The sequence below is a fragment of the Panthera pardus genome, unplaced genomic scaffold (assembly GCF_024362965.1).
Source record: "Panthera pardus isolate Hobbes unplaced genomic scaffold, ASM2436296v1 HiC_scaffold_10, whole genome shotgun sequence".
Taxonomy (NCBI): Eukaryota; Metazoa; Chordata; class Mammalia; order Carnivora; family Felidae; genus Panthera; species Panthera pardus.
Window position 1 is genome coordinate 83,183,881 of NW_026526655.1, and position 72,089 is coordinate 83,255,969.

The following is a 72,089-nucleotide window of genomic DNA, read 5'->3' on the forward strand; positions in this document are numbered from 1 at the left end:
GGAAGATAACCATTCACACCAGTCCAGCTGTGACCCTGGCAGTGGACTGTGGACCAATAGCTGGACTGAATACAGGCCCTACACACCAATGAAAGCTTCTCATGAAACAATACAAGGAAAGTGCCCTAAAGGTTACTGTTACTGCTTCTTTGGCAAACACCTTGTCTGTTTGAACTCAAGCCCAACAAAGTCCTGAGTGGCTCACTAACAAAAAAAGACCAAATCATGCCCATAACTGGCTAAGAGAGCCATTGCAGATTACTGGACCGAAGGCAAATATAGCTCAGCCACAATAGTAGGGTGCATAGAACACACATAGGATATACTGCTGAAGGGACAGATTCTGGTGAACAGGGGACCCTGTAGTGCAGGGCACTAAAGGACCTCTTCTTCATAAGGCAACCAATTTTCATAACAGAAGATAGAACATATAGAAACAGACACAGAGAGTTAGACAAAATGAAGAGACAGAGAAAAATGTCCCAAATAAAAAATAGGACAAAATCACAGAAAGAAACCCTAACAAAACAGAGATAAGTAATATGCCTAATAGAAAATTTAAACTAATGATCATTTAAAGTACTCTCAGAACTTGAGAAAAGAGTAGAGGACCTCAGTGGGAACCTCAAAAAATAAATAGAAAATATAAAAAAGAATCAATCAGAGATGAAGAACTCAGTAACTGAAATTTAAAATACACTGGAGTGAATAAACAGTAGACTAGAGGAAACAGAAGAATGCACCAGTGACCCTGGAAGACAGGGTAATGGAGAGCAATTAAGCAGAACAAGAAAGAGAGAAAAAAGAAAAAAAAAATGAAAATAGACTTAGAAAACTAGCACCATTAAGTGTAATAATATTCATGTTATAGGGATCCCAGAAGGCAAAGAGAGAGAAAAGTAGACAAAAATTAACTTGAAGAAATAATAGCTGAAAACTTCCATAATTCAGGGAAGGAAAAAGAAGTCCAGATTCGGGAGGTACACATAGCCCCCAACATCAACACAACGAGCTCCACACCAAAACACATAGTAATTACAATGGAAAAAAGTAGTGATAAAGAAAAAATTTTTATTTAAAAAATTTTTAAAATTTTTTTTTTCATTTTTGAGAGACAGAGCATGAGTGGGGGAGGGGAAGAGAGAGAGAGGGAGACCCAGAATCTGAAGCAGGCTCCAGGCTCTGAGCTGTCAGCACAGAGCCTGACATGGGGCTCAAACCCATGAACTGTGAGATCCTGACTTGAGCCAAAGTCTGATGCTTAACTGACTGAGCCACCCAGGCACCCCAAGAAAAAAATTTTAATTGTCAAAAGAAAAGACAATTACATACAAGGGAAAGCCCATAATGCTATCAGCTCATTTTTCAGCAGAGACTACAGGCCACTAAGGGCATAGCATGATAAACTCAAAGTGCTGAAAGAAAAAAAAAAATTCAGCCAAGAATGCTCTTGGTAAGGCTTACTCTTTAGTAAGGCTATCATTCAGAATAGGAGAGAGAGATTTCCCAAACAAAAGTTAAAGGAATTCATGACCACTAAACCAGCCCTACAAAAAATATTAAAGGGGACTCTTTGAGTGGAAAGGAAAGACCACAAAGAGGAGTAAGAAAAGTAGGAAGTAAAAAAGCAGTAAGAGTAAGATTAAGTATACCTGTAAAATCAGTCAAGGGATTCACAAAATAAAAGGATGTAAAATATGAAACCATATAACTAAAACATGAGGGGAAGAAGAGTAAAGAATGAGTTAAACTTAAGCAACCACAAATTTAATATAAACTTCAATATGTATAAAATGTTATATGTAAATCTTTTGGTAACCACATACCAAAATCTTGTAATAGATAAGCAAAAAACAAAGGAAAAGGAATCCAAGTATATCACTACAGAAAGCCAACAAATCGCAGGAAGAAAGCAAAAGAAAGGAACAGAGAAGAACCATAATACAAGCAACCATAATACAAGTAAAAAAAAAAATGATGTAAGTACATACTTATCAATAGTTACTTTGAATGCCAATGGACTAAATGCTCAAAAGACATAGGGTGGCAGAATGGATGAAAAAGCAAGACCCATCTATACTCTGCCTACAAGAAACCCGCTTCAGTCCTAAAGACACATACAGATTGAAAGTGAGGGGATGGAAAACCATTTATCATGCAAATGGAAGTGAAAAGAAAGACAGGGTAGCAATACTTATATTGGACAAAATAGACTTTAAAACAAAGACTAGCAAGAGACAAAGAAGGACACTGTATAATAATTAAAGGGGACAACCCAACAAGAAGATATAACAATTGTAAATATCTTTGCATCCAACATGGGAGTACCCAACTATATAAAGCAGCTAATAACAAACATAAAGTCACTGGTGATAGGAATACAATAATAGTAGGAGACTTTAACAGACACTTGGATCGATGGAGAGATCATCCAAACAGAAAATCGACAAAAAAAGGCAGTGGCTTTGAATGACACCTTGGACCAGATAGACCTACCAGATATGTTCAGAACATTCCATCCTAAAACAGCAGAACACACATTCTTCACAAGTGTACATGGAGCTTTCTCCAGAATAGATCACATATTAGGCCACAAAACAAGTCTCAAAATGATCAAAGTCATGCTATGTCTCTTTTCTGACCATAATGCTATGTAACTAGAAATCAAACACAAGAAAAAATCTGGAAAGAACACAAATATATGGAGGTCAAATAACATGCTATTAAACAATGAATGGGTAAACCAAGGAATGAAAGAAGCAATTAAAAAACCCATGTAACCAAATGAAAATGAAAACAGAATGGTCTAAAATCCTTGGAATGAAGCAAAAAACTGTTCTAAAAGGGAAGTTTATAGCATTACAGGCCTATCTCAAAAAGCAAGAAAAATCCTCAAACATCTTAACCTTACACCTAAATGATTTAGAAAAAGAAGAATGAACAACACACAAAACCAAAAAAGGAAGAGAATAATAATAATAAAAAAAAGATTAGAGCAGAAATAAATGAAATTTAAAAACAAAACAAATAAAAAGACAATAAAACACATCAGTGAAATGAGGAGCTGGTTGCTTAAAAACATCAAAAAATTGATAAACCTATAGCCAGATTCTTTAAAAAAAATCAGGACGGGACTCAAACAAATAAGAAATGAAGCAAGAGAAACAGCAACGAATACCACAGAAATACAAAGGCTCATAGGAGAATATTATGAAAAACTATATGCCAACAAGTTGGTAAACCTAGAAGGAATGGATAAATTCTAAGAAATATATAACCTCTCAAAACTGAGTAAGAAAGAAATAGAAATTTAAACCGTGTGATCTCACAGTTTGTAAGTTTAAGCCCTGTGTTGGGCTCCATGCTGAGAGTGCATATCCTGCTTGGGATTCTCTCTCTCCCTCTCTCTCTGCCCCTCCCCCACTCACATGTGTGTGCACTCTCTCTCTCTCTCAAAATAAACATTTTTTAAAAATTAAAGATGTCTTTTTCAATTTTCTTCTCTTTGTATGCCTTGCTTTTTTTCTGTTTTTCATTCTAGCTATCTTTCTCCTTGTGAAGTTCGGATTATATTTATATTTCTGAATTACTTAAAGTCCTTTCCTCTAAATTTCTTTTTCTAAATTTCTCTTATATTAACAATAACTCTCTAATTTTGTACTCTCTTTGCCTATCTTCTTCATATCATCTTTTTGTTCTGTCTACTGACCACAAGGTCATAAAACTGAAGTACAATATGACTTTTCTTTTTGCAAAAACAAATGATGGTTTTTCAGTTCAAAATAGTTGTCTTAAAATATTGCACCTTTTGTCCCTCTCCAAGTTTTAATAAAATAACATGCAGCAATATAAAAATAATATGTCATTGGTGTCACAGAAAAGCTAGATGAGCTATTATTCTCAGACCAAAACAATTAAGTGATCTCTGTAAGATAATAAGCAGATGTAATCAGTTCCAAAATTTGTTACTACAATTTTAAAATAGATCTCTAAAATTATCCAGGGTCAAGAAAGTGTAGGCTGGTAAAAGGAGATGGTTCTAAAGAGTGGGCCACTTAATGGCTTTCTCAGTACCTCTTGCTAAGATGAGCTAGTTCCATTATTTGTCAAGTATAAACTGGAGAACACCTCACTTGCCAAGTACATCTGGTAGTCCTAGACCAAGTGATTCCAAGAATGAGTACTTAAGGCTATCAAAACTGTCCAGTTCTCTATCCCACCCAGAGCTTCTAAGAGGAAAGAGAAACTGATAACCAGAAGAATAATTGCCAACACTTGTTAAAGAAACACCAGTAAATTTATGTGCTCCCTTTCACCTCCTGTAGAAGCACACCATGGCTCAAGTTCTTGCAGTCAGAATCTTCATTCTCTGCTATTGGAAGAACTATTTTCACTTGGAGTTAGGACGTATATATGATTTCCTAATATATAAATAAGCCAGGAAAGCTAAGTGCATGAAGCAGGCCACACCACATGCAATAAAAGATATCAGAATAATAAGGGAAACATTTGGTGATGAGAAAAAAATGGTTAAATTAATACACATGTAATTATTACCCCCAAATAAATTTTGGAGACCTAAGAAAGTGCATTAAATCTACTGAAAAATATCAGATTGCTATACAAAGGAAGTTCTCCAAAATCATGAAACTTTGACACAATCATTGATTTAAGAGAAGATGTAATAAGTAAACCGAATACCAGAATATACACATCCAGTGTATGAATTAGTGAAAATAAAAAACACCAAGAAGTTATTTTAGGAAAAAAAAAGGTAAAAGAAAAGATATGAAAGAAACATAAGGAGACATAGAAAATATAGTAACTTTGGGGTGCCTGGGTGGCTCAGTCCATTAAGCATCTGACTTTGGCTTAGGTCATGATTTCACATCTTGTGAGTTTGAGCCCTGTGTCAAGCTCTGCCAGAGCCTGGAGCCTGCTATGGATTCTGTGTCTCCCTCTCTCTCTGCTCCTCTTCTGCTTTCAATCTTTCTCTCTCTCTCTCAAAAATAAATAATAAAACATTTTTAAAAATTAAAAAAAAAGAAAATACAGTAACTTCATTATGAGTGAAAGAAAGGGTTTAGAAGAGATAGAGGGAAAGCAATAGTTGAAAACATAGTAGGAGAAACCATTCCTGAACTGAAGACAGATTTGCCTTAAGATTTAAAGAATTTTCGGGATATCAATAAGAATAAAACAAAAAAGGAATATCCAAATTCTCCCTGGTGAAATTTCAGAATACCAAGATAGAAAATCCTATCCCTCCAAAAAACAAAATTTTACTTTACTATAAAGAACAATCCTCATACTGACATCAGACTTTTCATCTATGGTATAGGTGGTAAAGGACAAGGAAGGAAATTATTCAAAGTATTGAAAGAATGTAATTTAGAACATAGCTTTCTTTTTATATTAAGTTAAACTAACTTTTGAGAGCAGAGGCCAAGGAAAACATGCTCATAATAAAAGGATTAAGAGAATTTATTACCAACAAAACAACTGGAAACAAATAACTGAGGTTATACTCCAGAAAATGTGGAAAATAAAGTTCTAAAATGCTTTCTAAAAAAGTGCATAGAAAAGATTGATGAAAATTAGAAATTAGTTATGTTGAAAATTTTGTTTGGAATGAAGATTAAGTATTGAACAATTTTTAACTTTAATGTGAAGTATATTAAAATATTTAACTAAATAATGATGGTACTTGATGAAAAGAATGAGTTCTATAACTCATGGATATCAAAGATAAAAATCATAAAAACCACCCAATTATGGTAAGGCATTCCAAATTCAAGTCAGTAATAAGACAGTAATACCTATCATTATTACTGTTCAAATTAATTGGTAGAACTTGACCAATATAAGTTTATACAACACAAATAGAAAAAGCAAAAACTGTTATATTTGTGAAGTTGACAATTGCCTACTTAGAAAATCCTGAAAAAATAATTGAAACACATTAAGACTCTAATTAGCATTCACACATTTTATATCCATTTATAAAATCAATAGCTTGAGTAATTACCAATTAGGAACTAATAGGAATATATAATTTATATTGTATTGATAAAATGATAAAATATATAAGAAGGAATTTTTGAATTAAAAAGTACAAAGGATAATAATAGATTACTATGAAGAAAATGTAACTTTATTTTTAGTTAACATACAATGTTATATTAGTTTCAAGTTTACTAATTAGTTATATTAGTTTCAAGTTTATTTAGTGATTCAACAATTCCAAGTATTACTTAGTGCTCTTCATGAAAAGTATACTCTTTAATCCCAATCAATTATTTCACACATCCACCCACTCACCTCCCCTCTGGTAGCCATCAGTTCTCTATATTTAAGTCTGTTTTTTGTTTGTCTCCTTTGTTCCTTGATTTTTTTTTGTTTGTTTCTTAAATTCCACATAAGAGTGCAATGCTAAGTGGAATAAATTTCACTATCTGGATCCACCCATGTTATTGAAAATGACGAGATTTCATTCTTTTTTATGACTGAATAATATTCCATCGTGTATATATATACCACCTGTTCATTACCCATTCATCTACCCATGGACACTTGGGCCTCTTCCACAGTTTGGCTATTGTAAATAGTGTTGTAATAAACATAGGGTATTTATAAACACTGTCATAGGGTAGTTCTATTTTTAACTCTTAGAGTAACTTCCATAATGTTTTCCACAATGGCTGTACCAGTTTGCATTCCTACCAACAGTGCACAGAGTTCCTTTTACTCCACATTCTCACCAACCCTTGTTCCTTCTTGTGCTATTGATTTTGTCCATTCTGATAGGTGTGAGGTGCTATCTCCTTGTAGTTTTGATTTGCCTTTCTGTGATGAGTGATGTTGAGCATCTTTTCATGTGTTTCTTGGCCATCTGTAGGCCTTCTTTGGAGAAATGTCTATTCATGTCTTCTGCCCATTTTTTTATTGGATTACTTGTTTTTTGGGGGTATTGGGTTGTATCAGTTTTCTATATATTTTGGATACTAACCTTTTATTGTATATATTATTTGCAAATACCTTCTCCCATTCAGTAGGTTGCTTTTTAATTTTGTTGGTTGTTTCCTTTGCTGTGCAGAAGCTTTTTATTTTTATGTAGTTACAATAGTTTACTGTTTGCTTTGTTTCCCTTGCCTCAGGAGACATACCTAGAAAAATGTTTCTATAGCCAGTGTCAGAGAAATTACTGCCAGTGTTCTCTTCTATGATTGCTATGCTTTCAGGTCTCACATTTAGGTCTTAAGTCCATTTTGAGTTTATTTTTTTGTATGTTGCCAAAAAGTGGTCCAATTTCGTTCTTTTGTATGTAGCTGTCCAGTGTTTCCAACACCATTTGTTAAGGAGACTCTCTTATTCCAATGCATCTTCTCACCTCCTTGGTGGAATACAATTTACCACATAATCATGGATTTATTTCTGGGCTCTCTATTTTGTTCCATGATTTATATGTCCGTTTTTTGTGCAAATACTGTATGGTTTTGATTACTACAGCTCTGTAGTATGTTTAAAATGTGGAATTGTGACACGTTCCATTGAATTTTTCTTTTTCAAGATTGTTTTTGCTATTCAGGTTATTCTGTGGTTCCATACAAATTTTAGAATTGTTTTCTCTTTTTCTGTGAAAATGCTGGGTGTTTTGATAGGGGTTGCACTAAATCTGGACTGCTTTGGTAATCTGGACTTTTTAACAATATTGGTTCTTCCAGTCCATAAACATAAAATGTCTTTCCATTTGTTTGGATTGTCTTCAATTTGTTTCATAAATATTTTATAGTTTTCAGTGTATGGGTCTTTCACCTCTTTTGTTTAGTTTATTCCTACATGTTTTATTATTTTTGGTGCAATTGTAAATAGAATTGTTTTCTTAATTTCTCTTTCTGCTACTTCATTGTTAGTGTATAGGAAATGCTATACATTTCTGTACATTGACTTTGTATTCTGTGGCTTTACTGAATTTTTTTTATCAGTTCTAGTAGTTTTTTGGTGGAGTCTTAAGGGTTTTCTATATATAATATCATGTTATCTGAAAATAGTGAACATTTTTTTTCTTCCTTCCTAATTTGGATGCTTTTTATTTCTTTGTTTTTGTTTTTGTTTTTTTTTTTTCTCATTGCTGTGGCTAGGACTTCCATGTTATGCTGAATAAAAGTAGTAAGAGAGGACATCCATGTGTTGTTCTTGGGGAAAAGCTGTCAGTTCCTCAGCATTGCGTATAATGTTAACTATGGGTTTGTCATATATGGTCTTTATTATGTTGAGGCATGTTCCCTGTACACTTTCTTGGTGTGTGTGTGTGTGTGTGTGTGTGTGTGTGTGTTATACTTAGTCCAATGTACTTTCTGCATCTATTGAAATGACCATATGGTTTTTATCCTTTCTCTTGATGATGTGATGTACCATGGTGATTGATTTGCAAATATTGAACCGCCCTTGCATTTGAGCAATCAATCCTACTTGATTGTGGCAAATGAATTTTTTAACATATTGTTGGATTTTGTTTGCTCACATTTAGTAGAGGGTTTTTGTATCTATATTCATCAGATATTGGCCTGTAGTTTTTCTTTTTCTCTAGGGTATTTATCCGGTTTGGGCATCAGGATAACACTGGCCTCATAGAAAGCATTTGGAAGCTTTCCTTCTTCTTCTCCTAGTTTTTGGAATAGTTTGAGAAGAATAGATATTAACTCTTCTTTAAATGTTTGGTAGAATTTGGGTTGCCTGGGTGGCTCAGTCAGTTGGGCATCTGGCTTCAGCTCAGGACATGATCTCACAGTCCATGGGTTCGAGCCATGCATTGGGCTCTTGTGCTGACAGCTCAAGCCTGGAGCCTACTTTGGATTCTGTATCTCCCTCTCACTTTGCCCCTCCCTTGCTCACACTCTGTCTCTCTCTCTCTGTCTAAAAAATAAACATTAAAAAGAAAATTTAAATATTTGGTAGAATTCACCTGTGAAGCTCTCTGGTCCTTTGTTTGTTGGAATTTTTTTTTCCTGATTCAATCTCATTGCTGGTAATCCATCTGTTCAAGTTTTCTCTTTGATCATGATTCAGTTTTGGTAGATTTCATGTTCCTTGAAATTTATCCATTTCTTCTAGGTCTTTGAATTTGTGGGCATATATTTTCTCATAATGCTCCCTTACAATACTTCATATTTCTGTGGTGTTAGTGGCTATTTTTCCTTTTTCATTTGTGATTTTTTAATTTGAATCCTCTTTTTTTAAATAGTCTGGCTAGAGATTTATCCATTTTGTTGATCTTTTCAATGAACCACCTTCTTGTTTCATTGATCTGTTCTATTGTTTTTTTTTCATTTCTGTATCATTTATTTCTGCTCTAATCCTTATTATTTCCTTTCTTCTACTAATTTTGTGTTTTGTTCTTCATTTTCTAACTCCTTTATTATAAGGTTTAGTTGTTTGAGATTTGTCTTGCTTCTTAAGATAGGCCTGTATTGGTATAAACTTCCCTATTAGAACAGCTCTTCCTACACCCAAAAGATTTTGGATCAGTCTGTTCTCATTTTTATTTGTTCCCATGTAATTTTAGGCTTCTTCTTTGATTTCCTGATGGGACAACTCGTTGTTTAGTAGCATGTTATTTAACTTCCATGTTCATGCTCTTTTAGATTATTTTCTTGTGGTTGAGTTCTAGTTGTGTAGTGTTGTGGTCAGAAAAGAACACTATGACTATGATCTTTTAGAATTTATTGAGACTTGTTTTGTGGCCTAATATGTGATCTCTTCTGGAGAATATTTCATGTTCACTTGAAAAGAATGTGTATTCTGGTGTTTTAGGATATAATGTTCTGAACGTATCTGTTAAGTCCATCTGGTCCAGTGTGTCATTCCCAGCCACTGTTCTCTTGTTGAGTTTCTGATTGGATGATCTGTCTGTTGATGTAAGTGGGGTGTTAAAGTCCCCTACTATAATTTTATTACTATCAATTAGTTCATATTTGCTATTAACTGTTTTATGTATTTGAGGACTTCATATTGGTTGCATAAGTATTTACAATTGTTATGTCTTCTTGTTGGGTTGTCACATTCATTATCGTATAGTGTTCTTGCCTCTTCTTACAGTCCTTGTTTTAAAGTCTATTTTGTCCAATATAAGTATTGCTACCTCAGCTATCTTTTGACATCAATCTGCATGATAAATGTTTTTCCATCCCCTCACTTACAGTCTGCAGGTGCCCTTAGGTCTGAAATCAGTCTCTTGTGGGTAGCATATATATGCATCTTGTTTTTATCTACTGTGTCACCCTATGTCTTTTGATGGGAGTGTTTAGACCATTTGCATTCAAAGTAATTATTGATTGATATGTAGGTATTACCATTTTGTTATTGGTTTTGTGGTTGTTTTGTATATTTTCTCTAATCCTTTTTTCTCTTGCTCTCATTCATGGTTCATTGGCTTTCCTTAGTGACATACTTAGATTCCTTTCTCTTTACTGTTTGCATATCTATTACTTGGTTTTGATTTACAGTTAACATTCAGTGTATATAAAACATCTTCTGCAAATAGCAATCTATATTTAAAGTTGATGTTCACTTCAGTTTGAAACATTCTTTACTGCTACCCCCCCTCCAACACATTTTAGTAAGTGGTGTCATATTTTACATCCTTTTATTTTGTGAATACCTTGACTTGAGTTTTACAGAGTTTTACTGCTTTTGTGCTTCCCAATTTTCATACTCTCACAAATGTTCTTTTGTTTCCATTCAAAGAGTCCCTTTTAATATTTATTTATGTATTTATTTATTTATTTTAATTTACATCCAAGTTATTTAGCATATAGTGCAACAATAATTTCAGGAGTAGATTCCTTAATGCCCCTTACCCATTTAGGCCATCCCCCTCCCACAACCCCTCCAGTAACCCTCTGTTTTTTCTCCATATTTAAGAGTCTCTTATATTTTGTCCCCACACTGTTTTTTTTTATATGAAATTTATTGTCATATTGGTTTCCATACAACACGCAGTGCTCCTCCCAACTCCCCACCCTATTTTTATATTATCTTTGCTTCCCTTCCCTTATGTTCATCTGTTTTGTATTATAAAGTCTTCATATGAGTGATGTCATATGATATTCATCTTTATCTGAGTGACTAATTTCATTCAGCATAATACCCTCTAGTTCCATTCACGTAGTTGCAAATGGCAAGATTTCATTCATTTTGATTGCAGAGTAATACTCCATTGTATATATATATATACCACATCTTCTTTAGCCATTTATCCATCAATGGACATTTGGGCTCTTTCCATACTTTGGCTATTGTTGATAGTGCTGCTATAAACATTGGGGTGCATGTGTCCCTTCAAAACAGCATAACGGTATCCCTTGGATAAATACCTAGTAGTGCAATTGCTGGGTCATACGGTAATCCTATTTTTAACTTTTTGAGGAATCTCCACACTGTTTTCCAGAGTGGCTGCACCAGTTTGCATTCCCACCAGCAGCACAAAAGAGATCCTTTTTCTCCACATCCTTGCCAACATCTGTTGTTGCCTGGGTTGTTAATGTTAGCCATTCTGACAGGTGTGAGGTAGTATCTCATTGTGGTTTTGATTTGTATTTCCCTGATGATGAGTGATGTTGAGCATTTTTTCATGTGTTGGATGACCATCCAGGTGCCTTCTTTGGAGAAGTGTCTATTCATGTCTTTTGCCCATTTCTTCATGGGATTATTTGTTTTTTGGGTATTGAGTTTGATAAGTTCTTTATAGATTTTGGATACTAACCCTTTATCTGACAAGTCGTTTGCAAATATCTTCTCCCATTCCATCAGTTGCCTTTTTGTTTTACTGATTGTTTCCTTTACTGTGCAGAAGCTTTTTATTTTGATGAGGTCCCAATAGTTCATTTTTGCTTTTGTTTCCCTTGCCTCCAGAGACGTGTTCAGTAAGAAGCTGCTATGGCCATGGTAAAAGAGATTTTTGCCTGCTTTCTTCTTGAGGATTTTGATGGCTTCCTGTCTTACATTTAAGTCTTCCATCCATTTTGAGTTTATTTTTGTGTATGGTGTAAGAAAGTGGTCCAGGTTCATTTTTCTGCATGTCACTCTCCAGTTTTCCCAGCACCACTTGCTGAAGAGACTGTCTTTATTCCATTGGATATTCTTTCCTGCTTTGTCAAAGATTAGTTGGCCATACGTTTGTGGGTCCATTTCTGGGTTCTCTATTCTGTTCCATTGATCTGAGTGTCTGCTCCCTTTTAATATTTCTTGTAGGGCTCATTTGGCCATGAACTTCTTTAGCTTTTGTTTATCTGTGAAACCTTTTATCTCTCCTTCTATTCTGAATGATAGCCTTCCTGGATGGTGTATTCTTTGATGCATTTTTTTTTTCTTTCAGCATGTTGAATATGTCATGCAACTCTTTTCTGAACTGCAAAGTTTCTGCTGAATAATCTGCTTATAGCCTTATGAGTTTTCCTTTATATGTGTCTCCTTTTCTCTTGATGCTTTCATTTTTTTTCTTTATCACTACTTTTTACCATTTTAATTGGTATGTGTCTTGGTGTGGACCTCCAAGGGTTGATTTTTGGGGGGAACTTCTGTGCCTCCTGGATCTGGATAGCTGTTTCCTTCCCAGATCAGGGAAATTTTCAGCTGTTATTTCTTCAGATAAATTTTCTGCCCCCGTTTCTCTCTCTTCTCTTTTTGGGCTACTTATAATGCAAATGTTGTTATTCTTAATTGGGCCACTGATTTCCCTAAGTGTATTCTCATTTTGCCTAATTCTTTTTCCTCTCATTTGGTCAGCTTGCTTACTTCCATTACTCCAATTTTCAGGCCATCACTTCATTCCTTTGCTTTCTCTAGCCCACTATTCTATCAAGTGTATTTTTAATTTCATTTATTGTGTTTTTCATCTGTTTTTTTTTTTTTTTCTTCTCTGTTTAGGGTCTCACTGAGATCCTCTATTCTTTTCTCAAGTCATTTCTCAAATCATTACTTTCTCATGGCATATTACTCATGACAGTTTGCTTATATCATTTTCTGTGGCTTTTTCCAGTCCGTTCATTTTGGATATATTCCTCTGTCTCCTCTTTTTGTCTAACTCCTTGTGGCTGCTTCTGTGTGAGAAAGGTCAGCTACATCTCTTGTTCTTCAAAGTAATGGCTTTATGAACAAGAGTTCCTATAGTGCCCTGCAGTGCAGTGTCTCCTGTTCCCGAAGATCTAGAGCTTCAGAGTGGCCTCTATATGTGTGGTGTATGTCCTGCTGTTGAGTCCCGACCTCTGTTTCCCTCAGTACAGTTGTCTGCAGCTGGTATCTTTGCCTCTTGTGGCCAGCATTTGGTCCCTGGGCAGGAGGGTCTCATTTTAACAAGGTGTGCACTGATATGCTTGTGAAATGAGACTTCCCACTTCTGCCAGAACCGAGGTCCCGCAAAATACACAGGTTGTGAATGAGAATGGTGAGTTTTGGGTGAGTCTTCTGGGCAAGGGCACCTCCCGCATGGGAGATAAGGCAAGAGTGACTGGTAAGGGCAGATCCCCTGAAGCATGGGAAGGTGAGATTTGGTATACGCAGGTTAGGTAGTGAATGTTGGTGATGCAATGTTTATGCAGATGGTCATGTGTTTATGCTGAGGGGTGAGTGAGGGAAATGTTCTCTCAGCTCCTTTGTTCCTGGAGGGGTCTTTCCAGGACCCCTGCTTCTCCAGACCATGTTCTGAGATAAATAAATAACCCTCCCTCCACTATGGCCTTAGTGTTTTATAAACTGCTGCTTCTATGTTGTATCTCTGCTAGCTGTTTGTCATGCTGTCTCCTTAAGGGTGAGGACTCCATTTCCTAATGCCCTCTGGATTCTCCCAGAGCCAAACCTGCTGATTTTTATAATTCCAGGCTTTAAGTCACAGTAGTTGTAAGAACTCACAAAATTCGGCTTGCTTTCAAAGCGAAATGTTATGGGGATTCCTCTTCCCTGTGTGGGCTCCACAGTGTGACAATCTGTTTCTTGCCCTTCACTGCACCCCGGCCTTCCTTCCAACTATGGACAGCCACAGTCTGTTTCACTCCCAAACCACATCTTCACTCTTAAGAACTTCTTCGATGTGGACTTTTCTCTACCATTACTTGTGGAGTTTGTTTTGCAAGTCTTTGGGTCATTTCCTGGGTTATTTACACTGATGTGAGTGTTATCTAGTTGTATCTGTGTGACAAAGTGAGCTTAGGGTCCTCCTATTCTACCTTCCTCCTACTATGAAAAATTATGTGGCAAAAAATTGGACATCCTAGAAGAAATGCTTCAATTCCAAACATACAGTCTTCCAAAACTGAAACAAGAAAAAACAAAAAATCTAAGAAGACTAATTACTAGTAACAAAATTGAGCCAGTCAAAAAAGAAAAAAAAAAAAAAAAAACAGAAAAAACTCCCAACAAACAAAAGTCCAGGACCAAATGGCTTCAGAAGTGAAGTCTACCAAACATTTAAAGAGTTAATACATACTCTTCTAAAATTATTGCAGAAAAATAGAAGAGGAAAGAAAGCTTCCAAACACATTCTCTGAAGCCACCATTACCCTGATACCAAAAGCTGACATAGACACTACAAAAAAAGAAAACTGCAAGCCAGTATCTCTGATCAACACAGATTAGAAATATTCAACAAAATATTAGTAAACTTAAATCAACAATACATTAAAATTCACCACAATAAAGTGGTATTTATTCCATGCAAGAATGGGTCAATATATGCAATATATCATGATCAATGTGAAATACCACATTAACAAAATGAAATGTGAAAACCATATGATCTTTCCAGCAAGTGCCAAGGAAGCACTTGACAGAATTCAACAACTGTTCATGATGAAAAATCTCAATAAAGTGACTTTAGAGGGAAAGTACAACATAATAAGGACCATATATGAAAAACCCCCAGATCACATCATACTCAATGGTGAAAAACTGAAAGCTTTTCCTCTAAGGTTGGGAATAAGACAAACATGTCCACTCTCATCATTTTTATTCAACATAATACTGTAAATACTAGCCACAGCAATCAGACAAGAAAAAGAAATAAAAGGCTACTGAATTGGTAAGGAAGAAATAAAACTTTCACTATTTGCAGAGGACATGATACTATACATTGAAAATCCTAAAGACTCCACAAAAAACTACTAGAAGTAAATGTTATATATTAAGTTCATTGATAGTACTTGATAAAAAGACAAAAGAGGAAACACTGAATAAATAGAAAGATATATGATATCTGGAGGTAGGATTTACTATTATAAAAATATCAATTCTCAACTTAATCTGTGATTTCAAGTTATCCTTAATTAACATCCCACTAACAATGCATTTTTTCCTTTATTTAGAATTAATGTTTTTATGTTGATATGATTTTAAACTTGTAGAAGAATTTACAAGTATTCCCATTTACTTTTCGGTCAGCTGCCTCTTAATATTTACATAGTTAGAATATTTATCGGAAGAAATTAACCTTGGTAAATACTATTAAATTAAATATAAAACTTCTTAGATTTCACTGATTTTTTTTTTCACAAATATTTTTTTCCCTCTTCCAGGGTTCAGTATAGGATACTACACTGAATTTAATTATCATTTCTCTTAATCTCCTCTCGCCTATCAAAGACCTTCAGTCTTTCCTTTTATTTCATGGCCTTGACACTTTGAAGAGTCAGTTATTTTGTAGACTTTCTCCCCAGTTTGGGTCTAATTGAAATTTTTTTGTGGTTCTGCATTACTGGGAAGGATACCACAGAGGTTATATGCCTTTTTCAGTCATATGTCAGGGGTACATGAGATTGATATCTATCACTGGTGACATTGACCTTGATCATTTTATTAATTGGTATCTACCAGGATTCTGCACTCTAATTATTTACCCCTTTGTAATTAAAAATTTATAGAGTGCCATGTTTGAGTATTGTTTCTTAAGCTTTACAGTATCCACCAAAAACATTGTTTTCCAAAATTAATCATGTCTTTAAAGTTACTTTATTATGATCATGTTATTCATTTTTTCTTCCTCAAGACACTTAGTTTGTCTCTACTTAAACTTTCATCTATTAATTTGAAATCCTTTGGTGTATCTTGCCTACAGTAACTATTACCATGGTATTCTCACAGTGATTTTCAGTTGCCTCCTTACATTTGTCAATTGGTATTCTTCCATAAGGAAGAGTTGTCATTTTATTTATTTATTTATTTATTTATTTATTTATTTATTTATTTAAATTTACATCAGTGTATTATGGGCTAATGAATATTGTATTATTTGAGCTATAATACAATATTATAATTATTTTTTTGATCAAGATGTTCCACCATTGACTACTACTAGAAGCTTTCAGGTTGGCTCTATGGACTTTTGATATGTTACTTTTTTTTTTTTTTTTTTTTTTTTTTTTAACACCAACCAGGGGTTTAATATAAATACAACCAGCATAGAAAAACCCAACATCACACATACACCAGAATGTAAAGTACTGGGGACAGAAAGCAGATTTCTGAACCTTTGGCTCAGCCAGCCCCCAAATAAAATCAACAAAAATGACAAATCAACAAAATAAGAAGTGAGATTCATATTAAGCTGTGGCAGGAGGAAGAAGGTTTGTGTATGTATCACACAGAATGGCCAAGGAATACCAAAGGGCCAAGGTTAGTCCCTGGGCTGGGAGGGGCATGGCAAGGTCCCTCACCACAACTTAGCCAAACCAGAGCTGTCCCAGGTGTACTGGGGCCCTGCCCCAAAGGGGAGGCTGTGTCAGAGGGTAGGGCAGAGCCCATGTTCCTCCCTCTTTAAAATCCGATGGTGGCTGCCCAGGCCTGCTGGGCTGGGGACTGACGCAGGCTCTGTCAACTCGTTTGGGCTGCCTGTGAAGAGGACATGGTCACTGCTTAACCACGGTACCTGCCTCAGCCCCACCAGTCGGTATAAGACTGGCTCTAGAAGCACTCAGTGCCTCTAGCAATCTTGCAGACACAGCATCCTTAGCCATCTCATGCCCATTCTGCACATCTGGGGCCAGCACAACCCAGATGAGGCCACTGAAGGGCACTGGATGCCCAGGGATCACCACCTGGTACCAGAAGCGGTGCCAGCCAGCAGGGCCCATGCCCAAACACTTGGTGAGGAACACAGGGCTGTCCAGCTTCATCCGCTGGCACAACAGCTGCAGGGCACCCCGAGCCCCTTGGGACTCTAGCTTGTCCCTGGCCAGGGCCAACCGACTGCCCTCTGGCTGTAGGCACTGCAGGGAGGGGCCCACCAGCTGCTGGCGGAGTCGCTGCTTCAGATCTGGCTTGAGCCACTCCACGGCCACCTGCTCTCCAGAGAGGCGTGATTGTCCTTCCCCTAGGGCTTTTTTGGCCATGGCGGCGGCGCGGTGCGAGTTGAACTTCAGCAGCACAATTTGCGCGGGCGCGGGCCCAGGGCTGGGCATCAGCAGCGCCTCCTGCAGGCCGGAACCTAGGGGCTGCAGCGCGAGCAGCAACGCGCGGCGACTCAGCCCCGGAGGCAGCCCGCCCACACTCAGCTCGCACTTCTCAGTACTGTGGCACACGAGCAGCGGGCAGGAGGGCCGCAGCGGGTGGTTGTGCAGTGTGGCGATGGCGGCCTGGGCGCCGCGCCGCGAACTGTAGCAGGCGTAGGCGAACCCACGATTTAGGCCGCTGAAAGTCATCATCAGGCGGAACTCGTAGAGCTGGCCCACGCGCTGGAACAGTGGGATCAGCTGGTGCTCGTACACGTCTTGGGGCAGCCGCCCGATAAACACCTCTGAGCCGGCCGGCGGCGGGCTGCCCACCCAGCCTGGGGGTGGCCCGCCATGCTTCCTCTGCCCGTTCACCTGCACCAGGTGGATGCCCGTCTCCCTGACCCATGCCTCCAAAGCTGCCTTGTTTTCCGGATTCACCCTCTCACACCACAGCTCACATTCCCGCTTGGACTGCATGGCTATCTCGCCAGCTACTCTGTACTCGCTTTATCTCTCTTTTTTTTTTAACGCTTCCTTGCTTCCTGACACCACAAGATGCTTTGGGTTCATCTTGTCTTTTACCTGCCTTGGCTTTGGACTAAATCAGTTCTCCAAAGAGCTCTCTTACTAGAGAATGGTTTTTAGAAACCAAAATCTGAAGTCCAGGTATACTCATTGCTTCTGGAGTGTTACTATTTCTAGTCCTGTCAGTAGGTAGAGTTAGGACACACACACACTTGTGTATACACACTTGTATCTATATTATGTGTACTTTTTAACCACACGTCCATATTGACGCCTTTGCCTCTTACCTAGCACTACAGGGTTCATTATACTTTCTTTCTTTAACTGTAATTACTTACTTTGGCATTTGTTATCTATAATACATTTACTTGTTTGTTCAAGTATGAAAATGAAGTAGAATTAGAATTTCTAACCCATATCTGTGAAAAACAATGTACCAACTCCACTACAGTGTTTGAGTAAAAACTTTTCTTAATCTTTAGCATTGTAGTATCCAAAGTACTATTTTCTAAAATTTCTTAATCATCTTATTTCTTCCCATTCCTTTTAATATGGTCATGTGATTTATTTGCAATTCAGTTATATTCATTCGTCAGAGTTTTTATTCCATCTTTCTCTTCCCCCTAGCCCCACAAAAATTTTGGTTGACTTATTTTTTAAAAGTTTAGATGCAGTGATTTTTACACTTTGTGGTTTGTATTTATCTGACAAACATATACAGTCATGTATTCACACCCACAGTTTCCCCCAAATTTTCTTCTGTTGACAACACCTCTCATCAACCCCCAACCCAGCAACTATGTTTGCCTTCTCCAGAATATCACATAAATGGAATTAGGTACTATGTAGCTTTTTGGGTTTGACTTCTCTAAGTTAGCAAAATATATTTATGATTCATGCATCTCATGTGAAATAATAGTTTGCTATTTTTATTACTAAGTAATATTCTCTTATATGGATATTCTACACATTATTTATTCACCAGTTGAAAGAGATATGGGTTTTTTCCCTCAGTTTTTGGTGCTTATAAAGTTCCTGGAAGTATTTGTATACACGTTTTTTGTGTGAACATGGTTTGTATTTCTCTGTGGTAGATAACTAGGAGTGGCATAGTTGCATATTAATTTCACAAGAAATTGATATATTATTACCAAATTGATTCTAGCATTTTGAATTTCCAGTAACAACTTATGTGCGTTCCAGTTGCTCCATGTTCTTGTCAGCATGGTATGACAAGTTCTTTTTTTGTTTTTGTCTTTTTTTAGACGTTGTAATAAGTATGTAGTATTATCACATTGTGGTATTAATTTGATTACCCTATTTCCTAATGTTGAACATCTCATGAACTTAGTTGTTGCCCACTTATCTTACTGAAATATGTGTTTAGATCTTTTACCCACTTTTCATTAGATTGTCCATTTAAAAAAATTTTTTTTAATGTTTATTTTTGAGAGAGAGAGAGAGAGAGAGAGAGAGAGAGACAGAATGTTAGCAGGAGAGGGGCAGAGAGCAAGGAAGGCACAGAATCTGAAGCAGGCTCCAGGCTGAGCTGTCAGCACAGACCCTGACATGGGGCTTGAGCAATGAACTGTGAGATCATGACCTGAGTTGAAGGTGGATGCCTAACCGACTGAAACACCCAGGTGCCTGTGATTGTCCATTTTTTTTTTTAACTATTATTAAGTGTTGAGGGTTTTTATATATTCTGGGGAAAAGTCCTTTTTTCAAAATTGTGTAATATGCTCCAAGCCTATGGTTTGTCATTTCATTTTCTTAACAGGATCTTTAATTTTAAAGAAAAAAATAATTTTAAACAAGTTCAATTTGTTTCTTTTGTGGATAATTGTGAAGTTATATACAAAACCTCTTTGCCTAACCTAATGTCATGCAGATTTTCCCTGGTGATAATTGTTGATTATTCTTGTTTCTTAGTGGAGATAGAGAAGAAGGGCAGACAATTTCTTGCCTTTTCACATAGCTGCTTTTTCCTATAATACACACTTCCTAGGGCTTGGTTCAAACTTTTCTGTGAGTACACCCCATGTGATTTATGAAGAGGCAACCTGCACAAGGACATAAGTAATTTCTATGGTCTTTATGGGTTTCTCACTGTTCTGCCAGCCAACACTCACCTTTACCAATTTTTCAAATGTACTAGTTTAACTTTTTTTTTTAACTGTATCTGGTTCCTATCTAAAGTGAGTGAATGCTTGTTCTCCTGTCTCCCTGTAGGCACCGTCTCTCTTTAGATGTTTGGAACTATGCATTGGACCTCAGCTCTATGATGGGCTCAAAAAAGTTATAGTTTTGAAGTTAATCTGTCTCTTTTTTGTTGCAAGTGTAGGTGTGATCTTTTACTTTTGTGTCTCATGTGGAAGATGTAATTACCCACAACCATTTTTAAGAAACCAGAATCCCTGATGTCCTATAAATGAAAAATACTAGCCAAAAATATGTTTAAAAAGAATAAGGCAATAGTTTCCTTCAAACATATCAAAAGTTACCTTATTATGTTTTAAATAATATTTACTATATTACATAGCTACCTTAAATAAAACAGTGTGATTTTGGTAGAGAAATAAACACAAGATCAATGGAACAGAATTGATTTTTCAGAAACATTATAAATATGATAATTTAATACATAATGAAGAAGATATTTCAAATCACTGAAGACACATTGGTTACTAAAAGATTTAGGGACAATTGGATATCCATTAGAATAATAAATTACAGGGGCGCCTGGGTGGCTGAGTCAGTTGGGTGTCCGACTTCAGCTCAGGTCACGATCTCGCGGTCCGTTGAGTTCCAGCCCCGCGTCGGGCTCTGGGCTGGCTGATGGCTCAGAGCCTGGAGCCTGCTTCCAATTCTGTTTCTCCCTCTCTCTTTGCCCCTCCCCCGTTCATGCTTTGTCTCTCTCTGTCTCAAAAATAAATAAACGTTAAAAAAATTAAAAAAAAAAGAATAATAAATTACATTTTCTATATCACAACATTCACAATAGATTCCAAATCTACTAAGGATCTAAATATAAGGGAAACTAACAATAAAGGTATTACATGTATGAAATTATGGGAAAATGTTTTTGTAATCTTGGCATGGAAACACTATAAGGAAGACACTACAAAGAAAATGATTGACAATTCTAATCAACTAATATTTAGAAATGTCTGCATAACATAAAATACCATATATAGAGTTTTACAAACAGGTACAGGACAGGAGGAAATATTTTCTTTTATTAACTTTTTCTAATTAGTAAGAAAATTAGTATGAAAATTGCCAATTAGCCAAATAAAATAATTGGCAAAAGATGTAAAATGACAATTTGCAGAACTGAAATGGCCAATAAACAAAGGATAAGATGTTCAACTTCCTAACAATCAGGGGGAAGGGGGAATTAAAACGATAAGATATCAGTTTTCACTGAAAAGAATGGTGATGAACAATTTTTGTTGATGACCATGAATGGACGTGGAACTTTTATGTACCCTCAATGAGAGAGTATGTTTAAAATGCCTTTTAGGAGGTTAACTGAGCAGTATCTTTCAGACTGTAACATATTTTTCTAAAAGCCTGAGTTCTTCTGGTCACAAGAAACAAATCCTATTTAAACTTGCTTGTGCCATTCAAACAAATTATTGACTCTTTCAACTGAAAATTTCAGTTGAAAGGAATTGGGCAAGGGAACATTGGCTTTATGCAAGCACCCATTTCCTTCTGATTCTCAGCTCGCCCTTCTGTCCTACGTTTGCCTCCGACTATGATACTAAGATGGTGTTATAAGTTGAATTATGTCCTCAAAATGCATATGTTGAAGTCCTAACCCTAAATATCTCAGAATATAACTGTATTTGGAGATAGGGTTTTTAGAGAAGTAATTAACATGAGGTTTCCAGAGTGGGCCCTGATGCAGTATGATTGGTACCCTTACAAGAAGCGAAAATTTAGACACAACTCACACAGAAGGAAGACAATGTAAAGACCCAGGGAGAGGATAGCTATCTACAAACCACGAAGAAAGGCCTGAGGCAGTTTCTTCCTATATAGTCTTCACAAGGAATCAATTTGCCGACACCTTGCTCTTGGACACCTAGGCTTTGGACCACTGAGAAAATAAATTTCTGTTATTTGTGCCACCCAGTTTGTGGTATTTTGTTATAGCAGCGCTAGCAAACTATTACAGATGGCATGGACATCTTCCAGGTCTATGTAATTTCTGTACATGTACAGTAAGAAAGAATAAGCATCTCAGAATTGGTATCAAAATCCTTGAATTTTATTTTTATTAGAACCGTTATAAGACATGTGCCATCCTCTAGGTTAATCATTGTTGTGATCAGAGGTATTAAATGGGTTCATTGCCTTAGCCTGTCCTAAGATCCACTTCTACTGTAGTCTGATGCCCCAGTAGCAAAGAGCTTGAATGGAATATGAGAACTCCTGCAAATGGAGGAGCAAGGAATGGATGCCAGGTAAATGCCTTCTCTGTTTTCCATCCTTCAACTGCTCTTCTCACTAACAAAAGGAAATAGTGGTATATATGTCCAAAAGGCCTGTATGAGCTTTTTTATTAGGCCATTCATTCTTATAATGAAAAAGTCAGATCAACTTCAGTGTCAGCCAGTAGAATGACTGGCTCATCTGTGATGAAACCACAGAATGGATTAGCATACCTTCTAGGCAAATGTTAAAAAGAATGGGCTGTATTTACATGGCTTGAAATGGAAAGCTCTGTATGACCAAAATAAAAGATGTGAGTTGTGCATAATATTTATAGAATGATGATAATTACAAAAACAAATTATATTTCTGAATATACATATAGGTATGTATATAAATTTTTTAAATGTGTAGGATACCTACCTAACTGGCAACAGTGGTTATGTCAGAAGAAGTGTGTAGGGTTAGGAAGAGTAACTATGGGGACTTTGGCTTTGTGGAGGGTTTTCTGGCTATTTATGGGAATACATTCAGGTAATTAGTACTTGTAAGATTAAAAAATAAAGTGCTTAGTATCATATCTTGAATCTAGAGAGCACTTAGTAAATATTAACAGTTATTATTATTATCAAGGATAGGTGAGAACTTCCCAGTCACATTCCTACTGACAAGTATAAATCAGACCATGGAAAACAGCTTGGCAAGAGGGCCAGATGACATATATATAATGTGTACATGTGTGTATATAAATGCACAGTATAAGTGTAGAAAGTCCTTCACCAAGCTGGTAACTATGATTACCATTGGGGGGTAATTAAATAGGGAGGAGATGAAGACAGATTTCATTTTTATTCTAACTTTTATATTTTTTAGCTGTTCACAAACATGCACCATTTTAGTATTATTTGTAGTAATCAAAATTATTCTTCTGTAATCCCTGGTTTGCTTCTATAATCTATATCTTCATCGATTTAAAAACTAATCCCAGCAAGGGAGAACAATTTGCAAAAGCATTTATTTGAGTCCTGTTTGTGTTCCTATATTCTGGGCAATTGAATGAGAATGAGGATTGTTTGTCAAACCAGGACCAGCTGGGATTCTCTGGCTGACTCCCAGGCGCAACTGTGAAGAAACGGATATTGGGTGCTCTCCCACCTCGTCAGGAGCAGCATTTCTCCTGTCTGCTCTTGGCACCCCCTAGCATCCTGTGCCCTGCTAAGGTGTTAACTGACAACTGACAGATTTTACTAAGAGCCTACTCTTCTCAGTAGTATTTGCATTTTAAAAGTTGACTTAAAAACTTGAAAAAAAAAGCAAAATTCAACAACAACAAAAAAACACACAAACTTCTGAGATTTGAGGCATGAAGTTCCTTCACAATAGCAAGTTCATACCACAAATCTCTCATCTTTAAAGCAGATAAACAAATGCTCTCCTGACATCTGAGTTCCCATTAGCTACCATCTTGTGGTGATACATTTTTATGCAAAATTTACTATAGAACAGTTCATTGTGGTCATTCTATAACCACCCACTCAGTACAACTCCAAAATAACGTGGCTTTCACCTTCTTTCCTGAAACTGCTCTCTTTAAGGTGCCATGATTAAGATCTAATTGCCAGTTTGAGGGACTTTTTTTCAATTTAATTCAGTACTCTCTAGGAGAGAGGTGTTAGCATTTGTCACAGTTTTTAATTTGTCTGTTTATCTGTCCCCCCACCTTAATAGGGAGCTTCTTATGTCTGAATCTCTGATCCATTCATCTTTGTATCATTGTTTTCTTTACAACACTTAGCCCATGATAATGCTAAAAATAGATATACCACCTGATACCTGCTGGAAGATTGGATGATTTGGGAAGCCCAGTGCTGATCACAGAGGAGGCATGAATGAAGAAAGTGCAAAAACACGACAGGTGTGGGAGTTTTAGACTGAGGATATGATTTAAGCAGGTAAATTCTCTCAGCTCTTCCACGATGCTACTGATCCATTCTTCAGGTGGGCTCTGATTATACAAATTAGGAAGACGTGTAGGTGCAGCCAGTGCAGGAAGCAAACCTCATTGAGGTTTGACTGCAAGACAGGAGTTTCATTTCCATCATGACACTGGGTAAAATATAGGAATGAGAGAGGAGAAGAGCGTTATTCCAAAACAACAGCAAGAAAGTAACTTCAGTGTCCAAGGTGTTATTCATACATTACTTTTATCCTATCCCTAACAAAACAGGCCAGGTCTCTTCAATACTGTAAATATACTTAAATATTAAAGCAATAGAATGGAAGATGGCTTTAAGTCACTTTTAATGCCCTTCCAAGCAAGTCTCGAGCTCTGTGGAAGAGGTAGGTGCAAGGTTCAGCTTTGAATGTGAGTTTTCAAAATGCTGTAATAAAGACTACCACTTCTGAACATTATTCCACACCACCCCCGCCCCTCCATCTCCTGTAGGTTCCTATTGTTTTAGTCTCTAAGGTGCAGATCATGTTTGGGTTTGTTCTGGGAAGGGATAATGGGTGGCAGGAGGGAGGACTTCTCTATGTCTGCACACAGGTGATAACTATGCTAAGATACACTGACTGTCTTTCTCTGAACACTTCTGAATTTAGAATAATTGTAACTTTAGCCTGTTTTGTGACAGAAATAAAACCATTGTAATAGAAATGTGTTATAAGATCAATGTCTTCTACTTCTAAAAACAAACATCTTTCCTATGCCTCTGTGTTTGTTTTGTCTTTAGAAGTTGAGTCCTTTATCAAACAGTAGGAGACTATTATCTGGTGATAATGTATTTTCATTCTATTGCTGTTCTCTCAAAACTGGTTTTCTCTGGGCCCATCTTTCTGGTATATTTGTTTAATGACATGTTTAAAAATCTTTGTAAGAGATGTATTAAAGTGACAGATATTTTATATTGCCAACATAAACCACAATCTTCAAGGTTGAAGATAAACTCCATCCTGGTCTCAACTACTATATGCTTTAAAGCTCTTACTGCTTTTCAAATGCTGGCATAGTTGTCAATCATTCTGTATCATGCTTATAGTTTGTGTGAGGAAGCCATTTGTTAAATTGCAGCCTTCTAGACTCAAAGAACATTCACCAAATGCTTTCAGATAAAATGCCACCTTATTCTGTAAATACTGGGAAACTTGCAAGGAGAAGAAATACCTGAGGGAAACAAAAATTATGGGAGAGAGAAGAATCAATACATTTCTCCATTCTCTGTTAAACTTTTGATAACTAAAAATATCACTTAATTCTGTTTTCTATGCATTTTTGTTATTCTAGATAGAACAGCTGCCACACTGGTGGACTCTGTTAGGATTTTCTTCGTATTCTACCGCCCTTTCCCCTCCTTTTGGTAGACCCTACTGTTCTCTCTAGACAGAGGGTTCAGGATGGCAGAGATACTGAATGGTAAGTGAATATTCCTTCCCCCCCAACCCCCTTAACAATACTACCAGTCCCCTGCTCTACATTGCTGGTAGCTGGCCCCATCAGTTCCATAAATTTTCACAATTCTTCTTTGTACTAACACTTCTCATCCTGTTATTTTAGTCAAATATGCAGAAGACTGAGACTGAGCTTACCTCTGAAGTACCAGCTCAAATGTTTATCATTTATTTCCTTTCTTTAACCTACAGGATTGAAGTCCATGGTTGCCAACCAAGAGATAGCACATGTGCACTAAGTAGTGTGTGAAAACTTAGTAACTATTACATCTCAGAATGCATAGTATGTATATTTATATGTCATATGATATAAAACTATTATTTTCAGTGTATGTTTACAGTAGGTAAAGCAATATGTGACAGGTTAATAGCTTCTATGTTCAGAGGTGGGAATTGCAAATCATCTCAGAGGAGAGTTCTCATTATGGGAAGATTTACTTCAGTGATTCTTTTTAGTTAAGCAGTTGTAAAGCAAGAAAGCCCTATTGTTCTGGAGGAATCTTGCAATAGAAGCAGTTTTTGGCACCTATTTGTTTTCAGAGTTATCTTTTGAGAGAAAGATGACCAGAAGCCAGGATATAGTCTAGTAAGAAAGAATGTAATATCCTGGCTCTTATCCTTGAGATTAGAAATTAAGGAAACCTATACGGGTGGGCCAAAGTCACCCAGTCTGTCTTAGTCTATGTGGGCTGCTATAACAGCATACTGTAAACTGGGTGGTTTATAAATGATAGAAATTTAGTTCTCACAGTTACAAAGGTGAGGAAATCTGAGATCAAGTCTCTACAGATTAGGTGTCTGGGAATAGGGTGCTTACTGGTTCACAGACTGTCATCTTTTCATTATATCCTCATAGGGGTTGAAGGAGCTCTCTGGGTCTCTTTTTATGAGGAAAATAATCTCTTTTATTTTACTTTTTAAGCATAGTTGACAGACAATTTTATATTAGTTTCAGGTATACAAAATATAAAATAGTGATTTGACAACTCTGCAGGTTATGCTATGCTTACCAAATGTGTACCAACCTTCTGTCAACACACAACAGTATTACAATACCATTGACTATATTCCCCATGCTGAACTTTTTACCCCCATGACTTATTCATTCCCTAACTGGAAGCCTCTATCTACTACTCTTTTACTGCTTTTTAACCATCCCTCCCACTACCTTCCTATAGCAACTACCAGTTGTCTGTATTTGAGTTTGTTTCTACTTTTTGTTTATTTTGTTTTTTAGACTCCACATGTAAGTGCAATCATGGTATTTGTTTTTCTCTGACCTATTTATTTTTTTAAGTATAGATATATATGTTACCTTTGTTTCAGAGGTATAATATAGTGATTCCATAACTGTATACATTACACTGTTTTCACCGCAAGTTATTTCACTTACCTTAATGTCTTCCAGGTCCATCCATGTTGTCACAAATGGCAAGATTTCATTCTCTTTTATAGCTAAATAATAATACATTTTATATATAGTCCACATCTTCTTTATCCACTTATATATCAGTAGATACCTAGGTTGCTTCCATATTTTGGTTAATGTAGATAATGCTTCAATAAACATAGTGGTGCATATATCTTTTTTTTAATGTTTATTTACTTTTGAGAGAGACAGAGACAGTGACAGAATCCAAAGCAGGTTCCAGGCTCTGAGCCGTCAGCACAGAGCCCAATATGGGGCTTGAACCCATGAACCACAAGATCATTACCTGAGCTGAAGTCAGAAGCTTAACCAACTGAGCCATCCAGGTGCCCCACATATATCTTTTTGAATTAGTTTTTGTTTTCTTTGAGTAAATACCCAGTACTGAACTTATTGGATCATATGGTATTTCTATTTTTATTTATTTTTTTATGAAATTCTGTTTTCCACAGCAGTTGCACCAATTTACATTCCCATCAACAGTGCACAAGGGTTCCTTTATTTTCACATCTTCGCCAGCAGTTATTTCTTCTCTTTTTGATACTAACCATTCTGACATGTGTGAGGTAAATCTCATTGTAGTTCTGACTTGCATTTCCCTGATTACTAGTGATGTTGAACATATTTTTATGTTTGTTGGCCACCTGTAAGTCTTGGGAAAAATGTCTATTCAGGTCCTCTGCCCATTTTGTAACAGATTGTTTTTTTGGTGTTAAATAAGTTGTATAAGTTCTTTATATATTTTGGATATTTAACCCCTTATCAGATATATCATTTGTAAATATCTTTTTGCTTTCAGTAGGTTGCCTTTTGATTTGTTGATGGTTTCCTTCACTGTGCAAAAGCTTTTTATTTTTGTGTAATCCCTATCATTTAATTTTGCTTCTGTTTCTCTTGCCTTGAGAGACAGGTCTAGAAAAATGTTTCCATAGCCAATATCAAAGAAATTACTACCTATGTCTTCTTCTAGGAGTTTTATGGCTTCAGGTCTCACATTTAGGTCTTTAGTCCATTTTGAGTTTATTTTTGTGTGTGGTGTAAGAAAGTAGTCCAGTTATATTCTTTTGCATGTAGCTGTCCAGTTTTCCCAACATCCTTTTTTGAAGAAGGCTGCCTTTTCCCCAATATTTTCTTACCTCCTTCCTCATAGATTAGTTGACCACATAACTGTGGGTTTATTTCTGCATTCTCTATTTTGTTCTATTGATCTATGTGCCTATGTTTTTGCCACTACCATACAGTTTAGATTACTATAGCTTTCTAGTGTATCTTGCAATCTAGAATTGTGGTAACTCAAGTTTTGTTCCTCTTTTTCAAAACTGATTTTGCTATTCGTGGTCTTTTGTAGTGCCAAACAAATTTTAGGATTATTCTAGTTCTGTGAAAAATACTATTGGTATTTTGATAGGGATTGCATTAAATCCCAGATTGCTTTGGGAGAAACAAACATTTAAACAATAGTCATTCTTCCAATTCATGAGCGTGATGTATGTTTTTGTGTCATCTTCAAATTTTTTTTTTGTCAGCGTCTTACAGTATTCAGAGTACAGGTCTTTTACCTCCTTGGTTAAATTTATTTCTAGGTGAATGGAATTATTTTCTTAATATCTCTTTCTGGTATTTTGTTATTATTATAGAGAAATGCAACAGATTTCTGTATATTAATTTATTATCCTACAACTTTACTGAATTTATTTATTATTTCTAATAGTTTTTTGGTAAAGTCTTTAGGAATTTCTATGTATAGTATCACATCAAGTGCAAATAGCAAAAATTCTACTTTTCCCCTCCCAGTTTGGTTGTCCTTTATTTCTTTTCCTTTTCTGACTGCTGTGACTAGGACTTCCAGTACTGTGTTGAATAAAAGTGGCAAGAGTGGACATCTTTGTCTTCTTCATGATCTTATGAAAAAAGCTTTTGGTTTCTCAACATTATGATATTAGCTGTGGGTTTGTCATAGCCTTTATTATGTTGAGGTATATTTCCTCTAAACCCACATTATTAAGAGTTTTCCTCACGAATGGATGTTGTATTTCATTAAATGTTTTTTTCTGCATCTATTGAAATACAATTTTCATCCTTCTGTTAATGTAGTGTGTAATGTTGACTGATTTATGAATATTGAGCCGTCCTTGTATACCCAGAATAAATCCCACTTGATCATGTTAAATGATCCTTACAATGTATTGTTAAATTCAGTTTGCTAATATTTTGTTGGGGATTTTTGCATCCTTGTTGGTCAGGGATATCGGCCTATAGTTTTTTTTGTGGTGTCTATGTCTGGTTTTGTTATCAGGGTAATTCTGGTTTCATAGAAAGTGTTTGGAAGCTTCTCTTTATCTTTTTTTTTAATATTCTGAAAAGAATAAATGTTAAATCTTCTTAAACATTTAGTAAAATTCACTTGTGAATCTATTTGGTTGTGGACTTTTGTTTTTTGGGAGTTTTTTACCAACTTAATTTCATTTCTATTTAATCTTTTCAGTTATTTTGGAAAACAATGTTTTCTAGAAAATTATCCATTTCATCTAAAATTTCCAAATTTGGCACATAATTTTTGATAGTAGTCTCTTAAAATCCTTTGTATTTCAGTGGTGTCAGTTGCTTCTATTTCATTTCAGATTTTATTTATTTGGGTCTTCTCTCTTTTTTAAATGTTTATTTATTTTTGAGAGAGAAAGACATAACATAGAGAGAGAGAATGAATCTGAAGCATGCTCCAGGCTCTGAGCTATCAGCACAGAGCTTGATGCAGGGCTCAAACCCATGAGATCATGACCTGAGCCTAAGTTGGACGCTTAACCCACTGAGCCACCAGATGCCCCTCTCTTTTTTCTTGATGAGTCAGTTAAAGGTTTATCAGTATCATTTACCTTTTAAAAGAACCAGGCTTTTGGTTTTGTTATTCTTTTCTATTTTGTTTGTTTGTTTGTCAATTTGGTTTTTGTTCTCAATTTCATTTATTTCTGATCTGATCTTTATTATTTTCTTCAATTAACTTTGGGCTTTGTCCTTTTTTTTTGTTCTTTTAGTTATAAGGTTACATTGTTTGAGTTTTTTGTTTCTTGAAATAAGCTTATATTTCCGTATGCAATATTTCCCTTTTAGAACTCTTTTAGGTGCATCCCAAAGATTTGGATGGTCATGTTTTAATTTTCATATGATTCTATGCATTTTTTTATTTCTTCATTGACTTTCAGTTGTTCGGCTGCATGTTGTTTAATCCCCATATGTTTCTTTTTTCCAGTTTTTCCTGTGAACAATTCCTAGTTTCATACCCTTGTGGTTGGAAAAAAAAAAAAGCTTGATTTGATATCACTTCTCTTAAATTTATTGATTGGTTTTGTGGCTTAACAAGTCATCTATCTATTCTAGAGAATGTTTCATGTGCTCTTAAAGAGAATGTGTTTTCTATAATTTTTAGATGGAATGTTCTACATGTATCTATTAAGACTATCTGGTCTAATGTGTCATTGAAAGCCTCTGTTTCCTTATTGATATTCTGCCTGGATGATCTATCCATTGATATCAGTAAGACGTTAAAGTCCCTTATTATTGTATTACTGTCAATATTATTGTATTATATGCTGTTAATAGTTGCTTTACATATTTGGGTGCTCTAGTGTTGGCTAGATATTTACAATTGTAAAACCCCTTGTTGATTTCATCCCTTTATCATTGTTGTAAAGTCTTTTGTCTGATAGAAGTATTGCTATCCTGCTTTTTTTGTTTCCATTTGTATGGAATATCTTTCTCCATCCCTTCAGTCTGTATGTATCTTTAGGTCTGTAGTGAGCATATGCCTGGGTCTTGTTCTTTTTTAAAAAATATCCATTCTGTCACCCTATTTCTTTTGAGTTTGATTATATATATATACACATATATATTTTGATTATATAAATATATACATATATATGTATATGCTATTTTAAAAATTGTTCTTTGGTTGTTTTTTTGTATTTCTTCTTCCTTTTTCTCTTGCTCTCTTTCCTTGTGATTAACTTTCTTCAGTGTTACACTTAGCTTCCTTTCTATTTTTTGTGTATCTAGTATAGTTTTGGTTTGCATTTACCATGAGATACGTATATAACATTCTAGGAATATAGTATTCTTTATTAGGTTTTTGGTCCTTTAAGTTTGAACACACGCTAAAGGTACTTCATTTTTATTCCCTTGTCCACATTTTATGTATTTTATGTTATATTTTACATATTTTCTTTTATATGTTATCTTAACATTTTAGATACAATTGCTTTTATTACTTTTGTCTTTTAACCTTCTTACTAGTTTTTAAAGTATTGATCTACTACCTTTACGTTGCTGATGAACTCTGTTACTTTTGTTAGTCTGGGACCTCTATTGCTTCTCAGTCTTTTGGTGAAGATCAAGTGTAGTCTGGAGAACTCTATCTCTCCTTCAATTTGAAGTGATAACCTTGCCTGGTAGAGTAATCTTGGTTGTAGGTTCTTTTCCTTTCAGCACTTTAAATATATCATGTCACTCCCTTCTACTCTGCAAAGTTTCTGCTCAAAATCAGCTGATAACCTTAAGGGGTTTCCCTTGTTCATAACTCGTTATTTCTCTCCTGTGCTTTTAAGAGTCCAAATCAGCTGATAACCTTAAGGGGTTTCCCTTGTTCATAACTCGTTATTTCTCTCCTGTGCTTTTAAGAGTCCTTATCTTTAATCTTTGTTATTTTTTTTTTTTTTATTAAAAGTTTATTTAGGGACACTTGGGTGGCTTAATCAGTTAAATGACCAACTTTGGCTCAGGCTATGTATGATCTTGGCATTTCTGGAGTTTGAGCTCTGCGTCGGGCTCTGTGCTGACGGCTCAAAGCCTAGAGCCTGCTTCAGATTCTGTCTCCCTCTCTGCCCCTCCACTGCTCATGTTGTCTCTCTCAAAAATAAATATTAAGAAAAAAATTTTTTTTAATAATTTGGGATGCCTGCGTGGCTCAGTCAGTTAAGCATCCAACTTCGGCTCAGGTCATGATCTCACCATTTGTGGGTTTGAGCCCCGCCTCAGGCTCTGTGCTGACAACTCAGAGCCTGGAGCCTGCTTCAGATTTTGTGTCTCCCTCTCTCTCTGCCCTCCCCCACTCATGGTCTGTCTCTCAAAAATGAATATTTTTTAATTAAAAAATTTTAATTTAAAAAATCAAAAAAAATTTTTTTTTTGAGAGAGAGAGAGAGAGAGAGAATACCAAGCAGGCTCTGCACTATCAGGTTAGAGCCTGACATGGGAGGCTCTCACAAACTGTGAGATCATGACCTGAGCTGAAATCCAGTCAGATGGTTCACTGAGCCACCCAGATGCCCCAAGCTTTGTGATTTTAATTATTAAGTATCTTGGTATGGTGCTCCTTGGGTTCCTCTTGTTTGGGATTCCTTGTGCTTCCTGAACCTGGATGTCCATTTCCTTCACCAGGTTAGGAAAGTTTTAAAAATTATTTCTTCAAGTAAGTTTTCTGCCTCTTTACTTGAGGTAGTGCAAAAGATCCCTTAATATATCCTCATTTTTAAAATCCTTTTTTTTTTTCCTTTTTGTTGTTCAGCTTGGGCGTTTCCCATTACTTTCTTCCAGATCACTTATCCATTCTTCTGCATACTCAAATTCACTATTTATTCCTTCTGGTATATATACATTTTTTTATTTCAGTGTCTGCAATTTTCAACTCTGGTTCTTTTTATATTTTCTGTATTATTATTGAAGTTCTGAGTTCATCTACTCTACATTCTGGGGAATATCTTTATTACCATTAATTTTAACATGTTATCATGTAGATTATATCCATTTCATTTTCTTCTTTTTCTGAGGTTTGTCTTGTTCATTCTTTTGGAGTGTGTTCCTCTCATTTTCTTTAACTTTCTTCTTTTGTTTCTATGAATTAAGTGCAACAGCTACTTCTCTTAAATTCTCAATACTGTGAAGTAATGATCTTGTTCATGGTCTTCCCTTGTGTAGACTGTATGTGCCTCGTGACTTTGGCTGACTGGAGCTCTGCCTGTCATGGGCTTGAGGTCCAAGGGAATTACAACTGGGGCCACCACTGTTAGATGGATAGAGATGAAGTGAGCATAGCCCAAGGAAGTCCCAGGGCTCTTGGCACAGAAGGCTTCTTGACATGACAACTGAAACTTTAGTGGACAGTGGCTGGGGTAGTCCTGCTACTCTCTGTATAAAGGGAGCCCTGGGAGGACAGCTGAAACTAAACTAGGTACAAGGGGGAATCCAGGGACTCTCCACCCAGAGGGTGCCCTAACAGAACTGCTGATGCTTGTGTAGGTATAAGTTGGATGGTTCCGGAACACTCTTTGCAGGGGGTGCTCCTGTGGGACAGTTGGAGCCAAGACAGGCATGGGTTGGAGGTTTTCGAGGGCACTTTGCTCAGGGGATGTCCTATGGAGTGGCTGGAGCCATGCTGGGTGCAGGCCAGCCTGGTACATAATCTGGAGCTGAAATTTTCCTGGGGTGCTGTATACTGAGGGTTCCCTGGAAAGTTGTCTGGAACCAAAGGGTATGGGCCTGGAGCATTCTGGAGTACTTTAGATTTGTATTACCTTAGCAAGATATCTGGAGCCGCAGTGAGGACTGCCCAAAGGTGTCCAGGTGTGTGCCACCCTGTGGCAGCCTTGGAGGGATGGCTGGGGCTATTGTAGGCTAGTAATTTTTTGGTAGGCCAGCTCTAGGGTAAGCCAGATACTGCTCTTGACCCTGGTATCAAAGTGGAAGGGAGATATAAACTGTAGTCACTCCAACCCAGTGAAAGTTTCAGCAGTCTCCAAGCCATTTGAAAGAATTAAGGCTGGGATTTCTATGTTCTAGTTGCTGTTTTAAACCTTGTTTGTTTAATATTCCAGGACATCCAAGATTGGTGTGGCCTAGAGGCTTGGGCTCGCTGAGGCAGCAGGCCAGCTATGGTATGAGGACCCTACTTCTATCTGTACTATCAAGACGGAGGGGGAACATAAACAGTGGGGCCCACCAGGCCCTCCGACCCAGAGAGAGTTCCAACATCTCCTTAGCTATTTGGGAGGACTTAGGGCTAGTTCTTTTATATTCTAGTTGCCCTTTAATACCATGGCTTTTGTCTGTCCTGGGACACTGGAAAAATCTGCTCATAGTCCCTTGTACTATCCCCACCAACTACAGTTACCAGTGCTAGGTGTAGGGATCCCTTTGTTATCTTGTCTCTATCTGTCTTACTCTTCTTTAGGTGGTCTTTTGATTTGCAGAATCTCTTCAGCCCTTAATTTTAATTCCAGAATAATTTTTGTATAAATAGGTAGATTTGGTGTGTCCATAGAGGTGGTAAGTTCAGGGTCTTCCTATGTCACTATCTTGGGCCCCTCTCTCAGCATTGATCTTTTTTAATGATAGCCCTCATGCACTAATGACCTCCCAAATCCCAAAGGCTTCACCTTCAAATACTGTCGCTTTGGGGATTAGCCTTTAACATAGGAATTTTGGAGGACATTAACATTCAGCTGATAGCAGAATCCAAGGCTAGTTTATGATAAAGGATACCAAAAGCCCTAGAAGGGTTCTCACTATGAGATAAATGGCTGGTAACCTGATCATAATATGGATCCAGGTGTTTTTTTTTTTTAGATTAGAGCTAGCAAAACATGTTTCTGAGCCAGGATGTACCTGCAGGTATTGGACCCTTTGAGACAAGAAACAGGCCAGCAAGGCCATCACTACATAATGTATTAGTGTTCCTTGTATCAGGGTATCATTTATAGTAACAACCATTTGATACAAATATGGCAGTAGCCCTGAACTGGTAGGATTTTACAGTTCTCTACCTTGTGTTTAGAATATGTAAAGTGAGCCCCAACATTATTTTATAGGGTTCAGAAGAATTTTCCAAATGGCCTACAGTAATCTGAAGATTAATTGGAAAATAAGAATTGACTGTACTTGTATACCTAACTTATAAAGTGGGTAATACTACTTATATGTGGATATTACCATGATACCCAATATTCAGATGCATTAGCATTAGTGAATATATAGTCTTTTGACATTTTGTATCTTATTAATTAGCAGATGCCATGTGGGAGTTTGGAAAATTACCGAATTATCTTGGAAATTATATAAGCTTTTCCCATTACTCCTCAAAACTCTTAGATATTAAACAAAATAGCTTTGCTTCATCTGGGTACAGTGATAAGGAAAAGGTCTAGATGCATTCATGCCCAGGGAATGGAGAAATCATATATGAAACAATCAGTGGGAATTTGCTAGTCTTTAAAACCCTTAGAGGAATAGAGGTGACAGGTAACCAGGTATATTTGCTAGAGCTGCCATAGCAAAATATCCCAGACTGGGTTGCTTAAACAACAAATGTATTTTCTTCCAGTTCTGGAGGTGACATCTTTCCTTGGCATTCAGATGGCTATCTTCTCACTGTATCTTCATATGGTCATTCCTTGGTCTGTGTATATGTCTTAATATTTTTTTCTATGGATAGCAGTCATATTGGAATGGGACCTACCCCACATGACCTTGGTGGCAGGCCACAATTCTGCACACAGCACAATAGCTTCAGGAAGATCCAGAGGTTCCTAGCTTTTTCTCCTCTGGACTTGGTGCTCCGTTCTTAGCCCTCAAATCTCTGAAATTTGATCCTGCAGTGTTGGGGCAGGGGTAGTTCAGCTCCTGTTGAATGGTGGAGGAAGACAGGATGGGAGATGAGAGAGAGTCATTAATACATAGAGCTGGTTCAGCCATCCTCAGATCAAAATGGAAATGACTTTCAACATAGCAACATTTTGCTAGGTCATTATTAGTTTCTTTTAGATGATCTATTTTCTATTTCAGATATGAAATTGGTTAAAATGGCTTTTGTGGGGAGGCTGAGTGTTTTCCACAATAACATGGCATATTTGCTAACAACCAAAAGAGACAAGTAAATATTAATTATAAACTAGTCACACAGGGAGTCTGCTTGTACACACTTTTTGTTTTCCCTCGGGGCCTATCATAGTGCTTCTTAAATATGTTTTGATGAATTACATTTTGGTTCACCTAGTTTTACAAAATACCTTCAGGCTTCCTCAGGCTGTGCCCAAATGTCTCTTGTAGATGGTCAAGTTTTACAAACCACGGGAGTGATTCATTTTGTTTTGTTTTTTAATTCTGATGGCCATGATTGATCAACTAGATTGAGCAGATTTTTTTTTTCATGAATTCATGAAAAAAAATTATACTCTTTTTCTTAACAGAAACAGCTGGTGTCAATGATGCGGATGGCTGAAGTTTTATTTGGAGAACAGCAGTTGGTATAAAAACTCTTCTGCTCCTTGCATTTAAAATACCCCATACAGACACATACCATGGAGAGGATGGCAAGGCTGAAATTTTCCAACATGATACTTAAACCTAAGTTTAAGGACCAGATAAGCTTGGATTGCACCTGACCATTTTTTTTCAATTAAATTTTTTCTCTGTTACATGTACCCAAGATTGATCCATTTGTATGTGGACCTTCTGACTTTTAAATGAATAAAATCATTGTATTTCATTTTTCCTAAATTTCATGGGAAATTTTAATCTTATTCCACCCTGGGAATTTCTCAATCTCTTATAAGATATTAAAAAATAAGGCATATCGTGGGCCTCTTTAAGGAGGAGAATTAATAATGGTAATAAAATAGCTACAATTGTATACTTGCAATCTGCTAGGTATTTTACAAACTTTATTTAGAAAAATCAAGATCAGAGAGGTTAAGTAACTTCCCCATGTTCACAGAGGTAATGTGTTAAATCAAGAATTTGAACGCAGTCTCTGGCTCCAAAGCTCCTGCCTTTAAGCATCCCCTTAACTATTGCACTATGACATAGGTTGCCTCCAAAATGTCCCTTCTCTAAATTAAGATACCCTTAACCTCCTTTGCCTACTTTTTCCCACACTGTTTGGCTCTATAGTCTATATAACTAACCAGTTCTTGCTTTGAACCTTAGTAAGTTTGAAGAAGAAACTAAGCAAAATATAAGGCTCAGAACCATGGGTTAGGAGCCTGATATGGGAGAGGGAAGATGATGGAGTATCAGGATGCTGAGTCCTATTCATCCCATAGACACAGTGAAGGAATGTGTACTCCAACTAAAAGACTGGTACCACAGGTATTCCACAGCTAGTGACAGGCCACATTGATAAGGGAAGATGGAAGAAAATGCACTTGGGAAACAAATCCTCAGCATGAATAACCACAAACAGGAGACACATCACAAGCACACAGATGAAAGGGGATCAGACCTCACCCTCGGCACGCCCCCCAGCCCTGGGAATGCCCACAGGGAATAGGAGCCCCCATAATATCTGGCTTTAAAAATCAATGCAACTTAACTTTGGGAGAGCCAGAAACTATAGGAAACCGATACTGCACCCTTAAAGAGCCACATCACTAAATAATTCAGCCTGAGACAGCACAGAAGCAGCTCTTTGAAATGTGCCTGGGTTATACATGAAGGAGATGATTACTAACTTTATCATGTGTGCTAGAGGGGCAGGGACCTTCAGGAAATTTCTTCAGAAGTAAAAGTGCTGGTAGGTACTATTTCTCCTCTCCTCCCCTAGCCTATATAGTTAGGTGCTTGCAGAGCTATCACTAACCCTCTCCACCTGTCTTGCTAGCACCAAGTGCCCCACCTCAACGTCTTCCTGAAGATATCCTCCACAAACCTACCCACTCCCATAGGTGCCCCTCCAAAGTGACTCTCATCATGCAAATCAAGAAAGATAACCCCACACATCACACCTGCAGTTCCTATGCAAGGACTGTCAGCTGGCTGCACAAATTCTGCATCTTGTTACACCCACAGCTATCACACTGGCTCATTGTAGCCAGCAAGGCTAAAGGCCAGCCTTAACTACCTGCATTCCCCAGCAATAGTGGCTTAACCACAGAAGGCATTTATGGATAGCCCCTACTGGAAATACACTTGGTTCTGGTGACCAAAGGGGATTATACCAGAGGACAATTTCTACAAGACCACTACCTTCTAGATCAAGAGATGTAACTGACCCACCTGATACATAGAATACATGCAAAGACAAAAACAAGATATAGGAATATCACCTAAATAAAACAAAATCATTCAAAAAAGAGCTTAAAGGACATAAGCAATACATCTGATAGAGTTCAAACTAATGGTCATAAAGATTCTCAGCAGACTTGAGAGAAAAGTGGGTGAGCTCAGAAGGAACTTCAAAAAAGAGATATAAAATGTGTAAAAAAAAAAAAAAGAACCAAAGAATTGAAGAATAAATAAAATGAAAAATACACTAGAGGGAATCAATAGCCAATTAGAATATGCAGAAGGATGGATCACTAATCTGGGGAATGGAAAGTAACCAAGATGAACAGCAAAAAGAGAAAAAAATAACAAATGAGAATAAATTCAGGGACCACTACAATATCATCAAGCATAATAACATTCACATTATAGAGATCCCAAAAGGAGAAGAGACAGGAGGAGGCAGAAAATTTAGTTGAAGGTATAACAGCTGGAAACTTCCCTAATGTGGGGAAGGATATAGACATCCATGTCCAGTATTCACAGAGAGTCCCAAACAAGATGAACCCAAGGAGATCCACATCAATACACATAAAAATTAAAATTGCACAAAGTACCAATAAAGAGAATTTTTAAAGCACCAAGAGAAAAACTAGTTACATACAAGGGAAACTCCATAGTATATCACCTGATATTCGAGCAGAAATGTAACAGGCTAAAAGGAAGTAGCATGATGTAAAGTGCTGAAAGAAAAAACCTACAACCAAGGTTAGCTACAACCAAGTAAAACTAATAAAAGAAAATTATTATGAAAGAAAAAATTACTACTTTTACTATGTTTTTATGTGTAAATAAAATATAAAGCTAGTATGGAGGTTAAAACACAAAAGTAGTAAAGTTAACTGCATCTACAATAATTAAGGAATACATAAAATATAAAGATATAAAATAGGACATACACATAAAATATTGCCCAGTAAAAATTCAGTGCTTTTACAATATGTTCAAACAAGTGACTATCAGCTAAATGTAGGCTGCTATACACAAGAGGATGTTATACGTGAACCCAGTGGTAACCACAGATTAAAAAACTTTGATACACAAAAAATAAATAGAAAGGAATCAAAGCATAATACTAAAAGCCACCAAACTGCAAAGGGAAAAAGTGAAGAGAAGAAAAGAACTACAAAAACAACTGGAAAACAAATAACAAAATGGCAGTAAGTACATACATTTCAATAATTACTTTAAATGTAAATGGACTAAATGTTCCAATCAAAAGACATCGGCTAACTAAATGGATTTTTAAAAGACCCATCTATATGCTACTATAAGAGACTCACTTCAGAGCTAAAGACACATACAGACTGCATGGTATGTTTTTTCCTCCTTTTACTCTCAAACAGAAAAACCAACCAGGGTAGCCATATTTATATCAGACAAAATAGACCAGAACAAAAATGGTAGCAAAATACAAAGAAGGAAACAACAATGCCCTTCAAGGATCAGTCCAACTAGAGGTTATACCAGTTGTAAATATCTATGTACCCAACATAGGAGGACCTAAATGTATAAAGCAAGTATAACAGAAAAACTGACAAACTGATAGTAATAGTAGGGGGTTGTAACACCCTACTTACTTCCATGGATAGATCATCCAGGCATCAAATCAACAAGAAAACTGGCTTTGAATGACACATTGGACCAGGTGGCCCTAATAGATTCATATAGAACATACTATCAGATATAGAATATACATTCTTTTCAAGTGCCCATGGATATTATCCAGGATACATCATACATTAAGACACAATTCTAGCTATAAGAAATTAAAAGCCTATCATCCTACTTTTCTGAGAACAGTATGAAACTAGAAATCACAGGAAGAAATATGGAAGCAAAAACATTATATTGAGACTAAATAACTTACTATTAAGCAGTAAATGGGTCTACCATGATAAAAGGAAATTAAAAAAAAACATGGAGACAAACTTAAATGAAATCACAATAGTCCAAAATGTCTGTTAGACAGCAAAAGCAGTTCTAAGAGGGAAGTTTATAGCATTATAGGCCTACCTCAAAAATAAGAAAAAAAAATCTCAAATATTCTAACACCCCCCCCCCATTTTCTTTTGTTTAACAACATTAACATGAGCAAAACCCAAAACTAGTAGAAGGAAATAATAAAGATCAGAGCAAAAATAAATATGAGACTACAAAGATACATACCTAAAAGATCAATTCAACCTTGAGCTGGTTCTTTGAAAAGATAAAAAATTTAAAAGAAATTTAGACTCATCATGAAAGAAGACTAAAATGAATAAAATCAGAAGTGAAGGAAGAGAAACAACCAGCACCACAGAAGTTACTATGAAAATTTATATGCCAATAAATTGAATAACCTAGAATAAGTGGATAAGTTCCTAGAAACATACAATCTTCCTAAATTGAATTAGGAATAGAAAATTTGAATAGACTGACTACTAATAGTGAAATTAAATCAGTAATCAAAAACACCCAACGAACAAAAGTCCAGGCCAGATGGGTTCACAGGTGAATTTTATCAAACATTTAGAGTTATTATCTATTGTTCTCAAACTATTCCAAAAAGTAGAAGAGGAAGAAAAACTTCCAAATTCATTCTGTGAGGCCAGCAGTACCCAGATACCCAAACCAGACAAAGACACTACAGAGAAAATGGAAGACCCATATCTCTGATTAACACAGATGCAAAATCCTCAACAAAGTATGAGAAAACTGATTTTAACAGTACATTAAAAGCAATTTTTCACCACTATCAAGTGGAATTTATTCCAGGATGCAAGGGTGATTCAATATTCACAAATCAATCTACTATGTCACATTAAGAAGAAAAAGGATAAACCCCATATGATCATCTCAATAGATCCAGAAAAAGCATTTGACAAACTAAAACCTCTATTCATGATAAAAAACTCCACAAAGAAAGTTTAGAAGGAACAATTTATTCTCTCCAAACCTCCATTTCTCAAAAATCAAATGGTGATAATGATGGCTATCACAGAAGTGCAACTCAGAACAATGCATGCTTGCATCTAAGTACTCTTATCTTAAGACATTGGGTTATGCATTCACTCAGGAACAAGCCAGTCAATACGCAACAGTGCAGAGTTTGGTGTATGAGGCTTGGAAGCCAGATTGTTTTTGACATAGGATGAGTGAATCTCTCTTTCTGAGCCATAGTTTCATTAACCAAAACCCATGTGTTTTGTAAATAAGCAATGTTGATGTATTGATTCATAAAGAAAAACTGTCACTAAAGCGGGAGGAATCCCTGTAGTCCATTCCTTCCCGTGAAGTTCAAGACCTATAAAGGGAACTAAGTCTATGTGAAAATTGCTTAAAGAGCTTAAGATTGAGATAAGAATAATTGAAAGATGTGAAAATTTAATGGCATAACTATAAGATGACCTGATATATCCACCTCAAAATAGTGACTGTTTTGTCACTGGGACAGGAATGTTGCAGATACACTGGCCACAATCCATTGCTGGTTATTTCTATATTAAGGATGGCTTCATACGTAGGACAGGGCTAGGGCTAAAGTTTTTGGTTCTGCTCTCTCAGAAATAAATAAGTCTGATATGCCCTGTGAATCTTCAGTTTCCAAATTCAATGGCTTCCCATCCTCTCTACACTTGTTTTTTTTTTTTTTTTAGCTATGATAAAGGAAGAATATCATTAAAATGTCCACTACTACCCAAAGCAATCTACATTGATAGATTAAGATATCTCAGTAGATAGAGATTCAATGTCATCTCTATCAAATTACCTATAGTATTTCTCATAGAACTAGAAAAAATAATCCTAAAATGTGTATGGAATCAGAAAGGACTCTCAATAGACAAAGGAATCTTGAGGAAGAACAAAGCTTGAAGTATTACAATCCATGATATCAAGATACACTACAAAGCTATAGTTTTCAAAATAGTGTGGTGCTGGTATAAAAATAGACACATAGATCAATGGAAAGGATAGAGAGACCAGAATGAGGCCCTACTTACATGGTCAATTAAACTACAAAAAGGAAGCAAGGATATACACTAGGGAAAAACAGTCTCTTCAACAAATGGTGCTGGGAAAACTGGACAGCTACATGCAAAAGAATGAAACTGGACCACTTTCTTACACCATACACAAAAGTAAACTCAAATGGATTAAAGACTTAAGTGTGAGATTTGAAACCATACAACTCCTAAAAGAAAACATAGGCCGTAATCACTTGAACACTGGCCTTAGCAACATATTTATTATACATATGTCTCTTCAGCCAAGGGAACTAAAGCAAAAATAAACTATCGGGGCTACACCAAAACAAAAAGCTTTTGCACAGCAAATGAAACAATCAACAAAATGAAAATGCAACCTACTGAATGGGAGAAGATATTTGCAAATGATATTCAATAAATGGTTGATATCTAAAATATGTTTTTAAAAAGCTTCTATAACTGAACACAAAAAAAACTCCCAAGTAATCCAATTTAACATGGAGAACATGAATAGACATTATTCCAAAGAGTTTATAAAGATAGCCAACAGACACATGAAAAGATGCTCAACATCACTAATCAAGGAAATGCAAATAAAAACTGCAATGAGTTATCACCTTGCAGTGGTCAGAATGACTAGTATTCAAAAGACAAGAAATAACAAGTGTTAGTGTGGATGGGGAGAAAAGGGAACAATTTTGTACTGTCAGTGGAAATATAAATTGTTGCAACCACTGTGGAAAAAAGCTTGGAGTTTCCTTAAATAAGTAAAAATAGAAATAGCATATGATCCAATTATTCCACCCCTGATATTTACCCAAAGAAAATAAAAACACTGACTTGAAAAGATAGATGCACCCCTATATTTATTGAAGGGTTATAACAATAGCCAAATTATGGAAGTAACCCAAGTGTCCATGGATAGATGAATGGATAAAGAAGATATGGTACACACATACAATGGAATCTAACACAGTCATAAATAAAGATGAGATCCTGCCTTTTGTGACAACATGGATGGACCTAGAGGGGATTATGTTAAATGAAAGAACTTCAGATGGAGAATGGCAAATACCATGTGATTTCCCTCATATGTGCAATCTTAAAACAAATGAATAAACAAACAAAAAGAATCAGAATTATAAATACAGAGAACAAACTGATGATTGCCAGAGAAAAAGGGAATGGGGGATAGGCAAAATGCAAAATGCGGGAAGGGTAGTGGGAGATCCAGGCTTCTAACTACAGAATGAATAAGTCACAGGAATAAAAGGTACAGCAGAGGGAACATAGTCAATGGTATTGTAGTAGTGTTTTACAGTGACAGCTACCCTTATGGTGAGTCTCACATAATATATGGAGATATTGAATCACTGTGCTGTACACCTAAAAATAATGTAACATTGTGTGTCAAAAAATCGTATACTCAAAAAAATTTTAAAGAAGAAAAGATGTGGTCCACACACACATAATGCAGTATTACTCAGCTATAAAGAAGAATATCTTGCCATTTTCAATAACATAGATGGACATAGAGGGTATTAGACTAAGCGAAAGAAATCAGAGAAAGACAAATACCATATGATTTCATTTATATCTGAAATCTAAAAAACAAATGAGCAAATTTAAAAAAAAAAAAACAACAACAAAACAGAAACAATACCATTAATACAGAGAATGCGTGGTTTCTAGAGAGGAGGGAGTTGGGGAGATGGGCCAAGTAAGCAAAGACGATGAAGAGGTGCAGACTTCCTGTTATAAAATAAGTCACCAGGAATGAAAAGTACAGCATAGGGAATATAGTCAATACTACTGTAATAACTTTGTATGGTGACAGAGAGTAACTACATTTATCACGGTAAGCATAGAATAATGTATAAAATTGTTGAATCACTATGTTGTAAACCTGAAACTAATCAAACATTGTATATCAATATACCTCAATAAAAATAAATGATACAGGGGCGCCTGGGTGGCTCAGTCGGTTGAGCGTCCGACTTCGGCTCAGGACACGATCTCTCGGACCGTGAGTTCGAGACCCGCGTTGGGCTCTGGGCTGATGGCTCAGAGCCTGGAGCCTGCTTCCAGTTCTGTGTCTTCCTCTTTCTCTGCCCCTCCCCCGTTCATGCTCTGTCTCTCTCTGTCTCAAAAATGAATAAACGTTAAAAAAAAATTAAAAAAAAATAAATGATACAAATGCTAATTCCTTTTTTCCCTTTTTCCTTATATAACCTTATTATGGAAGCTCACAATTACAAATAAAGTTTCCCTAATGAATGAACCTCTCCTGATAGCTTTCTTTAAATTTGGAACACTTTAAATGATGGAAAAGTTATTTTAACATAAATCAGCTTTTTGGAGCCCAAATTGGTCTATTATCCCCATACCTTGGTTTCCTCTCTCAAGTCATGCAAATGTAGCATACATTTTATTTCTTCTAAAAATTTCTTAAGAATAATACGTAACTTGCTACAGTAAGCATGGCAGAGAGACAGGAGACAACCCTCTTCCTGGTCTCTGAAATTTAATAAAATATCATCACCCTGTTTGGATCTTTTTCACATACAATGATATAAAATGACATTTTCTTGTGTTTTCACATTTTTAGGTCAGTGACATCCTATCTCCTAATTAGTGCTCTGTTGCAGTTGTGTAAATGTAGACACATTCCCTTGGTATTTTACTGATACTTTACTGAAAAGATTATTCTAAGATATTTAAAAGAAAATGTTCTTTATCCTCTTTTTCAGTTTTATTAAATTAATTTAAAAAATTAAATGTCACATTAAGAATATGATACAACTACATATCCATTAAAGAGGACTGTGGAGGTTTTTTTTCAAATTTTGTTAATGTTTATTTATTTTTGACAGAGAAACACACACACAGAACATGAGCCGGGGGGTGGGGGGGCGGTGCATAGAGACACACACACACACACACACACACACACAGAATCCAAAGCAGGCTCCAGGCTCCCAGCTGTCAGCACAGAGCTTGACGCAGGACTCGAACTCACAGACCGCAGGATCATGACTTGAGCTGAAGTCGGACACTCAACTGACTGAGCCACCCAGGCACCCTGAGGACTGTGGAGGTTTTAAAGCATTTCTGCAAAGTCTTTAATACCATTCCCATTAAGATATAGCGTCTAATTTCCTTTTCTTCGAATTGAAGTAGAATGCAGTGGAAGTGATGCTCCACAAATTCTGAGACCAGGTCCTAAAAGGCAACGCTACTTTAACCTGGCTCTGTCTCGGGACATTAGCTCTTGCACCCCTGACACCATACACTGAGGTGTCATGTAAGTGTTTTGAGACATAACTGCAAGTTGAGGTCCTAGGCCGGAACCGCCTAGGAGGACCTCAATCCTCAGAACTCAGAGATAGCATCATAGAAAAGCAATCATTTACTAGTATTAAGTCTAAGATGGTTTGTTATGATACATGGATAACCAGAAAATATTTTAATGCCACACAGAGAACTAGAGAATATTAGATGCCATAGCTAAACATAAAATGTAGGGTCTTCGCTTTGAAACTAAGACATGAGAAGTGGCTGGAGGAGGCTCAATCTGTTAGCAAAAATGTTTGTTGCCTGTTATAATGTCTTGATGAGTTTGTCAGTGAGAACTTCAATAAAAGTGAGTAAACACTTATCAGAAGTTGGAGGAGGGGCACCTGGGTGGCTCAGTTGGTTAAGCTTCTGACTTTGGCTCAGGCCATGATCTCATGGTCCATGGGTTCAAGCCCCCTGTGGGGCTCTGTGCTGACAGTTCAGGGCCTGGAGCCTGCTTCGGATTCTGGGTCTCCCTCTTTCTCTAATCATGCTTGTGCTTGCTCTCTCTCTCAAAAGTAAATAAACATTAAAAAAAATTGGAGGAAAAGAAACCCTGGTTATGTAGTTGTGTGAAATTTACCAACAGCCTTTTGAAATTTGGAAAATAAATATACCTAATGAACTGGATAATCTGCCTAAGGAAATTTCCAGGCATACTTTTGAATATTCCACCTGATTTCTTCAGCTGGTTATCATAATACGAGAAAAGAGCTAAAGAAATAAGAGCTTTTAAAAAGTAATTAAGTATAAAGAATCCAGGACTTTGGTTTAAAATAAAACAGTTTCTCATTTCCAGTCCCTGTAGATGGTAAACTATTCTCAAGTTAAGAAATAGCTTTAAGGCAAAGATGAGATCCAGGGCACTGCCAGGAAAACATGGTCTAAAAATGACTTTAAAGTAGTTTGTAAGACTTCAGAAGGATTTAAAGTGGTGCCTCATATACCTTTTCAAGCAGACAAGAAAGCCACCTAAGAGCACATAAGAGCATACTTCACATTTTCCTTCAATTAAAAAAAAAAATAGGGCTTCTAATAATGTTTAGGGCATTATCCCACAGAAACTTTAGTGGGAGTTGGAGGTAGAGAAGACTTTGCCTCAAACCTTCTTATGTGAACAGCTTTTATTTAATAGCATGAACCCTAAAAATATTGCTTGAAAAATCCATAAAAATTTTAAGAAACACTGCCAGCTTGGACTAAAAGGGAAAGCAATGGTTTGAAATGAAAAGTACTCTTGGTGTACCCAAACTTCTATGGGAAGGAAGCAAGCAGAGAAGAGCATTCAGTTATAGTCACAGGTTACATTTTAGGCAAAAGGAAATACAATTCAAAGGGAAAAACCAAGAGCCATGGAGAATTGTCAAACAGCAGAACTATTCCCTAATCAAAGAAATGGTAACATATGCTTTTAAGGATTTCAGAATTATAACAGACTAGTTACTGTTGTATATCTCCGTTTTTCTTTTCCCTTCTTTCTCTCTCTATATGAGAATATCTAACTTATGTTTCTCACATCACTGTATTTTGGGTGAGAGGTAGATCATTCATTTCTTTAAATCACATGTATTCAGATCTACAGTATACTCAAGATGCTATTCCTGAAAAACATACCCAAGGTTAACTGGATCTCATTTAGATGATAGCATCATAGAAATTCAGCCTGAGACTGAAGGTATAATAAATGAGATTTTAGGAGGTACTGCAGAAGTGAGCATGTATATTTCTCATGTGAAAAGAGAGGAAATAATTTGGGCTCAAAGAATGGACTGACAATTCTTCTATCAAAAGGTGTAATCTAATTCCCCTGTCTTTAAGTATGTATAGCCTTGATGACTCACCTTTAACAAAGAGAATCTGACAGAAGAAAGCTGCATGATTTCCAAGCATAAGTCACTCCTTTGTACCACGTCTCTCTTAAGATACTCGCTTTTGTAATCCAGTTGCCATACTGTGAGATGATCCAAGGCCTGTAGAAGAAGTCAGTTGTAGGTGTTTAAGCTGACCACCACAGCTGAGATCTCAGCTAACAATCAGTATCAATCACTAGACATGTGAGGAGGAAGCATTCAAGGTAACTATGGTACCTTGAACTATGGCTCATGGTTACTATCTGACAGCAACATAAGAATACCCAAGAACTAATCTCTGTCAACTTCCAGAACTGAAAGAGATAAAATAAAATTATTGCTTTTTTATGCCATTAAGTTTGATGTAACTGTTTTATACCTTTAAGTAACTGAACAGGGATACACACACACACACACACACACACACACACACACACACACACGCAGAGGGAAGCGGGCCTGGAATAGTCTCCAATGCATGTTAAAAATAAAAAGGAGCAGGGTGCATAGTATGCAATTATTGTTGTTTTATTTTTCAAGTGTGTTGGTTGCGACTTTTTTCTCAGAATTGGTAACTAGGATGTAAAGCTAAGGAAAAAGGGGGGATTTAATTATTTCATATTAAGAATAGAGCTGAAAAACAACTTGGGTCATACCCTTCTCAGGACTTATCTAGCAACAGCTGAATGGCTCTGCTATGCTAGTCACCTCTTCCTTATATGTCAATAATTGGGAGTGTTTGGGCAGGTATCCAAAAAAGTTATCTGAGTCCTGGATCATTAAGTTAGAAATGGAATATCAGACTTTTTTCCTCCCTGCTCAGAGTGGAAATGAAAGGGTATCTTCTCAAATCCTTTTCCCAATCCAAGTGAGAAGGGCTCAAAAAGATTTACTTGTAAATGTTGAGTGGTCACAAGAAGGGATGATTGGCATGTTTTCTTAAACTGGGCAACCTGCTTTTGCAAGGGAATTTCTGATCTTCCTTCTATATCTATTTTTGCAAGACTTTAAGAGTTTTGGAGAGGAGCAGAAGGCAGGGGAAAAGGAATGACAGTGTGTTAGTCTTTATACTGGCAAGGATTGTAAATAACCCATGGGCTATATGGACATGTGGAGGGTTTAACCACCTTGATGGTGCCTGATCACTGAAAGCAGGAACTCCAGTAGCAAACAAAGGAGATATAATGAGATATATTGTGAAATGGGAAGTAAAAGGAGATCTGGAAAAATTCCTATCTACAGTGTGAAAGCAGAGGTGAAATATTGCCACTCCTATTTGTAGAACATGCAACCTGTGCCCCTCAACAAATGCATTTCCCATACAGAGGACTTAGCCAATGAAACCAAAGCATCAGTAATAGCTCCAAATATTTATTATTGATCCTCAACAGAAAAAGGTTATTGAGCCTTAGTCTAAAAAAATTGATATACCCCTGCTAACAGCAGCAAAGAGAAAACTGCAGTAGCTATATTAATATCAAAGTATGCTTCAGAGCAAAGAATACTGCCAGGGCTAAGAGGGATCATTTAATAATGATAAGTGGGTCGATTTATCAAGAGTACATAAAAATCCTCATAGGTTATGTATATAACAGTTTCAAAATACATGAAGAAAATCTGGTAGAACTACAAAGTACAATAGGCAAATCTGCAATTACAGTTGGAGATTTCAAATCTTTCTCTCAATATCTGACAGAATATATAGACAGAAAATTAGTAAAGATATTGAAAACGTGAACAACACTATCAATCAACCTGATATAATTGACATTTATAGAACACTTCACCCAGCAGCAGAATACACATTTTTTTTTTCAAATGCAGACAAAATTGTTTTAAAGATGTCATGTTAGGCCATAAAACAATTCTTAGTAAAGGTTAAAAAAACTCTTTAAAATAGTCCAGAGTGTGCTGATTACACTAGAATTATAAATCTGTAAGAGAAGGACATCTAAAAACTTCCTAAGTGGGAACTAAACAACACACTTTTTAAAAAATGTTTATTTACTTTTGAGACAGAGAGAGAGGGAGACAGCACGAGTAGGGGAGGGGCAGAGAGAGAGGGAGACACAGAATCTGAAGCATGCTCCAGGCTTTGAGCTGTCAGCACAGAGTCTGACACAGGGTTCAAACTCATGAACTACGAGATCATGACCTGAGCCAGTCAGACGTTTAACTGACTGAGATACCCAGGTGTCCCAAAACAACACACTCCTAAATAACCCACCAGAATAGAGAAAAATGTAAGAGGAAAATTAGAAATGATTTAAAACAGATTAAAAATGAAAAATCAAAATATGCAGGTTATATATAAAACAGTCCCTAGAGGAAATTTTTATGGCATTATATGTCTATATTAGAAAAGAAGAAAGGTGTTAACTCAAAAACCTAAGCTTGTACTGAAAGAAACCAGAAAAAAAAAAATTTAGACCCAAAGTAAACATAATAAAGGGAATTTTTATGAGAAGAAATAAAATTGAAAACAAAAAATAATTAAAAATAATATCACAAGCTAATTTTTTTAATGTTTATTTATTTTTGAGACAGAGACAGAGAGAGACAGAGCATGAGTAGGGGAGGGGTCGAGACAGAGGGAGACACAGAATCTGAGCCAGGCTCCAGGCTCTGAGATGTCAGCACACAGCCCGACACGGGGCTCAAATCCACGAACCGTGAGATCATGACCTGAGCCGAAGTCAGACACCCAACCGACTGAGCCACCCAGGCGCCCCACAAGCTAATTTTTTGAAAGAATCTAAAAATTAATAAACGCCCCCTAGCCAGACTGACAGGAAATAAAAAGAATTGTGAAGATCATAAATCAGACAGTGATAGTCTTTATACATCTTACAGAAGTTTAAAAAATAAAAAAATATCATAAACAACTCTATGCTTATAAGTTCAGTAACTTAGATGAATAGCATGTATCTTAACATACACATATTACCAAAGCTCACTCAAAATGAAATAGGAAATCTGAATAGTCCTATACCTGTTAAAATAATTAAATCTTTAGGTAAAATTATTTCCATTTCGCTAGTGAATAACACTGAACAAATAAAGACATAATACCAATTCTATACAAACACTTTCAGAAAATTGAAGAGAAAGAAATTCTTCCTAGCTATGAGTCTAGGAACAAAACACAAAAAGACATAACAAGAAAACTACAGAACAATATCCTTTAGACACGAATAAATTTTTAAAAAATTATTTAATGATCATTTATTTTTTGAGAGAGAGACAGACAGACAGAGTCGAGCAAGGGAGGGGCATAGAGAGGATGACACAGAATCCGAAGCAGCTCCAGCTCCGAGCTGTCAGCACAGATCCCTATGCAGGGCTTGAACCCACGAACCATGAGATCATGACCTGAGCCTAAGTGGGACACTCAACAGACTGTATCACCCAGGCATCTGACATGAATAAATTCTTAACAAAATTTTAGCAAAGAAATCCAACACTATATAAAAATGATACTACATCATGACCAAATGAGATTTATTCCATGAATGCAAGTTTGGTTTGATGTTTGAAGAATCTGTGAAATGCATATTAACAGGCCATATAATCATCTAATTTTGCAGAAAAGCATTTCAGAAAATGCAGCATACACTCATAAAAAAAATCCTAAAAGGGGGCGCCTGGGTGGCTCAGTCGGTTAAGCGTCCTACTTCAGATCAGGTCATGATCTCGCGGTCTGTGGGTTCGAGCCCCGCATTGGGCTCTGTGCTGACAGCTCAGAGCCTGGAGCCTGTTTCAGATTCTGTGTCTCCCTCTTTCTCTGCCCCTCCCCTGTTCACGCTCTGTCTCTCTCTGTCTCAAAAATGAATAAATGTTAAAAAAAAAATCCTAAAAGTAGAAATAGTGAGGAAGTCCCTTAATCTGACAAAGATTATTGATGAAAATGCCACAGCTAACATCATTTTGTTGAAATATAAATGTTTTTCACCTAAGACCAGGAACAAAGCAAGGATGCCCACCCTCAACACTTCTATTCAGTACTGTGATGGAGGGTTTATTCAATGTAATAAGAGGCAAGAAAAATCCAGATTGAAAAAGAAGTAAAGCCATCTTTATTCTCAGATTATGTAATAGTCTACAAAGAAAATCTGAAGTAATATACCAAAATACTAATAGAATAAAGTTAGAATTACAGAATATTAGGCCAATATAGAAAAATCAATTATTTTTCTATATACTAGTGACAAGCAATCATAAATTAACATTAAAAATACCACTGATAGTAACGTTAAGAATAGGAAATACTTAGGTATAAATCTGGCAAAAAGGTGTGAACAATTTCTACCCTAAGAATTATTCAATATTTCTGAGAGATTAAAGATGACCTAAATTAGTTACGGTGATATACCTTGTTCATTGATCAGAAGATTCAATATTATTAACATGACAAGTTTACCCAAATTCTTCTGCAGATTCAATACAAACCCAATAAAAATAAAATCAGGCTCTTTTTTGTAGAAATCAGAAAACTGATTATTAAATATTTATAGAAATACAAAAGACTTAGAATACTCAAGCAAAACCCTTTTAAGATAATTTATCTAATTTCAAGACTTGTAAAGCTATAGTAACTAAATATGGATTATTAGAACTGTATAGGATGCCCAAAATAGACACACATATACAGGCATTTTTTTTTTACAAAGATGCCAAAACAATTTAATTGGGGAAATTATCATTTTCAACAAACTGGAACAATTTGGTAACAATAACATAGTTACATAAATAAAACTTTGACCTTTACTTACATCAAAGGACATACCATATCATAATTATGGATCTAAGAGCTAAGTTTATAAAATTTCTAGTAGAAAATATTGGATAATATCTTAGAAACTTTGGATTTGGCAAAGGTTTCTTAAATAAGACATAAAAAGCAAGAACTATTAAATAATAAAATCAAGAAATTGCTCTTCAGCAGGAGAAAACTTAATGCTCTTCTAATGCTATGATTGTGGAGAACTAAGAGGCTGGGAAGATGGCAGAGTTGGAGGACTCTAAGCCCATACTGTCCCCCTGATACAACTAGTATCAGCATAAATAATGTAGAAAGTGACCCAAAGACTGGCAGAACAAACTCCACAACTAAAGGTAGAGAAGAGGTGACAATGAAGAAGGCAAAAGGGCAAAGATGCTGTTTGGGAGCAAAACAGACCTTAGCCATCTGCATTAAGGCAGGAACTGGTGGTGCTGTGGAAAAGGGCAAAAAAACAGGCTACCACACCAGGGAACCTGCACAGTAGAAATAAAACCCCATAACATTTGACATTGAAAGTAAAAGGGACCAAATCTCATGATTTCTGACAACCAGTGGAACTGAAAGCTTAGAGTTTTAAAAACTGGTGGACTCAGCTCTGGGAGAGGCCAGAGGGAATTAGGAAATAGAATCCTTACCCTTAAAGAGATAGCATGACAAACAGCAGCAGAGATACAACATGGAAGAGTCAGTTTGAAAAACTCTGGAAGTAGATAGTAGGGAGAGTGATTTACTCATCTCAGAGAGTGGTCAAAAGAGGTAGGGATCACAGGGGACTGCTCCAGGAACAAAGGAGCTGGCAGGCACCTGTCTAACTTGCTTACACAAAGCCCTGAACCCCTGTGCTTTAGTAGATCCACCCTTCCAAATCATGTTTTCCTCAGTTCTACTAATGTGGCTTCTTCCCCCAGAAGACCAGCACAAACCTCACCAACACTGCATCTACACCCACAACTTTTGCAGCGGTGGGGGGGGGGGTGGTCAGGTCTGATGGCAGTGGTGGCAGGGCACATTATGAAGCAGACCAGCACATACCTTGTTACAACATGCTCCACATGGTAGGGAGCTGCCCACCACAGGTAAAGAGAACCTCTGCAGACAACTGGACTGAAGGAAAAAGCAGCCAGGACTAAACAGTAGGGCACATGCAACACACATAGGAAATACTCCCTGAAGTGCCAGCTCCTAGAAAACAGGGGACACTGGACTGCAGGGCACTAATGAACCTCTTCTTCATAAAGCTATCATCTTCAAGGGCAAGAGACATGGCTGACTTTCCTATCACAGAGAATCAAAGCATTAGACAAAATGAGAAGACAGAGGAATATGTCCCAAATGAAAGAACAGAACAAAACCAGAGCAAGAGACCCAAGTGAAGTGATATATGCAATATGCCAGATAGAGAATTTAAAGTAATGATCATAAAGTTACTCACTGGACTTGAGAAAATCATAGAAGACATCAATGAGGTTTTTTTAAAAAGATTTTTTAAAAACAATCAGATGAAGAGCATAATAAATGAAATTAAAAATACATGTAATAGAATAAATAGCAGGCTAGATGAAGCAAAGGAATGAATTAATGGCCTGAAAGATGGAGTAATGAAAGTAATCAAGTTGACCAAATGAGAGAATAAAGAATTATACAAAATAAGAAAAGACTTAGGGAAATCAGTAACTCCAACAAGTATAATATGTGCATTATACAGATCACAGAAGAAGAGAGAAAGGAGGAAGAGAATTTATTTGAAGAAAAATAATAGCTTAAAACTTCCCTAATCTGGGGAGGGAAACAGATATCTAGATACAAGAGGCACAGAGATGCCCCAACAAAATCAACCCAAGGAGGTCCACACCAAGACACATAGTAATTAAAATGGCAAACAGTGATAAAGAAAAAAAATTGAAAGCAGCAACAAGAAAGATGACACTTACATACAAGGGAAAGTCCACAAGTTTATTCAGCAGAAACTTTGCAGGCCAGAAGGGAGTGGCATAACATATTCAAAATGCTGAAATGGAAAAATCTGCAGCCAAGAATATACAATAGGGTTCTCAGTCAGAAAAGGAGAGAAAGACAAACAAAAACTAAAGGAGTTTATGACCACTAAACCAGCCTACCCTACAAGAAATATCAAAGGGTACTCTGAGTATAAAGGAAAAACCATGAGAGCATAAAAATTTAGAAGCATAAACACAGTAAAAATAAGTATATCTATAAAAATCAGTCAAGAGATTCACAAAATAAAATGATGTAAAATAGGACACCATATACCTAAAACCGAGGGGGAAGGGAGTAAAGAACTGGAGCAGGGCACCTGGGTGGCTCAGTCAGTTGAGCATCTGCCTCTTGATTTCAGCTTAGGTCATGGTCCCAGGGTCATAGGATAGAGCCCCATGTGGGGCTCTGCCCTTAGTGTGGAGCCTGCTTAAGAGTCTCTTCTCTTTCTTTTCTCTTCTCTCCCACCCACCTCCATTTCTCTCCCTCACTCACGCATTCTCTCCTCAAAAAACACACACACACACACAAAAAAAACAAAAAACAAAACAAAAAAAAAAACAAAAAACAAAAAAACAAAAAAAAAGAAAGAAAATCAAAACCAAAAAAATCTTAAGTGACCATCAACTTAACATACACGTTAAATACAAATTGAATAGTCACCGCAAATCAAAACCCAGTAATTGATATGCAAAGAATAAAGAAAATGAAATCCTAGTATGTTACTAAAAAAAAAGCCAATAAATCATGAAAGAGAGCAAGAGAATGGTCAGAGAAAGTTACAAAAACACCACAAAAGGTAACAAAATGGCAATGAACACATGTATCATACATATCAATAATTACTTTTAATATAAATAGACTAAACACTATAATCAAAAGACATAATGAGACAGAGTAGAAAAAAACCCAGGAGTCATCCATATGCTGCTTAAGAGACTCATTTCAGACCTAAAGACAACCTGCAGATTGAGAGTGAGGGGATGGATGAATATTTGTCATGCAAATGAAGGTCAAAACAAAGCTGAGGTAGCAGTACTTATATCAGACAAAATAAATTTTAAAACTAAGAATGTAACAAGAGACAAAGGAGGCCACTATATAATAATAAAGGATAAATCTAAGAAGAGGATACAGTTGTGAATATTTATGCCCCCAACCTGAAACACCCAAATACATAAAACAGCTAATAACAAACATAAAGGAACTAATAGATAATAATACAATAATAGGAGATCTTAACACCCTACTTACATCAATGAACATATCACCAAAACAGAAAATCAACAAGGCAACAGTGGCTTTGAATGACACACTGGACCACACGGTCTTAAATATATTCAGAACATTCCATCCTAAAACAGCAGAAGACACATTCTTTTCAAGTGCATATGGAACATTTTCCATAATAGACCACAGATTAGGCTGCAAGTCTCAACAAATTCAAAAAGATTGAAGTCATCCCATGCATCTTTTCTGACCACAATGCTATGAAACTAGAAATCAACCACAAGTAAATATCTGGGAAGAGCACAAATACATAGACGTTAAGTAACATGCTACTAAACAATGAATGTATCAACCAAGGAATCAAAGAAGAAATAAAAAAATACATGGAGACAAATGAAAACACAACATAAAATCTTTAGGATGCAGCAAAAGGTGTTCAAAGAAGCAGGTTTATAGCAGTAGAAGCTGCCTTCAAATGCAAGAAAAATTTCAAATGAACAACCTAACCTCACACCTAAAGGAGCTAAAAAAAAAAGAACAAATGAAACCCAAAACCAGCAGAATGAAGGAAACAAAGATTGAGTAGAAATAAATGACATAGAAACTAAAAAACAACAGAACAGATCAATGAAACCAGGAGTTGCTTTTTTGAAAGGATAACAAAATTGATAAATCTCTAGCCAGACTCACAAAAAAAAGAAAAAGAAAAGAAAAAAAGGAGAACTCAAAATCACAAATGAAATACAAACAACTGTAAGATAGTATTATGAAAAATTATATGCCAACAAATTAGACAATGTAGAACAAATGGGTGAATTCCTAGAAACATATAACTTACCATAACTGAACCAGGAAGAAAAAGAAAATTTGAACAGACTGATTACCAGACATGAAATTGAATCAGTAATCAAACAACTCCCAACAGGACCAGATGGCTTTGCAGGCAAATTCTACCAAACTTTTAAAGAAGACTTAACACCTATTATTTGCAAACTATTCCTAAAATTAGAAGAGGAAAGAAAATTTCCAAATTCATTATATGAGGCCAGTATCACCCTGATACCAAAGACAGATAAAGACACCACAAAAAAAGGGAACTACAGGCCAGTATCTCTGACGAACACAGATATACAAATCCTCAACAAAATAATAGCAAACCAAATCCAATAATACACTAAGAAAATCAGTTACCATGATCAAGTGGGATTTTTTCCTGGGATGTAAGTGTGGTTCAATCAATAAATCAACATCATACATCACATCAAGAAGAGAAAGGATAAAAACCATATGATCACTTCAATACTTGGAGAAAAAAATTATTTGACAAAATACAAAATCCATTCGTGATAAACAACTTCAGCAATGTCAGTCTAGAGGTAACATGCCTCAACATAATAAAGGCCTTATATGAAAAACCCACATAAAACATCATACTCAATGGGGGAAAACTCAGAGCTTTTCCCCTAAGATCAGGATCAAGACAAGGATGTCTACTCTTAACCACTTTTATTCAACACAGTACTGGAAGTTCCTGCCAGAATAATCAGACACAGAAAGAAAAAAAAATCCAGATTGTTAAGGAAGAAATTAAAACTTTCACTATTTGCAGATGACAGATTATACATAGAAAACCCTGAAGACTCCACCAAAAAAATACTAAAACTGATAAATGAATTCAGTAAAGTCACAGGATATAAAGGCAATATACAGAAATATGTTGCATTTCTATGCACTAATAATGAAGCAGCAAAAAAAAGAAAAAAAATTAAGACAACACTCCCATTTACAATTGCATGAAAAATAATAAATATCTATGAAAAAACTTAACCAAAGATATGGAAGACCTGTACTCTGAAAACTATAAAACTCTGATGAAATAAAGTGAAAGCAACAACAACAATAACACAAAAATGAAAATACATTCTATACAATGGGTTGGAAGAAAAAAATTATTGTTAAAATGTTTATACTACCAAAGGCAATCTACACATTTAATGCAATTCCTATTAAAATACCAACAGCATTTTTCAAAGAACTATAATAAATAATCCTATAATTTGTATGGAACCACAAAAGACCCTGAATGCCCAAAGCAATCTTGAAAAAGAAGAAAAATGGAGGTATCACAATTCCAGGCATCAAGTTATATTACAAAGCTGTGGTAATCAAAACAGTATGGGACTGGCATAAATGTAGACACGTGGACCAATTAAACACAATAGAAAACTTATAAACTCACAATAATATGGTCAGTTAATCTTTGACAAAAGAGTAAAGAAGATTCTATGGGGAAAAGATGGATTCTCTTCAACAAATAGTGTTGGGAAAACTGGTCGACCACATGCAAAAGAATGAAATTGAACCACTTTCTTACACCATACACAAAAACGAGCTCAAAATGGATTAAAGACCTATATGTGAGGCATGAAACCATAAAAATCTTAGAAGAGAGCACAGGCAGTGATGTCTCTGAAAACAGCCATAGCAACATTTTTGTAGAAACATCACATGAGACAAGGGAAATAAAGCAAAAATAAACTATTGGGACTACACCAAAATAAAAAAAAAAAAAACTTTTGCATAGTGAAGGATATAATAAAAACTGAAAGACAACCTACTGAATGGGAGAGGATATTTGCAAATGATATATCCAGTAAAAGGTTAGTCCCAAAATATAGAAAAAACTAATGCAACTCAACACTCCAAAACCAAATAATCCAATTTAAAAATGGGCAGAAGACATGAAGAGATATTTCTCCAAGAAGACATACAGATGGCTAACAGACACATGAAAAGATGCTCAACATCAGTCATTATTAGGGAAATGTAAATCAAAACTACAATGAGATATCACCTCACAGCTGTCAGAATGACTAGAATCAAAACACAGGAAAAAAGTCTTAGTGAGGATGTGGAGAAAAAAGAACCCTCGTGCACTGTTGGTGGGAATGCAAACTGGTATAGCCACTGTGGAAAACAGTATGGAGGTTTCTCAAAGTTAAAAATAGAACTACCCTATGATCCAGTAATTGTGTTACTGGGTGTTTACCTTAAAAGTACAAAAACACTAATTCAAAGGGATACATGCACCCCTATGTTAATTGCAGCACCATTTACAATAGTCACATTTTGGAAGCAGCCTAAGTGTCCATTGATAGATTAATGGATAAAGAAGTGTTACATATACACAATGGAATATTATTCAGCCCTAAAAACAAATGAAATCTTGCCATTTGCAATGACAGAGATGGAACTAGAAAGTATAATGTTAAGTGAAATAAATCAGAAAAAGATAAATACCATATGATTTCACCCACATGTAGAATTTAAGAAATCAAACAAATGAGCCAAGGCAAAAAGAGAGAGAAGGAGAGAGAACCAAGAAAAAGACTCCTAACTATAGAGAACAAACCGATGGTTAACAGAGAGGAGGAGTGTGAAATAAGTGATGGGGATTAAGGAGTACACTTATTACAATGAGCACTTCTCATTGTACACCTGAAACAAAAATGACACTATGTTAATTATACTGGAATTAAAATATAATTAAAAAATAATTTAAAAATAAAAATAAAAAGCAAAGCTACCATTGTGAAAATGAAACAGCAGGCAACCAACTAGGATAAAATACTTGCAAATCATATCTCTGACAAAGGACTTATATGTGGAATTTGCAAAGAATTAAGACAAGACTACCCACAAGCCAATTCAAAATGGACAGAAGATTTGAAGACATTTCATTAAAAGAAAATAAATAGGGGCAACTGGGTGGCTCAGTTGGTTAAGTGTCCAACTTTGACTCAGGCCATGATCTCGCAGTTTGTGAGTTCCAGCCCCTCATCAGGCTCTGTGCTGACAGCTCAGAGCCTGGAACTTGCTTCAGATTCTCGGGTCTCCTTCTCTCTCTGCCCTTCCCTGCTCATACTCTGTCTCTCAAAAATAAATAAACATTAAAATTCTTTAAAAAGTAAGAGAAAATAAACATATGGCAAATAAGCACATGAAAATACATTTAACCAGGGTGCCTGGGCAGCTCAGTCAGTTAAGCATCCAACTCTTAATTTGGGTTCTGGTCATGATCTCACAGTTCATGGGATTGAGCCCCACATCAGGCTCCATGCTGACAGCACAGAGCCTGCTCGGGATTCTCTCTCTCTCTCTCTCTCTCTCCCTCTCTCTGCCCCTCCCCCATTTGCACAGTTTCTGTTTCTCTCAAAATAAATTAAATTAAAGAAGAAAATACATTTAACACCAACTGAGTTTAGGGAATGCAAATTAAGTCCTGCTGATGTATCCCTTGATCCTTATTAGAATGGCTCCAATTTTAAAAGGACTGATCATATTAGGTGCTGGCACCAATGTTGAGCAGCTAGAACTGTTATATACTACATATGGGAATATAAAATGGCACAACTATTTTGGAAAACAGATTGGCAGTTAAAAAAATTTAAACATATACCATATAATCCAGCCATTTTTTATCCTAGGTATTTACCTATAATAAACATGAGCTTATATCCACTCAAACACTTGTTTATAATTATTCATAGAACCTTTATAGTAGTTAACACTGGAAACAAAATGTCTACCAGACGGTTAAACAAATTATGGAATACTAAGAAATAAAGAGTAAAGAACTAGTGTTACATGTAATGACATGGTTGAATCTTAAAGCAACTGTGTTAGGTGCAAGAAACCAAAAATAGAAGAGTACATATTTCACAATTCCTTTTATATAAAATTCTAGAAGATACAAATTAATACATAGTGAGAGAAAGCACATTGGTGGTAGTCTGTAGATATGAGTAAAGGGAGGGAAGAATGCATTTTGATGAGTAGGAAGGAAATTTTGGAGGTGATGAATGTGTGTATTATATACCTTGCAGAGATGGCTTCATTATTATTAACATGTTAAATGGTATCAATTGTACATTTTCAATATACAGATGATCATACTTCGATAAGTATTTAAAAAGAAATTACCAAGAATTATATATCAAAAGACAACAATATCAAGAGTTAATGGGTGGATGTATTTGCTACCTATACACTTTACCATGGACTTTAAGTAGACTATATAATGTGTTCATAAAACTAAAGAAAAAAATACAGACAATGCATTTTTTTAATGAGCAAATATTTAAATAGGCACTCCACAAAAGAAGATACTCAAATTTTCAATAAACATGTAAAAAGTTGCTTAGCATTGGCAATTATTAGGGAATTGCAAATTAAAGCTATTATAAGACCCACCAAGATATAAAATTGAAGGAACTGACACCACCGAGTCTTCACAAGAATGTAGGGTAATTGGAGCCCTTAAACAGTGCTGGTTTGACGTGTAGTGTTACAATCACTTTGGTAAACTACCAGTATATACTAAAGGTAAACAAATTTATCCTATGACCCAGTAATTTTAATTGTCTAACAAGAGACATGTAAAATAATATTCATAATTTCATTCATCATCGCCCTTGTTTAGAAACAGCCAAATGCCAATTTTAGGATAGGAAAGAATATTAGATAAGAAAAATGAATGAGGGGTGCCTGGGTGGCTCAGTCAGTTAAGTGTCTGACTTCAGCTCAGGTCATGATTTCATGGTTTGTGAGTTCAAGCCCCGCATTGGGCTCTCTGCTGTTAGCACAGAGCCTGCTTCAGATCCTCTGTCTCCCCTCTCTCTACCCCTCCCCTGTTCTCTTGCTCTCTCAAAAATAAACATTAAAAAAATTTTTAAATGAATGAACTCCCTAACATAAGATATGAACTTGGGGTCGTTATGATTGATATGTCACTGTAGATTCATCAATTGTAACAACTCTGTCAATGTGGCAGAGCATGTTGATAATGGGGGAGGCTACACATAAGTGGGGGCAGGAGGTATATGGGAAATCTCTACCTTCCCTTCAATTTTTCCATGAACCTAAAACTGCTCTTAAAAACACTCTTTAAAAGAAATGAACTACTGCTTACACAACAGTATGGATAAATTCACGAGCATAATGTTGAATGAAGGAATATGGACACAAAAAACATATACTATATTATACCATTCATATGAATTTTTTGATAACTACTGATTAGGAGGCTACAAAATGAAACTTCTGAAGTTCTGGAAATAATCTAGTTACTTGGCTGTATATTATGTAAAATATTATGAAATTGTACAAGTTTTTTGCCCTTAAGTAGTATTTTGTTTAAAAAAAAACTGATTAAGTATAAATCCCTATAATGTAAAATCAAAAAACTGAGTTTATGCATATACTTACTTAAAAGTACATACAGTTAGATTCATAGGTACTAAATACAAAGATGGACATGTGCAGGTATACGAATGGAATATTTCTGAAAAAATACACAAGAAACTAATTATAATAAAAATGGGACCTATACTTGCTTTTCCTATTATATTCTTTTGCATCTTTTGCAAAAAGATGGAATTTACATCCTCTATGTGTATTTTCTATTGTAAACAATAAATAAAAGGAGTACAAGAAGAAAACATTAACAAAATATTACACTTTTCTGGAATCTGTTTAACTTGTATTAATCTTTTGCTTCTATAACCTAGGGTTTGAAAAAGTATTAAAAAAATTTTGTAAGTGACCTAAATTAACATGTAGAAAATTGTATAGAATTTGGTTTAGAGATAAAATCCTAAATTCTGTTTTTTTTAATTCTTATTATTCATGAATTTAAGAACATAATCAAGATTTTCTAATAGAACTGTTTCTCAGTGAATTAATTACACCATTGAGAGTCCCTTCGTTCTCATCCTAATACATCAAGAACATTTTAGGGAATAAGGAGAATTTAGAGTGTAGGTTCTACTGTTCTATTGTTATGAGGCTGAGCTTTTGCTGTACAAATGGAAATAATGTTTGCTATTTTATCAATTCTTTGAGCTTTTTTCACTTCTTGCAGAGATATAGTTTGGGGTATCATTTGGCCAAAACCTTAATTAGCAGTTAGAACCCAAAGGCTTAAGAGGACCTAAACATCTCTGTAAAAGTCAAGTTTGGAGAAATATTCAAACATGATTGATGGATGTTAAGAAATTACAGTACATTGACCTTAGATTTATTCTCCAGAGAAGTTTTGATCAAACAGAAGAAAAGCATGTGAGTTTCCTTGCATTGGCTCCAATTTAGAGACTCATGTCGATATGGCCTTTCCAGGGATGTTAGGCGCCAATGTTGAAACTGTAATTTAAAGAGCACCAAAGTTAAAATTCACAAGCTAAGGAACAACTTGTTTTCACAGCAATGAGAGCTGGCATGGCAAACACTTCTCAGTGGTGACTTACATACTTATTCAGTGATTTAGACTGCTTCTCTGGCACGGGTCAAATGGCATATTAACATGGGATATAATCCTTTCTCACTCTGTAGGCAATGGCTCAGTGTGATATTGGCACCATATTAAGCTTCATTAACCCTACAACACGTTGCCTTCTTACTCTTGGCACTCTCCTGCAGGCTGCAGGCAGTAACCCATGAGTAATCTGATTACCTACAACCGACTGTAGCCGCATGGAATGGAGGCTGACTACAGAGTGGAACACAATTACAGTCTTTTGAGATTCAATTAGAAAGCTGTTGGTAGAGCTTCGTTTCTGTAACTGGCTCCAATAACCCCTCTTGAACTGCACATTTCTTTAAGAGCTCATAGTAAATAACTAACTTAAAAAGCTTCACCTGATCTTCATATGCCTTTTAGAATTTGTCCTCAAGTGCATAGCAAACTAGGTTTTCAGTTAGAAACAATAACTATTTCCATAGACTCTACATGGGATTTTTTTCCTCTCTAAAGGGGAAACATTATTCATCTCTTTCACATAATTATTCTGATTTTAGTTTTGTTAATGGACATTAAAAATAAATGCTACTTAGCATGGAGGTGAACATTGTCAAAGGCTAATTGTCCTTTAAAACCTGAAGTTAAGAAAAATTTTGCATTTGAAAAAACAAAATTAAGACAAAGACGTTCTAGACTGGATTATGTCATTCTGTGCTATCTCAAACATCAATTACACTAGATATACAAATCCATAAGATTTCATTCTTTGCTCGCTAGTGGTCTGAATTCCTAATTGCACATTTAAAATGAAGTGGTTTTAAAATGCATACTTGGAAGAAACACATTAGTTAGAAGATGCCTCGTATAAATTAGAACATATTTGGTAATGGAGTGTTTGTCTATTGAATTATTTTTGCCCCCAAACTTGTCTCATCTTGCTTATTTATTGTGGGATTTGCTTTTTCTATTCTGAGAATTCTAGAATGAATATGAATTTCAGAGACAGACTTGAGCTTCAATCCTGGCTTTGCTACAATCTACAAGATCTTTAGAAGTTATTTAATTTTGAACCTCAGTTTTCTCTATTTTGAAACAGGGAATAAAAATACCTTATGACAGTGTTGTTGCAATGATTAACAGCACATGATGAGGGAATGGCACAGGGCATGGCATATAGTAAACACTCAACGCACGTGCTTTTCTTACTAAATTTCTAGATCTCACTGGAAACAGCACTGGCTTATTGTAAATTCATATCTTTGTTTTTATCACTATGTATAAGTTATCTGGTTTGATGACATAAGCATCTATTTTTATGTTATGAAACTAGAGAATCATCACTAATTATTGAAATACATTACTTACAGGCATTTATTTCAAGCCCTGAGTTTCAGTAAGAGGTATCGGGAGTTTGAGTGCCAATGATATTTTCCTTTTATTCCCACTGTCCTTTTTTCAAAGAAAATGTGAATACACAATCAGCTTATTAAATTCAACCAAGTTCCAAAAAACTCAAGCCAACACTCCAGACTAATGCCAGTTCCTTGACCTCTGTGAGGTAAATGCGTGGAGTCTGAAAATACAAGCATTTTAAAATCTAAAAAGCTAGGCAGTTATAAATGCTCAGAGTATATGAAAATCTTTCTACTTGACTCTGCAGGTAAAAAGCTAGTAAACTACTGAATGCTAAACACTTTCTTCACAACAGTGAAAAGGTATCACTGAGGAAATCCTTTTCCTCCCTTGACTCTGTAGATTACCATGTGTCTGGTGAATGCACACTGCAACTGCAGAACCAGTGTGTATTTGATAACCACTGGTGTGTGAGGCCATGTCACCCATTAGCATCCATGAGTCAGATGGCTTAGTTAAGTCTACTCATCACTTACAATAATTGAATCAGACTAGCACTGATCCATTTTGTGGTCCAACATGACATACCTCACTTTATCATTATCCATAATGAGTCACTCTGTGTCAAGGGAACTGGTCAAGTTTAGCATTTGTTATTAATCACCAGGATTTTAGGGACAATTTTTCAGTTTTGCCAACACATGTTGCTAGATTTCTATTATTGAAATTAACTATAGCTGGCTCATTAATATAGGAAAGCCAAATGGAGCCCTGAGATTCCAAAGTGTCTTGTTTCAAAGTGAACTACTTTTCAAAGAATAATCCTGAAGGCAGCACTGGCTATATCACCAGGCATGGATATGTCTGGAAGAATAGAAAACTGGTGTACGTTAGTCTATTTATTTTTTATTCTTGTTTTTCATTTGGCCCTTAGGCATGTCCATATCACCAGTGGGAAATCTGGATCAATAATAGTTCAGATGAAAGACATGGAAGGTCTTCTGGGGCTGGTTTTAACTTTTTAAGCATCAGATAAAATAAGCCCTTTTTAAAAAGTACAGAAACTCAATTTGTAGATTGTTTGGTCAATATTGTTCATAACTTTCATGAAAGTATTGCAAGTTTTTTTTTCTTTTTTGGATCTAGGCCTAGAGTAAAATAATCAACAAAACAAAGCTTGGCAACAAACTGTTATTTTCATTTGTTCCCACATGTTTTCCCTTTTAAAAAAATCTATTCCTTCATCCATAGCTAAGATTCTATTACCCCTGCTTTGACTAACAGATTTCATACTTTTCTGCCTCCAGAACTTATACTCCTACCCATCCTGATTTCTCCTGTCCACATAATTTTCTCTTTTCATATTGATCTTCTTCAAAAATGCCACCAGCAGCCTCCACTTGTCTGTTCTTGTTCTTAGGCCAGGCTCAGCTGATTCTTATGTTTCCTTGACCTCATATCCTGATTCAAGATTTTACTGAAGCTTTTCATGAAGAGCATGTAAAGTTACAAGGTATACACACAAATGGCCTCCAGATGCCCTCTAAACATGTCCGCTCTTCTTCCAAAGTTCCTCTTTTCCCAGGTACTACGTCATCCTTTCATTATTTAGAAAACTCTCTCTTCCTCCAATGCATCTTCACTTCTAATCTGGCTCAGCAAAACAAAGCATCTGCCTCAGCATCTGTGCTGGGTGGGGATGGGGTTAAGAGTGGTGGTATAAACAATGTATCTCATGAGTCACAAATGCATTATTTCGTCTAATATTCACAACACTCCAAAGGAGGAAATGGAGCATCAGAAATGTTCAGTACCCAGCATCAAAATTAAGGGGCACAGCTCGGAGACAGACCAGGCCAAGCTAGCTCTGAAGCCCTGGTCATTGCACCATACTAGTATGAGGTAGTTTTAGGGGGTATTTAAATATTTTGGTAATTATGTATTTACTGTAATATGCATTTAAAATATAATACAAAAAAACATGATTTTACATATACTATTACTAAATTTAACAAAAAACAAGTGAGTTGATTCAAACTTGTTTTCATATAAATTATTAAATGATAGTGCAGCTGCCCCACAGATGTGGGAAAGAACGAAATACAGTTGTGGAAATACTATATGACCTTGTACTTTTTTAGTTCTCCCAACTGCTCTCTATGGATCTCCATATAGTATTTAACTTGAAAGGTCTCTGTGCTTCAGTGCTATCCTATCTAAAATGTCTACTAGCCCCATGTCTTCTTGCTGAAATCCAGCTTAACACAACTTTTCCCAAATGTCCCTCTTCTGAAGATCTGCATCCATATACTGACATGGCACTGAGTGGAGTATATGCTTTTTTGACTAGATTTATTCATGTGTTTGTTCTGTCCTTTTTACCTTGTGGTCTGGAGCTTCCTTATTTATATCCCTATAGCTCCCGTTCCCACAGCACTTGGCTCAAACATAGGCACTCAGTAGAAGTTGCTACAGAAAAGTCAAAAAGACTGGGTTCAAATCCCACCACCTGCAATTTATTAGCTCTGGGACCCAGGACAAACAAAATTTGAGTCTTTGTGAGGATTACATAACTTGTCAACTTAACATGAATGTCTTAGCAGAGAATCAATATACATTAGTGTTTCTTGTTTCTACTTCCAATATTTTCTGAAAAAAATGTACACAAAAGATTGACATAAAAATTATATTCATTTATTTAAGCTTCACCTCTAATTGTTACATGCTCTTGCAAATAACTTAGGTATTATTTAGATAAATATTCAACAAAGTATCCATTTGCTGAAATGCTCATAAAATTTATATTAGTCGGGATTTATTTGAATGCATGTGACTGAATATCAACCCAAACTTATAGAAGAAAAAGAAATCTTAAAATAGAGAATATGAATGTATGAATATTCATTGTCTTAAGAAACTACAGCCACAGGCTTAGGATTTACTTTAGATATAGCTTGATCTAGGGTGCACAGGTAATGTCACCAGAGCTCTGTTTCTCTCCACCTCTTCTTTCCCTGTGTTAGTTTTATTCTTAGATACTTTGTTTTCTTAAGCAGCACCTGGCCTACATAGCCCTTTTAACTAGTATCCTTAAGGCAGGAGCTTCTCTATCAACATGTGTCTCATTCCCTTAGTCCTGAAGGATTTTTACTGGGCTTTATTGAGTTACATGCCCACCCTAGAAGCAATCACTGTGACCCAGTATGTTGGGTCAATTCTAATTGCCTCACTGGCCCAGGGGTTGGTGTAAGAAGAAGAAACTGATTGACAGTCCCATCAGCTCCAGAAAAGAATGGATTCAGGACAGACATGAAATAAAAGATACTCTGTCCAAAGAAAAGTGAGGTAGAATGAACACAAACATTCTAGGACTGGTGTAACACATGTTCTTGGCGCTTCACTCATATTCCTCAGTACTCACTGTTCCACTAACATGCTCACAGCATCCTATAGCCCTTAAATTTACCTCCACCCAAGAGCTTTCTTTTGGCCAGGCCAACCTACAGGGCAAGAAGTCAGTGAGGGGGAATGCCCCTGAAGGCATACCTCAACCAATGATTCAGGAAGAACAGCTAGATAAAAACCTCAGCTCCCTCTGTCCTTTATCAAGGTATCTTGGAGGCATGGTAACACTATTTATTGGCTTCTTTCCCTTCCTTGGCTTCTTCTCCATTTTTCTTCTTCCTAAGATGAGCTTTCACATTAATTGCTTATGCACACCTCCTAATCTTGGGGTCTGTTTCTGAGGGCAATCCAATCCTTCTCATCTCCCCTCAGAAAACTAGTAAGAAATCTCTAATCATTTCCAAACTTTTCTAGGTAGAATTTTCTCATTGCAATTAACTTCATGAAAATGGAATAGTTATACTGGGATTGTTATTATTTTCTCTGTGATCTGTGAAAATAGGAAAAAATCCTCTAGATGAGTGAACATAATGGCTGATAACACATTAGATGGGATGTAGGTGAGAAGCAGTCCTGCTTTTTTCCCCTGCACCTTTTCTTCCAACTGAAAATTTCTTCTTTTGCTGTCATGTTAAGGGTATCTAAGACCCATGAAAGAATTTTAAACCAGGTTTAAAAACACCAGAAAAAGAAGAGCAAAGCTGGAGGTATAAAAATCTGAGATTTCAAGATATACCACAAAGCTGTAGTAATCAAAACAATATGGTACTAGCACAAAAATACACATAGATCAATGGAACAGAATAGAGAGCCCAGAAATAAACCCACACTTATATGGTCAATTAATCTATGACTAAGGAGGAAAGAATATTCAAAGGGAACAAGTCTCTTCAACAAATGATGCTGGGAAAACTGGACAGCTACATGCAAAAGAATAAAACTGGACCACTATCTTATACCATCCACAAAAATAAATTCAAAATGGATCGAAGACCTAAGTGTGAGACCTGAAGTTGTGAAATCCCTAGAAGAAAACATAGGAATTAATTTCTTTGATATTAGCTGTAGAAATATTTTTCCAGATAGGTCTCTGAGGCCAGGGAAACAAAAGCAAAAATAAAACTACTGGGATGACACCAGCATAAAAAGCTTTTGCACAGTGAAGGAGACCATCAACAAAGTGAAATGGCAGCCTATTGTATGGGAGAAGATATTTGCAAATAATATATCTAATGAGGGATGAATATCAAAATATATAAAGAACTTATACAACTTAACAAAAAAATACACAAATAATCCAATTTTTTTAAATAGGTAGAGGACATGGGTCCTCTTTTCCAAAAAAGACAGCCAACAAACACATGAAAAGATGTTCAACATCACTAATAATCAGGGCAATGCAAATTAAAACCACAATGAGGTATCACCTTATACCTGTCAGAATGGCTAAAATTAAAAAAAAAAAAAAACACAAATAACAAATGCTGGCAAGGATCTTGAGAAAAGGGAACTCTGATGCACTGTTGGTAAGAATGCAAACTGTTTCATCCACTCTAAAAAACAGTATGGAATTTCCTTAAAAAAGTTAAAAATAGAATTAACATATGATTAGTAATTCCACTATCTGGTATTTACCCAAAGATTACGAAAATACTAATTTGAAAAGATATATGCCCCCTCTGTTTATTGCAACATTATTGACAATAGTCAAGATATGGAAGAAACCCAAATGTCCATCAGTGAATGGATAAAGAAGAAATGGTACATACACACACACACACACACACACACACACACACACACAAAAGAATGAAATCTTGCCATCACAACAGCACAGATGAACCACAACGCTAAGTGAAATGTCAGTCTGAAAAAGACAAATAACCATATGATTTCACTCCTATTAGGAAGAAACAAAACAAATGAACAAAGAAACAAAAAGACAAACCATCAAAAAGACTCTTAAACACTGAGAACAAACTCGTGCTTGCCAGAGGGAGGTGAGCAGTGGGGCCCAGGCGGGGAGAATAGATAAAAGCAATTAAGAGTACACTTACCTTGATAAGCACTGGGAAATGTATAGAATTGTTGAATTATGTTGTGCACCTGAAACTAGCATGACCCTGTGTGTTAATTATGCTTGAAAAAAGAAAAAAAAACACTTGACTCAAAGATAAGCTCAGTTTTCAAATCTAATGCAAAAGAAACACAATCACTTTTGTCATTCTAACCTGTCACTTGGCAGCACAGTTTATGCTTTGATCCAATTAATTTCTACAAATCAGATGTGTGGAAAAACAAAGATACAATTCATAAATCCAGTGAAATTGTTATCAACTATAAAAACTAGAGAATATTGTCTCAATTCTCAAGGAAAGTTTAATCTAGTAGCAAGGGAAGACTCAACGAATAAAGAATGCAAGGAATCTGAAAATGTCTGTGAAGGTTGCATAAGCAAACACTTTTGGAGTTTGGGAAATGGAAAATAAAGATAGTCAAGAAGGCACAACCGATGTGAACACGGACAAAATTAGGTCAAAAACATATGTTCTGGCAGGCATGAAATTGATTGGTTTAGCCAATAGGACTTGATTAAGAATGACCTTTTCCAGATGTCCCTTACTCATGCAATTTGCAGATTGGGGATTTTGAAATGTTGCTTTTCGATCACTTGCATTTGGGTGCTGGGAAGGGATGAAGGGGGAGTGAAACTGAAAGGAAGAATTCATGTCAAGGGTTTGGGGAAAATATATGAAGCTGGTGACCTCACTTGTAGCTCTTTCTAGGTCCCATTTGTAAGTTTTTCTTCTCACAGGCCTCTTAATGTTGGCATATTTCCTACTTTCATTCTAGCTTCTTTTATTGAATTACAGCCTTGATAATCATGTTTATCCCAGTATCTTTAATAATCATCTATATGTTGGTGACTCCCCAGTTAGCTCTTCAGTCCAAAGCTCTCTCATGAGCTACAGACTGAGTTTACACAATTGCTTAATCAAAATCCCTACTTATAGGTCTTATATACACCTCAAACTTAACATGCTTAAGACTGCAATTCTCTTTCCCATAAAATTTGCTCTACCTATATATAGCCTTTCTCAACTCAGTTGATATCAACTCAGACTTTCAGTTGCTCAGTCCAAAAACCTTGAAGTCATTCTAAAAATCTTTTCTTTCATAACCACACATCCAATCCAATGTGAAATCTTGTTGGCTCTACCTTCAAGATACATACAGACCACTTCTCACCACTTTTCATTGCTACAATCCAGGTCCAAGCTGTCATTTTTCACCTGGACATTACATTTGCCTTCTACTGGTTTTCAGTCTTTTATCCTTCTTTTACCTTGAGACTATTAGAAATCCTCATGTCATTCCTCTGCTCAAAACCCTGCTCTCCCATTTTTCTTACTAAAAACCAAGGCTCAGAGCAACCTGGAAGGCTTTATGTTATTTGGCTTCCTGTCTCCTCTCTGACTGCCCTTCTACTGATCTTCCCTTGACCAGTCTTCTCCATAGCATGTCCTCCTAGGCATTCCTGGACCCTGACCAGCCCGCCCTGTCCTGCTTTAGGACCTTACTTGTGCTGTTTGTTCTGCCTTTCATGTTCTTGATTCAAGTATTTGTTTGACTCATGTCTCACCTCCTCCAGCTCTTTGCTCAAATACTACTTTCTCAGTGAGGCCCTGACCACCTATTAAATGCAGGCACAATTCTCTCGCCATCTTATTCCCTGACACTTCTATAGCAGTTCTCTATTGCTGAGTAACAAATGGTCAACAAATATAGTGGCTTTAAATAGTGTGATTTTATTAGCTCACAGTTCTCTATAGTCAGAAGTCTGGCATAGTTCAGCTGAGTTCTCTGCCTAGGGTCTCACAAGGCTGACATCAAGGTGTTAGCCAGGCTAGGCTCTTATCTGGAGGCCCTAGGGAAGAATCCACTTCCAAGCTCATTCAACTCTTTGGCAGAATTCACTTCTTTGCAGTTGTGCAGATGAGGTCTCCCTTCTTCACTGGATGCCAGCCAGAATTCTTATATTCAGTTCCTAAACACCCCAAAGACCTCCCTACAATCCTTTCACACATGGCCCTCCGTCCTCTAACTTGCAATGGCACATTGCATACTTTCCGTGCTTCAAGTCCCTCTGACTTCCCCTCTGCCCTCACTTCAGTTTTTAAGAGCTCATGTGATTACATTAAGCCCTCTGGAAGAATTTAAATAATCTCCCTGTTTTAAGGTCAATTGGCTAGTGATCTAAAATGCATCTGTAAAGACCCTTTTGCCATATAATGTAACATATTCCCAAGAGTAATAACAGGGAGTAAAGGTGATGAGGGACAAAATTCTGCCTACTACCCTTCCCAAGCACCAAGAGCTATGCCTTCCTGGCATATGGTACATATGAATGATTACGTGGAAGCAGACACCTGAGCTAGAGACCTTATTTGCAGAAC

General features: G+C 36.2%; 1 protein-coding gene and 2 long non-coding RNA genes across 3 annotated transcripts; 1 reads left to right on the forward strand and 2 right to left on the reverse strand.

Moving 5' to 3' along the window:
* Window positions 1-16,409: 16,409 nt before the first annotated feature.
* LOC109270721 (dead end protein homolog 1-like) lies at window positions 16,410-17,957 on the reverse strand. The gene has a single exon (XM_053902295.1). The coding sequence runs from the start codon at window positions 17,955-17,957 to the stop codon at window positions 16,896-16,898; it is 1,062 nt and encodes a 353-aa protein (XP_053758270.1). The 3' UTR covers window positions 16,410-16,895.
* Window positions 17,958-23,305: 5,348 nt separating this feature from the next.
* On the reverse strand, window positions 23,306-47,683 carry LOC109270714 (uncharacterized). The gene is made up of 2 exons (XR_002081660.2): window positions 47,561-47,683; window positions 23,306-24,554 (listed from the first exon to the last, which is right to left on the reverse strand). It is a non-coding gene; the product is annotated as an uncharacterized LOC109270714 (long non-coding RNA).
* LOC109270711 (uncharacterized) lies at window positions 34,124-36,794 on the forward strand. The gene is made up of 2 exons (XR_002081658.2): window positions 34,124-34,250; window positions 36,561-36,794. It is a non-coding gene; the product is annotated as an uncharacterized LOC109270711 (long non-coding RNA).
* Window positions 47,684-72,089: the final 24,406 nt, after the last annotated feature.

Bases quoted from the DNA above. Each gene is read 5' to 3' on its own strand.
- LOC109270721 (XM_053902295.1), bottom strand. From the start codon at position 17,957: ATGCAGTCCAAGCGGGAATGTGAGCTGTGGTGTGAGAGGGTGAATCCG.